General features: G+C 44.5%; 2 protein-coding genes and 1 pseudogene across 2 annotated transcripts; 2 read left to right on the forward strand and 1 right to left on the reverse strand.

Moving 5' to 3' along the window:
* Positions 1–1190: 1190 nt before the first annotated feature.
* LOC122554855 (lysozyme C-1-like) lies at positions 1191–18088 on the reverse strand. The gene is made up of 4 exons (XM_043700201.2): positions 17959–18088; positions 11192–11371; positions 8083–8158; positions 1191–1257 (listed from the first exon to the last, which is right to left on the reverse strand). The coding sequence occupies exons 1-4, from the start codon at positions 18086–18088 to the stop codon at positions 1191–1193; spliced, it is 453 nt and encodes a 150-aa protein (XP_043556136.1).
* Positions 18089–23279: 5191 nt separating this feature from the next.
* LOC122554854 (lysozyme C-like) lies at positions 23280–42745 on the forward strand. The gene is made up of 4 exons (XM_043700200.2): positions 23280–23641; positions 29357–29533; positions 39147–39225; positions 41849–42745. The coding sequence occupies exons 1-4, from the start codon at positions 23512–23514 to the stop codon at positions 41913–41915; spliced, it is 453 nt and encodes a 150-aa protein (XP_043556135.1). The 5' UTR covers positions 23280–23511; the 3' UTR covers positions 41916–42745.
* Positions 29669–32213, forward strand: LOC148148488 (uncharacterized; annotated as a pseudogene).
* Positions 42746–72089: the final 29344 nt, after the last annotated feature.

The following is a 72089-nucleotide window of genomic DNA, read 5'->3' on the forward strand; positions in this document are numbered from 1 at the left end:
ATTGGTACGAGGACTGAAGTGCTTGGGTCTGGATGTTCTTTGGAGGGTCATGCAGACTCAATGGGCTGAATGACCTCTTTCTGCACAGAATTGGTTCTTCATTCTGAATCAGATGAAGATGGGTTTTAAATACACTTCCAAAAGGAGGCTGCTTCTTCTCCTTTCAACAACTTTATCCTTTCCCGTCGTCCAGATTGTGACCTTGTGTTAGTTCACAGGCATGGGCTGCTTTCGAATGTGAGGGGAGAAGTGACCATTGTGCTTGCTTACAATGCACATCCACTGGGATTGAGCAGCACACCTGACTGTGGGAAACCTCACTGGATCCCTGGTCAGGTGAGAAATTCTCCCTGAAAACTGGCAGAAAGTTTATTTTCCTGATTTTATCTGAGACTTCTGCCAACGTATGACTGTCACACAGGCAAACACCTTCAGGAAATTCTTCGAGGAGAAAGTGAGGGCTGCAGATGCTGGAGATCAGAGCTGAAAGTGTGTTGCTGGAAAAGCGCAGCAGGTCAGGCAGCATCCAAGGAACAGGAGAATCGACGTTTCGGGCATAAGCCTGAAGAAGGGCTTATGCCCGAAACGTCGATTCTCCTGTTCCTTGGATGCTGCCTGACCTGCTGGCTTTTCCAGCAATACATTTTCACCTTCAGGAAATTCCCATGCTTGCATGCACATTTGGAATTTTAGTAATCACTGAATGGTGAACAGAGCTGGAGGGATGGAAACCGTCAGACTCGCTAACTTAGCAACATAAAGTACTAACACTTGTTCATTTTCATCACATCAGTTAGCCCCCCACTCTCTCTCTCTCTCTAAAACAAGACTGTTAATGCAGCAAGGTTGGAATAGCTGATATTTAGATGTTCCTGGCCTAAATTTCTCAATTTTGTTTGGGAATTACATCTCCACACTGAAGCGGTGTCAAGTGTAGATCCTATCTTACGGGGATGCAAGCATTTCTGTTACTGGACTGAATTAGTTTCTTCAAGGTGACTGATGAAAATGTGGTGTAATCACTCACTAATCAAATGCACTGAATGTGTTTACATAACCTTATGTATGCAGCGTCTCTAGAAATGCAGGTTAACCAATCACACCTTCACTAGACATTTAACAAATTCAAGCTAACTTGTTAATGCAGCACATGTGATGTGTTGGGTCCAATGAGTGGACTATATCATGAATTATATTTTACAGTCATCCAGAAAATTGCCAAGGTTTCGACTCTGACATTTTTTCTTCCAGCTATACCTGCAAAAGAAAAAAGCATAAATAGTGTTAAACAAGAGGGTGTTCCAGGTACAGCCAATGGAAGAATCAACAAATGTTCATGTTTTTTTTTCCCCAGGGAACATTCACATCAAATGTTAACTCTGTTTACTTCTCTCCACAGATGCTGCTGGACCTGCTCAGAGTATCCAGCACCAACTGTACTTGGCTCTGATTTCTTCCTGGGTCTCAGAAGTTATCAGTGTGTACAACATCTGTCCATTGCCTCCTCTTCTTTGTTCTTTCAGAGGAAATGGGGTATCACTGCCCAGGTCAGAATTTACTGCATACTCTCAGCATGGCTTGCTAGGTCACTCCAGAGGGCAGTGAAGAGTTACCTGCATTGATGTGGGTCTGGAGTCACATGTTGAACAGATCGGATAAGAATGGCAGATTTCCTTCCCTAAAGGACTTCAGTGAACCAGATACATTTTTAACTGATGATATTTTCATGGTCACCATCACTGAGAACAGTTTTAAAATTCCTGATTCATTAATTGAATTTAAGTTCACCAGCTACCAAGCTGGGATTAACCTATGTCCCTCGACCATGAGTTGTGCCTCTGGATTTTTTTGTTTCCCCCAAAAACCAGAATCTAACAGCAGCAGGCACACACTGCCAATGACCCAGCCAGCACAGAGTAAACCCCTGACCTGAGGAGGTTCTAAATCCCCGGTTATATACTTTTTTCTTTTTTTTTTGAGACTCTAAGTCTCCTGGTTATATGTATATATTTTTTTCTACCCCATACTACTTTCTAACTGTGGTAGTGCTTACATTTTTGTGCCCCTAGTTTATTTTTTTCTCTCTTTTTTCATTTTCTTTTTTATCAGAAACCAGCAGCAGAAGCGCCACCCTGACTGTGGCCCAGCCAGCACAGAGTCAGTTTCCTAATCTAAGGAAGTTCTAAACCTCCTGGTTATATTTTCTTTTCTGAGGAATTTCTAAATCTCCTGGTTATGTTTTATTTTTTTTTTCTAATCTCCTAGTTATATTTTGTGCCTCTGGCTTTTTCTTATTTTATTAAACAAATGACAAAAACAGTTTACAACAAACAATTACATTTACAGCTGCATACAAGAGACAGCAATTTTACAAGGGAGGGGAGCAGCGAGAGGAGCAGCAAAGCCAGGCCCCAAACCCTACCGTTCAAACAGTTTACAGGGACATGAGGACAAACCTCAAATTCCAGTTTCACATAAAAATATAAAGAGACATCAACAATGACATTTGTACATTAGACAGTACTGTTACATACAAAAGTGCAGACAATACAGACCCAGCAAGCCCCCACCCCTCCCACCTTCCGACCACTCTAAGGCAGCCCTCCCCTACCTGCCTTCCGGTTCTTGGTCCACCCCATGCCCCTTCCAGTTCTCAGTCCGCCCTGACACACCTTTCGACCACATCTAGGACAGCCCGCCCCGGTACCCGCCCGGGGTGACAGCGGTCAGGACGATCCACCCACCTTCCAGCTTCACTAACCACCCTCAGCACCTTTTGACGACGTCTGGGGCAGCCCGCCCCGGTACCTGCCCGGGGTGACAGCGCTGAGGACGGCTACCCGCCTTCTGGCTCTCGGTCTGCCCCTATGTACCATTGGGCTCTCACCCACCCCGTTGCACCTCCGACCAGTGGGCTGTCCTGGCACACCTTTCGGCCACCTCTAGGACAGCCCGTCCCCTTCCCTGGGACGATAGCGTGTAGGGTAGCCCACAAGCATTCCGGATCTCAGCCTGCCCCTACCCGCCTTCTGGCTCTCGGCTGCTCTGACACCTTTCGACCACCTCTAGGACAGTGCTCAGAACAGCCTACCCACCATCTGGCTCTCAGGGCGACTGGCATCAGGGTGGCCTACCCACCCTCCGGCTTTCGGGACATCCTACCAACCTTCAGGTTCACAGGATGGTGCCTCTGGTTTATTTTTTATATTTTTTTTTCTTTTTTTTTCTTTTTTTTTCCCTGCGGCGCCCACTTCTCCTGGTTATATATATATATTTTATCTTTTTTTTTCTTTTTTAAAAAATTTAACCCCCACACTACCGCCTAAGTGCGGTAGTGCTTATTTTTTTCCCCAGCACCCATGGTGTGTGTGTGCAGATGTGAGACACAGTGAAGTACCTCTGGTTTATTCGTCCCTGTGGTGTTTGGAAACCAGGTGGATCTCATTGCCTACGAGATCCTTGAATGGGATTGTTAAGTTGGGAAAATCAGGAAGCCCTGGCTGACCAATATAAACAGGTGATTTAGAATCTCCTCAGTGTAGGTGAATGATTCTGTGCTGGCTAGGCCATGGTCAGTGTGTTACTGCTAATACTCTCTTGTGGTTTGGAGGATGGGAGTTTTCTTTTTCTTGCTCCCTCCTTTTTCAAAAGAAAAAAAATATAAACAGGGATTTAGAATCTCCTCAGTTTAGGGCACTGACTCCATGCTGGCTGGGTCACAGTCAGTGTGTTACTGCTGCTGTTGGTTTCTGCTTCGTTTTTGTGTGGGGGTGAGAAACCTGATTCTTGATCTGGCTGGACTATATACCCAGTTTGTTAACTGGTATTCCTTTTTTATTGAGGACTGACTCCTAAACTGCCTGATCTATCCCCTCAATATCTATCCCCTCAATGTGTTTCAGATGTAATTCAGCCCACATTAGGAAACTGTTATTTCACTGGCTGGGTACAGCCTGTGTGTTACTCTTTTCTCTTTTACTTTCAGAAAAGGATAATGTTGATTTTGTGGCAGCACTTAGCCCTTGAAATTTGGTTTTCTCTTTTTGAATTGCGTTTTCACTTTTTATTTGGTGTTTGGACTGAGTCCTTGTAAGAAAATACATCTTTCCAGATGGGCTGCTCCTGTGAGTAGGCCTGGTCCTTTGTCAGTGGACTAGGCCTCTGTAAAGACTGAACACCTGTGTGTGCACTAGGAGGTGAACATCTGCTGTATGCTGGTGTTTGGGAGTGGACTAAGCCCCTGTGAATTAGCTACACCTTTAGATTCCCTACTTTGTGGAAACAGGCCCTTTGGCCCAACCAGTCCACACCGACCCTCCGAAGAGTAACCCACACAGACCCATTTCCCTCTGACTAATGCACCTAACATTATGGGGCAATTTAGCGTGGCCAAATCACCTGACCTGCACATCTTTTGACTTTGGGTGGAAACCGGAGCACCCAGAGGAAACCCACGCAGACACGGGGAGAATGTGCAAACTCCACACAGACAGTCGCCCGAGGCTGGAATTGAATCTGGGACCCTGGTGCTGTGAGGCAGCAGTGCTAACCACTGAGCCACCGTGCTGCCCTACAGTACAGTACAATGTACTGTATTCTTGTGAGTGGGCCTGGTTCACCATGGATGGAGACTGAACACCTGTGTGCTGTGGGGTGTGCATTTGCGGTGTTCAGGAGTGGATTCTGCCCACGGTTGTGGACACTGTTTTTGGCAATGGTCTCTGCAGTTTAGAGTGGACTCTATTTCTAATAGTGCACTTTGTGTATTGGAGTGGACTGTGTTCCTGGGAATGCACTCTACATTTTGAAGATAACTGTTCATGGTCGTGGACTCTGTGCCAGAAAGGACTCTATTTGTTGATGATTGACTCTGTCTTGTTGCTTGTTGGGTTTACCACCTACACTATCTTGTGTGTCCCTGGGTCTGTCAGGCCTTACTGTGAGCTGGAGACTCACAGGTCATCACGAAAGCTGACACCCTGAAAGCTGGAGGGTGCGTAGGCCACTCTGATGTCGGTTGTCCTGAGAGCCGGAGATGGGTAGGCCGTTCTGAGTGCTGTCGTCCTGAGAAGAGGTAATCGGGACGGGCTGTCCTAGAGGCAGCTGGGAGGTGTGTCAGAGTGGCTGAGAGCCAGAAGATGTGTAGAGGCAGACCGAGATCTGGAAGGCTTGTGGGCTGCCCTGCGTGCTGTCATCCCAGGGAATGGGATGGGCTGTCCTAGAGGTGGCTGTAAGGTGTGTCAGGGCAGTCCACAGGTCAGATGACGTGTCAGGGTGGGTGGAGCCTGATGATACGTAGGAGAAAGTGAGGACTGCAGATGCTGGAGATCAGAGCTGAAAAATGTGTTGCTGGAAAAGCGCAGCAGGTCAGGCAGCATTCAAGGAGCAGGAGAATCGACATTTCGGGCATAAGCCCTTCTTCAGGAATGAGGAGGGTGTGCCAAGCAGGCTAAGATAAAAGGTAGGGAGGAGGGACTTGGGGGAGGGGCATTGGGAATGCGATAGGTGAGAGTGATGGGGTGGGGGCGGAGAGGTCGGGAAGAAGATTGCAGGTCAAGAAGGCGGTGCTGAGTCTGAGGGTTGGGACTGAGAAAAGGTGGGGGGAGGGGAAATGAGGAAGCTGGAGAAATCTGCATTCATCCCTTGTGGTTGGAGGATTCCTAGGCGAAAGATGAGGCGCTCTTCCTCCAGGCGCCGTGTTGCCATGGTCTGGCGAATGGAGGAGGCCAAGGACCTGCATGTCCCAGAGGTGTTCACTGAAACGTTCCGCAAGTAGGCGGCCTGTCTCCCTGAAACGTCGATTCTCCTGCTCCTTGGATGCTGCCTGACCTGCTGTGCTTTTCCAGCAACACATTTTTCATCAGTGATGATACGTAGGGGCAGGGAGAGAGCTGGAAGGCAGGTAGGCCATCCTCAGCGTTGTCACCCCAGATGTTGCCAGGGTTGGGGGATTTGAGCTGTAGGGAGAGGCTGAACAGGCTGGGGCTGTTTTTCCTGGAGCGTCGGAGGCTGAGGGGTGACCTTATAGAGTTTTACAAAATTATGAAAGACAATAAATGCTGGGCCTAGCCAATGATGTCTGTGTCCCATGAATGAATAGATTAAAAAAATCGAAAGTTTTATCACAGCTGTACAAAGCTTTGTTAAGACCATACCTGGGACGTTGTGTCCAGTTCTGATTTCTTACTTCAGGAAGTATACATGTGTCCTTGCAAGGGAAGGGGGGAAGGGGGTGCTGAAGAAGTACAACTCAGATTAATCAGACAGATTCCTGAGCTGGCAGAGTTTTTGTTTGAGGGACCTCTTAGCCTGTATTTAAAAGAATAATTTGGAATTTTATTGGAAGGTAAAGACAGGGCTTGATTGATGTTTCATTTTGGCAGGGCTATCTGCACAAAGGGGTCATGGACTCAGCATGTGCAGTCAGCCTTTTTGGACTCAGCTGAGAAGAAATTTCTTCACTCAGAGGATGGTGAACCTGTGGAACTTGACTCCACAGAGAGCTGGAGAGGCCAAGTCATTGAATGTAAATTTAGAAAGAGATTGACTGACAGATTTCTCCAGACCGGGGTTTCAATGGGCATGAGGAGAGTGGAGGAACACGATGTTGAGATAGAAGTTGAAGTGTGAAGAAAGTTCAATGGGCCAAATAATGTACTCCCGTTACCATGGGAGGCAATTGCTGGATTGTTCATCCAGAGACACAGGTAATGTTCTGGGGATCTGGGCCGAATCCTGTCTCGGTGATTCAGTAAAGAACTGGAATTGAGAGTTCTAAAGACCATGAAACCATTGCCAGGAAAAACCCACCTGGTTCACTAATGTCCTTTAGGGGTGGAAACTGCCATCCTTACCTGGTCTGGCCGAGATGTGACTCCAGATCCACAGCAATGTGGTTGATTCTTGACTGCCTTCTGGGCCATAAGGGATGGGCAATAAATGCTGGCCGAACCAGTGATTCCCTTCTCCCATAAATGAACTAAAAAGAAACAATTTTTACATTCATGTGTAATCTCATGTAGGGTAGGATGTGCTAAGTCTCAATTTTGTAATCTAAGAATGCCAAATATGAGTAAGAACAGCCATCATCTTGTTTCGCCTCCCTGACTTTGTTTGGCGTGTACCCCGAAATCAGAGCTGTCGAGTTTAAGTTAGGAATGGAAACCAACTTTTTAAAGCCATATTTAACATTCGGGCTAGGGACAGCTATTGATCAATGAATGAGCCAATCAAACTATCCTTCACTCTAGAGTATTTTCAGAGCATCTAATGGGAAGAGGTGTATTATACTTCCCATGCATTGTATACCCCTGTGGCACTTATAGACAGTCATAGACCAAGATCATGGACCTTTGAGACATTAAGGATTCTGAAAGGATCAATGCTGAGTGGTGCACTAAGCATGGCCTAACACAATGGTTTGACATGAGGGACATGAAGAACTCAGAAGGTGAAAGACCCCGATATCTGTTCTAACACACATTAACTGTAACAAGGTCTACCACAACGATAGTTTGTTGTCTGGCCATTACTGTCCTTGAATTAATTGGTTTGCTAAGGCATTTCTGAGGACAGAAAAGAGCTAACCACATCATAGTGAGTCTGGAGTCATTTGTAGACCACACGGTGTAAGGAGAATGGAGTTCTTTTCTGGAACTGGATAGGTTTTTTACAGCAATTCACAACAGTTTCATGGTTAGCATTACTGACATGAGCGTTCAGTTCCAGTAAAATTAATTGATTTTAATTTCCAGCAGTTTCAGATTTGAAGCCATAGTCCATCAGACATTCACTTGGCTTATTACTCCAATGGCATTGCATTATAGCAATTAGGGGAATCTCTTGTTGTTAGACTACCTGGTGGTTTTCCTTTACCACACTGGACCAAGAGCAGTGCCCTGGAAATCTCAACCGAGAAAGAGGATCTTGCAGCATATCAACGAGTTAGAACTTGTGTCACGATGTACAGTGGTGAGGATTAACTTTGGAACCACACCAACAGTAGCAGACTCCACTCCTCTGAAATGGGAATGATATTTAGAGACAGCTAGAAACAAGAAAGTTAAAAAGTTATTAACATACCAGGCATTCATCCCTTGAGGTGTCACTATCCTTTTCACACACTGAATGTCATCTATGATGTTGTCATTGATAAAATCTACAAGAAAAAGACAATACTGTATTAGAATAATCCTTTGAATGTTCATGTGTGAAATGTCCATGATCTATGTTGCTTCTGGTTTGAAAAAGATGACCCTGTCTTTTTAAAACAAAATCCCAGAGTTCACTAAATAGTTAATCCCAGATAAGATTTTGTTTTATCAGCTCCATTTCACTAGGGCATTACAGTTTCAAAGGTATAAAACTTCTCTACCAGTCCAGTAAAGGGAATTGCTTGCAGTGTTATCTGTCACAAACTGACCAGCAGAGATCACCTTATCTTTCATACTGGTGGTTATTTTGAATCTATTACGTAAATTTAGAAAAGGGTTTTCTTTTCCCTTGTTTCCCCCCAGGTTCCCATTTGTCTGTCACTGATGCATTTGGATGAGGTCAAGTCAGCTTTTCCCTCATGTCGGTTTCCTATTCCAGCAGCTACATCTCTTAAGACTTGGCCAACTCAATCAGTTGTGCTGCCTTGGTCATGGACAGTGGAGTCCATCTCCCAGAGGACATTCTGCACCCTTCCTATTCTCTGTGTGTGATGATGTTGCTCCTTTAACAAGGTTATGTTGTCCTTGGTTTTTTTTCAGACAGACTCCAAAAAGTCTGGGGCTGAAGGGTTTTAGGGCCAGTTTGATTATAGCTAACAGATACTGCCTTAGACAAAAGGCTGGTACTCTGTCTCTGACTTTTCTCCTGTTTGATCTTTTCCTTTTGTGCCAAGGGGTGTTTATGGGGGTTGTTGCAAGTATTGGGAATGGCATCCTTAAGTTGGGATAATCTTTAAGGTTCTTGGATAGGTTAGCTTATTCTGTATTCTCTTCTCTTTTGTTTGTGTTTCATTCGGTAATCTTGTAAATAAATTCTGTTTTGTTTAAAACTAAGTGGTTTGACCAGCTGCATTTGTCCTGGAATATCCACGTCACACCCGCTTAAAACAATTAGCAAATTTAAGGTCTGAGCTACTTTCTGTAAATGTTTTGAGGGGGTCTGGCCTAGTCCATAACAAGTGCATTTTCTAATTGTTGGTCAACATGTAGGTGCTCTGGTTCATCAGCTGAAGGGGTGTGGTAAGTACGCATCAGTGTGAGGTTTCCTTGCCCATGTTTGACCAGGAGCCATAAGACTTTAGAAGGTCTACAATCAATGTTGAGGATTTCCAGGCTAACTCCTCTCAATGATATAGCACTGTGTGGCATCTCTGAAGTCCATCCCACTGATGGGAGAAGATGGAGCCATGGATGGTGATGCCAATATTCTGACATTGTTTGAAGAGGTGCATTCTAGTGAAGATTTAGAAAATATCCTATTAAATTAATTGAACGAATTAAATTCAATATCAATCAGAAAGTGTTAAGGGGGTGGGGGGAAGGTTTGCTGAAGCAGGAGTCTGGCCAGAGAGCTTAACAGCTGCTACAGAGAAAACGTTAGAATAAATTTTTAAAGACGTTATAGTACATAGAAATATTCTAGCTAATCAGGCAGTATCAAGCATGGTCTTGTGAAAGGGAAATCACGTTTAACTAACTTGTTAAACTCCTCTGAAGAAGTAACATGTGCTGTGGATAAAAGGAAATTTGTGGATGGACTCTCAAGGTACTTATTGAGGTATCACATCAAGGATTAGTGCAACAACTAAAGGTTCATGGGATGGGGGTCATATATTGGCATAGATAGATGATTGACTTGCTTATCGGAAACAAAATAAGCAAAAATGGGACTCATTCTTGTTGGTAAGATGGAGCAAGTGGTGTTTCTTGGGAGTTATTGCTGCTAACAATTTACATAAATAACTTGCAGAAAGGGAGAGAAAGCACAGCAGCTAAATTCTGATTGAATTCAAATCCCACCATTTACTACGGCATGATTTGTACCTGGTCTTGTGGTTTCCATAAAACACGACCTGATTTATGTGATTAGTAGGCTAATGATAATACCATTGGGCCACTGGTTTCTATAAAAATATCCATTTATCCCAACTCTGTTTTTCTGTTGGTTAGTCAATCTTCTATGCTTGCCTTGTGTATTAACTAGGTAAAAACAAGGACTGCAGACGTTGGAAACCAGATTCTAGATTAGAGTGGTGCTGGTAAAGCACAACATCCGAGGAGTAGGAAAATCAACGTTTCGGGCAAAAGCCCTTCAAGGGCTGCCTGAACTGCTGTGCTTTACCAGCACCACTCTAATCTAGAATTGTGTATTAAGCTTTCTTGCAACATCTTACCAGATGCCTTTTGGAAGTTCAGATACACTGCGCCCACAATGCATCCACTGTCTCTGCTGCCCCTTCCTTTAATACCCGAGTATGTAGACCATCAGGACACAGGAGTTTGTCTGCTTTTCATCCCAATAGTTTCCTCAGTACTTTTCCTTAGTGAAAGCAATTGATTTAAGTTCCTCTTTTTCTATAATCTCTGCATCTGTCGTTCCTATTGGTATAGTTTCAGTATCTCCCACCATGAAACTGAGGCAGAATATTGATTTGTGTCTGCCATATAAGCATCAAAGACCATGAGAATTAGGAGCAGGAGTAGGCCACTTAGTCCCTTGAGCCTTCTGCTATTCAATAAGATCATGGCTCATCCAACACTCCTCACATCCACCTCCCTGCCCTTTCCCCTTAACCATTGATTCCCCGACTGATCAAGAATCTCTCCATCTCAGCCTTCAGTATACACAAGGATTCTGCCCCCACAGCTCTCTGTGACAAGGAGTTCCAAAGTCTCTCAACCCTCTGAGAGGAGAAATCCCCCCTCAAATCAGTCTGAAATTGGTGTCCCTTTATTCTGAGACGGTGCCCTCTGCTCCAAGAATCTCCCACATTGTTAGCTCCCCAGCCTCATCCTCTAAGGCACTAACTTGCTTTCTTTAATTCTTGCACAGTATTCTATTTCGCTTAAATTGGAATTTTTATGATTTAATTCTTTCACTTAACAAATGGGAGTTGAGAAATTACTGCTGTACACCAAAATCATAGCCTAAGGGAAGAGATCATTTCTGACCTGTCCTGATGCGATGAATTGCTTACCATTGCACCTCTTTCCACATCCTTTCCTTCTCTTTGGGTGCTGTGTCTGACCATCTTCACACCACCTGACGCTGTTGATCTGAAAGATCCCGTAATCTGATGATAAAGTCCTTCCAGCCCTCTTGTTAAGTCCAACTATTCTTGTGTTGTAGTTGCTTTCATATTGAACCAGACAAATCCCTAAAATGAGAACAAACAGATCACAGCCTTGTGTTTGGTATTTCCTTTGATGCCCCTTCCTCAAGTGCAAGGGGAGGTGGTGGCATAAGGATAACTGAAATAATTCCACAGAGGCTGGTATCCAGTCACCACATCACCCTTTATTTACACAGGGAGAGTCCTTGACACTGGTCCAGCTCCCTCAGAGCCAGCTCTCAGAGTGAGCAGAACCTCTGTCACTCCTGTTTTTATCTGTGAGCCAGGGCTCCCTGATTGGACCAGATGAACAGCCCCAATCACGGAACTCATTTTCTATGAGGTCCACCTGACTGACTTCATTACAATTACTACATCCCTCTCTCTCTGAGTCCGAGGACATTGGCTGGTTCTTTTCTTTTTGTAGTTCCTCCTGAGGCATTTTAGCACCAGCTCAGGTTCCTCCAGGTCTGCCTCTGATATGGGCAGTGTGTAACACACAGTAGCTCGTCTCTTGCAACTGGAGCATCTCAAAAGAAATTCATTCTGTTTTTCAGGCGGGAAAGGCATTGAGGTGATGACATCCGCTGTGTCCATCTCAGATTCCGAGGTATTTTCAACACCTGATGGAGAGGGAGCACCCACAGGTTCTGGAACAGTCCGAAAGGCTGTCGAGGAGCTGAGCAGGTTTAGCTCCCGCACCGTTTGTGAGTTTGCAGTGCTTCTTCAGGACTATCACACCGAGTGGAACTTTCTGTGTCACTGAACCTGACCTCACGGCAACCATACCCCTCACCCAGTCAGGGCCATTCCTGTGGTTCTTACACCAAACTTTGTTCCCTGAAGTAAACAGCGTCTCTCGCTTTAGTGGACTCTTGTGTCCAGGAAGATCAGACTTCCCCTGTTGGCAACTCTGCTGGTGCTGTCCCTGTTGTTGCATGAGGGGTTTTCCTATAATCAAACAGCTAGCAGGACAGTTTGGTATCGAATGATACTGTAGGCAGTTTCTTTCAGCCTGCCTTCAAAGTTTGGTCTGCACTTTCTGCCAGACCACTGGATGATGGATGGCATGGAGCTACCCTGACATGCAAAATACCATTTGTCTTTCAGAAATTCTCAAATTACCTGCTGGTAAATGATGGACCGTTGTATTTGACCAACACTTCTAGGAGTCCGTGCATTGCAAAAGATGCTCATGGCTTTTCTGTCATTGTTCCCATATTTGGTGAATGAATTCTATGGATCTCCAGCCATTTTGAGTCAGCGTCCACAATGGCTAAGAACATTGAGCCTATGATAGGACCCGTGTAGTCGATGTGTAACTGAGTCCAGGGTTTACTCTGCCATTCCCAGGAATGGAGCGGCACGGTGTCACAGTGGTTAGCACTGCTGCCTCACAGCACCAGGGACCCAGGTTTGATTCCCGCCTTGGGCGATTGTCTGTGTGGAATTTGCATATTCTCCCTGTGTCTGTGTGAGTTTCTTCTGGGTGCTCCTGTTTCCTCTCACAAACACAAAGATGTGCAGGACAGGTGAACTGGCCATGCTAAATTGGTCATAGTGTTAGGTGCATTAGTCAGGAGTAAATTTAGGGTAGGGGAATGGGTCTGGGTTGGTCAGTGTGGACTTGTTGGGCCGAAGGGCCTGTTTCCAAACTGTACGAAAAAATGTAGGGGAGGAGCTGTCAGTAATTTTCGTCCTCTGGGTGCCGCCCCACCAACATAGCTATGTCGACATCCAATCCTGGTCACCAGACATAACTTCTCGCCAATACCTTCATTTTAGAAACCCTTGGGTGACCCTGGTGGAGTTCAGCCAGTATCTGGCAGTGATCATTGCTCAGGACAATCGTTGTTGTTCCCCATAATAATATACCATCTTCTTCTGTGATCGGGTTTCTCTGTGTCCAAAAAGGTTTCAATTCTGGGTGCGACAGCCCTCTCGTTTCCCCCATCACCACCAGCTGTTTCACTTCTCCCAGGACCGGATCTTTCTACATCCAAAATCTGATATTGTCAGCTGTGATGAGAGAGAGCGTTCAGAAGAGATTTATCAGAATGTTGATAGATATGGAAGGTTTGAGTTATAAAGAAAGGCTGGATTGGCTGGGACATTTTTCATTGGAGTGTTGGAGGTTGAAAGCGACCTGATAGAGGTTTATAAAATAATGAGAGGCGTAAATAGAGTTAATGGTGGTTGTCTTTTCCCTAGCATGGGGGATTTCAAGACTCGGGGACTCACTTTAAGGTGAGAGGGGAACGATTTTAAAAAGACATGAAGGGCAAATCTTTTACACAGAGGGTGGTTCATGTGTGGAATGAACTTCCTGAGGAAGTGGTGGATGTTGGTACAATTACAACATTTAAAAGAGACTTAGATAAGTACATGAACAGGAAATATTTGGAGGGATATAGGCCAGGAGCAGGCAGGTGGGAATGATTTAGTTTGGGATTGTGTTTGGTATGAACTGGTTGGACCGGTGGGTCTGTTTTTGTGCTGCATGACCCTACGACTCTGACTTTAAGTGTGTTCAGAAAATATAAAACCATTACAGACTCTTTGAGTGCCTAGGCAGAAGTGGGTACTGCAGATGCTGGAGATTAGAGTCGAGATTAGAATGGTGCTGGAAAGACACAGCAGGTCAGGCGGCGTCCGAGGAGCAGGAAAATCAACGTTTCAATCAAAAACTTTATCAGGAAAGCTCTTCCAGTGCCTGCCCCATCAGGGGTGTATCTGGCAGCAGGAGGCAGTTCAATGCATCCACTTTCGCTACTTGGCCTCCTGGATGGAGATCCAACTTGTAATTGTATGCAATTAGTATGAAAGCCCATTGCTGAATTTGGTCTGAATCTGTGGGTGGCACTGCCTTGTCCTTTTTAAGTGGACCCAGCAGGAATTTGTGGTCCATTATTATTACAAAGTTATGTCCACAAAGGTATTGGTGAAACTTCCTGAGTCCAAATGCGGCTGCCAAGCCTTCCTTCTCTATCTGAGTGTATTTACGTTCTGCATTAGCTAAAATACTGAATGCATAAGCTGTTGGGGCATTCTTCTCCATTGGCCCACTTTATGGACTGGTACCACACCGATGCCATAAGGACAGGCACCAATTGTCATCATCAAATCTCACTTGGGATCGTAGTGTGCCAACCTTAGAGGATGATAGCTATTTAGTCAATTCCCTGAAAGCTATGACTTGACGACAAGACCATTTCCAAGGCTGACCCTTTTTTAGGAGTTGACACAAAGATGGCAGGATGGGGGCCAGGTTCTGTATGAACTTTCCCTAATAATTCACCAGCCCAAGGAAAGAACTGAGCTCTGGTACAGACTTGGGACTTTCATCTTAAGTGATCACTCTCACTTTATCTTCCAATGGATGTAACCCAGTCTTGTTGAATCTGTAATCTAAATAGATCACTTGGGGTGCCTGGAAAACACATCTTTCTCTTCTAAGGCATACACCCACCAGGTAGAAATAATGAGGTGCTCCTCCTTGGCCTTCCCTGTTATTAGCATGTCATTTAAATAAATGGTGACCTAGGGTAGACCTTGTAAAATGTTCCCCATTGTCTGCTGAAAAATTGCACAGGATGACGGAAACCAAAAAGGCACTCACGTACCTTAATGGTATTAATTTTAGTGTACTCCTGGAAATCCTCATCTAGCGGCAATTGCAGGTATGCAAGGAACATGTCCAGCTTCATGAAGTACAGTCTCCCTGCCAGCTTTGCGTATAAATCCCCTCTCTATGAGAGGGATTGTGGATTTATCCAGCTATGAGAAGTGGTTTATTGTTTGTTTAAAATCTCCACAAAGGTGAACTGACCCATCAGGCTTCACAATCAGGGCGCTCGCCGCTGCCCATTCCACAAACATGGAGAAAGTGAGGACTGCAGATGCTGGAGATCAGAGCTGAAAATGTGTTGCTGGAAAAGCGCAGCAGGTCAGGCAGCATCAAAGGAGCAGGAGAATCGACGTTTCGGGCATAAGCCCTTCTTCAGGAAGGTCCAGAGACTGAAGAAGGGCTTCCTGAAGAAGGGCTTATGCCCGAAACGTCGATTCTCCTGCTCCTTTGATGCTGCCTGACCTGCTGCGCTTTTCCAGTAACACATTTTTCATTCCACAAGCATTCACTGGTTTGATGATTCTTTCACTTTCCAGCCTCCTGATTTCTGCCTCTACCTGGGCCTCCTCCATCACCAAATCCTAGCCACCTGACGTCTGGAGGAAGAACACATCATCTTCCGCCTTGGGACCCTCCAACTACACGGAATCAATGTTGATTTCACCAGTTTCCTTATCTCCCTTGCCTCCCCACCTCATCCCAGATCCAACCCTCCAACTATGCCCTGCCCTCTTGACGTGTTCCGCCTGTCCATTTTCCTGCTCCACCCTCTCCACTGATCTGTTGCCATCACCTCCCACCTGCATTTACCTATCACCTTCTCAGCTATCTTTTCCCCAGCTCTACACCTCCTCTTGTTTATCTCTCAGCACCGCCCCCCCACAACATTCTTGATGAAGGGTGTATGTCCGAAACGTCGATTCTCCTACTCCTTGTATGCTGCCTGACCTGCTGCACTTTTCCGGCACTGCACTTTTTAACTCTGACTCTCCAGCATCTGCAGTCCTCAGTTTTTCTGTTTTACCCGTAAGGCAAATGGCACCAAGTGGGCCTTATGGACTCGTGGAATTACTTCCTGGTCAACATGCAAGGTGGCTTTGGCTCCTCGGACAGTCTCTGGATCTTCCTGAAAATCTTGCGCTTGGTTAATTAGGACATCGCTCAGACATCCGTTTTCAAATCAAAAAATGATAAGCCAATCTCAGTGAATCTTTCTCAGCCAATTTCACGCCAGCAAAATTGGGCCCAATCAGTGGTAAGTGAACCAGCTCCTTCTCATAAGACACCAGAACCGAAGTCCAACCTTTAGCCTGTAAAGGTTCCCTGGTGTAGGTTCTTAGTCCAGCTGAGGCCTTGGGTCGGATTTTGGAGAGACGTTTGTTAAACATTGGTTCAGTGGTCACCGAAATGGCCACACCGCTATCAACTTTCATTAGAATTGGGTGACCAGTTAACCAGACATTTAGAATAGAATAGAATATAGCATATCCTTTTATTACCATGTGTATTCAATACAAAGTATAGTGAAAAGTGTGTACCATCACCATCCATAGGTGGCATCCACATTAACTTGAAATAAAATTAAAGAAGATAACTTAGAGAGAGCCCATCTTTCCCTCCTCTGCTGCTACAATATGCCGCCCCTGAGAGTGTCCAACTCAGGGCTTCCCAGCTCATGCCATGCTGCAGGAAGAAAGTGAGCACTCCAATGCTGAAGATCAGAGTCAAGAGTGTGGTGCTGGAAAAGCACAGCCAGTCAGGTTAAAATCAGGGTCAGCCATAATCTTATTGAATGGCGAAGCAGGCTGAAGGGCTGAATGGCCTGGTCTTGTTCCTTGTTTGAATGTAGATGACAAAACGGAGCTGAATTGTAAAGAATCCATTCCATAGCAATGGAAACCACATGATGTATTGAATTTGCATGTTCTCGGGAAACCCATTTCTCACCCAGAAATGGAGGATTTCAGTTTTCAGTTTCCAGCTTTCAGTTCCCAATCTCAGGAAACATTTAGAGATAAAGTCTGATCACTGGCTGGTGCTCAATTGCCATCGGTAGTCTTCCTCTCAGGATGCCTTACTATCAAAGGCCTCTTGGAGTCATCCATCCTCCATATCCTAGTCTTCCATCTCCAGCCCAGACTTAGTGTGTCATGAGCTGAGATCAACTGGGTGTTTCCTCTGTTCTGAGGCTAGAGTGGTTTGATTACTGTATATTTTATATTCCAGAACTATATGGAGAGATGACAAACCTGCATGTGTGTGTGTGTGTGCGTGTGTGTGGAGGGGGGGGGGGGGGGGGGGTGGAAGGGAGGTCTTTCTTTACAATTTTTTTGAAAAACAATTCATGTTTACAGCTCTTTGATTCTATTCTATGAAAAGAATCCCTACATTGTGGAAGCAGACCATTTGGCCCATCGAGTCCACACCGACCCTCTGGAGAATATCCTGTAACAACCCCATCTCTGTAACCATGCATTCCCATGGCTAACCCTCCTAGCCTGCACATCCCTGGCCTCTATGGGCAATTTAACATGGTTAATCCACCTGACCTGCACATCTTTGGATTGTGGGATGAAAACAAAGCACCTGGAGGAAACCCAAACAGAAATGGGGAGAATGTGCAAACTCCACACAGTCACCCCAGGGTGGAATCAAACCCGGGTTCTTGGTGCTGATGAGGCAGCAGTGCTAACCACTGAGCCACCGTGCCAACCTTTTGCTTCCAGAAACTTCCATAGTTGGTTTTTACCTTTTTCTCTCAATCCACATCCAGGCTTAACTCATCAAGTACAGGGAGTGTCAACAGGAATCAGACTCGCATAATCAGACTTAGAACAATTGAGCATACTGCTCTGTCCAGTAACCAAAACAAGTAAGTCGACAAAAGCCATAAGCAATGCACTTAAAACTGAATGTGAACTTAATTATTTAGTGCAAAAACAATGTTCGACTAGAGTTGAGGATCTTCAGCTGACCCGACTTGTACAGAGAATGTGAGACTCACAGTTTTCCAGACTGTACCCACGATATCCATCCAAACCATTCCTGCGCAATAGTTGAGCAAGTTCACATTTCTGATAGACATAAGGCCTTGCCCCTGTGAGCAGAACACTGAGAATGAGAAAGGTCTTCATTTTCCTGATCATGGCACAAGAAGCAGTTATTGAACTAGAAATATGAATTAGAGTTATTCCCTTTGTAATCGGGTAGGAGTCTGTTGTCCGCCCCTCCCCCACCTACTCTTTACTACACCATTGTTACACACGTATCAAAACAATCTTGTAAAACATAACCAATCTCTGAACAGTCGATAAGTTTTGGCTTCAACTCATCAAGATGATGAGATTTCCAAGAACATTACTTTTTTAAGAAAAGCCTTTTCCAGGGAGCACAACAATCCTTCTTTCTTCGAAGGTGAACATTTAGTTTTCAGAAGATTATTTGGTCGATGGGAAATTCCTTGTTTTTATACAATAAGTTAAATCATACACTTCTCCAAGAGTCAACCATCTGAACTATGTCTGAATCAAATATTTCTCGTCATGGCAAATTGGCTGCTAAAGCAACCTGCATTTACATAACACCTATAATTTAGTAAAATATCTTGACACATGAATAGGAAAAGTTTGGAGGGATATGGACCTGGAGCAGGCAAATGGGACTTGTTTGGTTTGGGATTATGTTCGGCATGGACTGGTTGAACCAAAGGGTCTGTTTTCGTGCTGTATCACTGGACAAAAGGGGAGGTAATGGTGTCGTGGTGGTTGTATTATTGGCTTAGTAATCCAGTAACCCGAGGCCAATGTACCAGTGACAGGTTTGAATCGCGGCATCACAGATGGTGACGTTTGATTTGCGCAAAACTTTAACAGGAGTTGGCCCAATGTTGACTGCGATCAACTGTTGTTTAGAAAGCTGCTGGGCTCACTGGTCTCCACGAGAGAGGGAAATCTGACAGCAATGAGATTGACTCTAGGCAAGCAGAGAATGGATCTCGCCATTCACATCCATGAATGAGTAGTAAGAAGTATAAAGATGTGTCTTTATGGTGCATTTTAAGGGCGAGAGCTGAGTGTGATAGAGAGACATTGAGCTTTGGAGTGGAAATTACTCAGATTAGAGCATAGTAAGCTGAAGGCAGGGCCAATAGTGTTGTGCTGAAGGAAATTGGAGGAACACACAGTTCCTGGTCTTGAGGAGACTACAGAGTTGAGGAGGTGTTGAATCACTGGAGAGGTTTTTACACAAGCGAAATAGTTTAACAATTGAGATTTAATGGACCAGCAGTCAATATAGACAATGTGACAACTTGCCCTTATGTATCAGATGCTGGGAATTCTGCAGTGCATAACTCACCTCCTGATTCTCCAAAGGCTTTCCACCTTCTACAAGACACGTGGCAGGAATGTGATGGAATATTCTGCACTTATCTGGATGAGCACAGCTCTGACAATACTCAAGAAGCTTGACACCATCCAGGACCAAGCACCCCGCTTGACTTGCATGTCGATCATCACCTTATCTACTCACTCCCTCATCGATTGTGAATGGTGGCAGTAGTGTGTCTTATTCACAAGAGGCATTGAAATAACTTTGACAAAAGCTCTCGCGACAACAGCTTTGAAACTCAGGGAGGAAAGCAAGTAAGGCATACAAGTGGAAACACCATCAACTGCAAGTTTCCACTGCAACCTAGTGATAGCACATGAAGGAATTAAAGTAAATGTCTTCACTTTAACCCTTCTGCAAAGCACTCCATATAAATCAAGGAGCTATAGTTTAATCTCAACCCCCTTGTTAAGAAAAACTCTATATTAAAGTGACACCATGATCTTTATCTTGCTCAAGTATGTTTTGTAGTTTTCTTTTTACTCTAACTTGAAAAGGAATTTCCGGAGTTAAAGTTATTTTTAAGAAATAGTGTTCCCCTTTCTCAAGGAAATGTACCATCTGTTGTTCTCGGAAAGAACACATTGCCACTCCTTAGCTATCAGAAAGATAAGGAAAGAAACATTGGAACAGGAGATTATTCATTCAGTCGAAACTCAAGACTTTAAGACCTCAACTCTACTGACACAAGAAGACCTTGAACAGATCTAATGTCACCGTATCAGCAGCTTGATCCAAATTTATCCCTTTGCAACATCCATTTATCAGATTTGTTTCAAATTACTTTCACTCCTAGATCTTTGCTGTATCTCTTTCTTTTGCTAGAGTAATGGAAGATCTTCCCAATTCCCTACATTCCAGCCTGTCATTTTGAAATAAACAGAGATCACAGGATGATTCTGTGAAGTGGAATCACTTGTGGTTAAACCCTGCCTCACCCAAATCCCTCCAATGTCCGTCTGACCTAAACTTTAAACATTATTCTGTGAATCACTCTTTTCTGTCATAAATATTAAAGTATTATAGTATGGTAACTATTAGTTCAGTGCTTCATCACTTAAAGGTAATTTGTATTAAATTAATTGTGGCCAGTTTTCTGGTTTGTTCAAAAATTGTTCAAGTTTTCTTTATTGTTCCAAAAAGCAGATTTGAATTAACTCAAGATTTTGCCTCTGGAATTCATGCTGCTTGACTTCCCATTGCCTGAGTGAAAATTAACATCTCTGATTATATATTCTCCCCAATAAGCTTCATTGATTTCTGTGTATCCTGCCTCATTATCTGCTGTGACAGTAGCCATTAATAACCTCTATCCCTCTTTACTTCACAAATCCACCCAGACAAGTTCTATAACCTGCTCATCTTTGTAAATCTTTCTTTTTTATGCTGTGATGGAGCTGTTGCTGGACTGGGGTGGACAAAGTTAAAAATCACACAACACCAGGTTATAGTCCAACAGGTTTAACTGGAAGCACTCACTTTCATAGCACTGCTCCTTCATCAGGTGATTGTGGAGTAGGCGATCATATAAATTTTGCTATAATTTCCGTGTCTTATGATTTTACACTCCACAACCACCTGGTGAAGGAGCAGCGCTCTGAAAGCTAGTGCTTCCAAATAAACCTGTTGGACTGTTACCTGGTGTATGATTTTTATCTTTTTTTATGTAACAGACCTCGAATACATAAAGATGCTAGAGGTCCCAAGTTGGAGATGTTTCTAAGAAAATGCAGTAAAGGAAATAGCATCAACAATCTTTATTATCGCATTGGAATGGCATGGTAGCTCAGTGGTTAGCACTGCTGCCTCACAGCATCAGGTTCGATTCCCACCTCGGGCGACTGACTGTGTGGAGTTTGCACATTCTCCCCGTGTCTCCGTGGGATTCCTCCGGGTGCTCCGGTTTCCTCCCACAATCCAATGATGTGCAGGTCAGGTGAATTGGCCAAGCTAAACTACCCCACAGTGTTAGGTGTATTAGTCAGAAGTAAATACAGGATCAGAGAATGGACATCGGTAGGTGAGTCTTTGGAGGGATGGTGTGGACTTGTTGGGCCGAAGGGCCTGATTCGATACTGTAGTGAATCTAATCACTGGTTAGTGATATTTTGTGCTGCTGTAATATTTAAACATCAAGCTGTTAGCGCAAGGACATGATGTTCTATCCCAAGCAGGACATTGGGGTTAATGACAAGGTGTTGACCACATTGGGCATGGACACCATGTCTCACTCTGTGCTTTGAAAAACTGTTGGACACTGAGTCCTGTTGAATATGTCTCCAGCTCATTAACCCACCCAGCCTCTACACACCCCAACCCACCGTCCCTCCTTCTGTCTCTCAGCCCCAGCTTCCAGGAGGGGGAGAGTTGCCAAAACCAGAGTTCAATAATTGGAAATGTCACATTAGCTCCTGTTGGCAGTGAGAGAGGAACATGTTGTTTTCAGTTATGAAGGGACGGATGGGATTAGAAAGGACAGTGATCTCATTCTGCCCACTGGATTTAAGGTGGGGATATCTGTCTCTATTTGCCAGAGGGGTCTGAGGGACAGCCTGTTCACCCAGCCCGTTTCCTTCTAACACACAGTAAGTCTGTACAATTATTCCGATGTGTAACTGGGCAATAGCTTAGGAAAGGAAATCTGTAAATCGATGCAGCTTCAGGAGGTGGCTTAAAGAAACCCACATCTCACAGTGTAATTACTTTGCATGATCAGAATACAGTGCCGTGAGTGAAGAGTGTTCCAACTCCATCCCTGTGAGGTGGGTAGCTGTCTCTCCCACTCTGTGTATCTGGACAGGTGTCCTTGTGGAATGAGCCGACCAGGGTCAAGTGCAACAAGATCGGGGGAGGCACTTACAGTTCCAGCTCAATTCACACACCCCCGGCTTGGGCCCATAATCCAGGTGGGTGGAATCTGTGCAGTACTGAGGGACTGTGCACAGTCAGAGGGACAAATGTTCCAGTGAAACTTGCAACCGAGGTTCCCATTGCTCTGCCGGGTCAGTCAGTAAGGACTTAACCATGGTCCATGATGGATCACTTACATCCTGTCCGTTTTGGTGGGTTCTGAAATGGCAGAGGAGTTCAAAGTGTGATCTGCAGTCTCTGCCACTTTTGGTGGGTTGTGATTGAAAGGTCAAGAATTTGGGGGATCCTGCTGACTCTGAGGGTCTGTAGATTTTCATCATACTGCTGCAATTGCAACCAGGGTCCATTGAAAATTGCAAGACTATATTCACAGATTGTGTTGCCTATGGGAGAAAGGATTTTGTAAATAATCTTTCATGAGGTGTGAGCACACCTGTCCAGACCAGCATCACTTGCTAGTCCCCCAGTGTCATTGTGGGACTGAACATTCCTGTATGTACCAACCAAACCCTACTATGTCAGACACATCACAGTCAAATAATGAGAAGGACCCCTGTGTTACAGGTAAAGATGACAATCTCTCCAAGTACTGCAAACCTGACAGAAAGAAACAGAGCAATAAATGGATTTTTGCTGATCCTGAATACTGGAATTCAGTCACTGTTAAAAGAAATCAGAACTACAGAATCTTCACAAAGTTGTAAATCAGAGGATTGTGAATCTGACTGTTCAACTTGCAGCACCAAGGCTATCAGTAATTTCCACGGAAACGCCTGTAACGTTCAACTGTCTGCACTTTGCGTACAACTCTGAATCTGTTCAGGAATACATCTTGTTCTTTTTACATTGTAGTGTTTTTGGAATGGCCTCTAATTTCTAATCCATGTGTATGTATATTGTGTTATTAATTTGCCTATTTTTAGGCATTAAAAAACTCAGAACTTCTGGCTAATACCAGAAAGCCTGTTTAAATTGTTCCTTTGAAGGTATCGGTTCATGTGGTTTGGGAGAAAGACATCCACAAGTGTCTAACCAACCGAGGGGCTGGGTGGAGAAAGAGGGGAACCAGTCCATCCCCTCACACCCGGGAATGTGACAGTTGGGGGGGTTACTGGTGTGGGAGCGGAATGAAATGGGGAACCTCAATCACAGTCTGTTTGTAACAACCACCCTCTGGTTATTGTTAACTCACTGGGATATTTAACAATTTAAAAAGTAATTTTTCTTCCTCCTCTTGTAATGCAGACTCCAGTTTGGGGAAGATTGTGAGTGGAACTGAATATTTTAGCCTCAGACGATGAAGACATTTGTTGCTCTCAGTCTGCTGCTCACTGCCACGGGTGCCGTTATCTTTGAGAAATGTGAAGTTGGCAAGATTTTCAAGGAAAATGGATTGGATGGATATTTAGGATATAACCTGGGAGACTGTGAGTTTCACTGTTTCCATGTTGTAAACAAAGACAATGCTTTCAAGTTGCCTCACTGGGTCTGAGACCCCTCTTTCACCTCTGGTTTAGGACCAGAGGGCAGCATCTCAGAACTGGGGTCTGCCCATTCCTGACAGAGATGAGGGGGAATTATTTCTCTCAGGGTGTTGTGAATTTGAGCTATTATTTCCTGCAGAGTCATTGAGGCTGGGTTATTCAGTATATTCAAGGCTGAGACACTTGTGGATGTCTTTTTAACTTTGTCCACCCCCAGTCCAACATCGGCATCTCCGAATCAGAACTAGCATAAACACCATCAGGGAACTGTTTGACTGACTATCCAGTTTCTGAGCTCTTGAATATTTATAACGGACGCTGAAAAATAATTTGTAACTTTACCAACATTTCGAGCAGAAAATGTGACCGCCTACATTCTGCAGTTCACTGCCTATTCTATATTATTACGAAAAACACACTGACAATTACTTGGGGAACTACTGCTAGGCAGGAAGTTAAAAATCACACAACACCAGGTTATAGTCCAACAGGTTTAATTGGAAGCACACTAGCTTTCGGAGCAACACTCCTTCATCAGGTGATTGTGGAGGGCACAATTGTAAGGCACAGAATTTATAGCAAAAGTTTACAGTGCGATGTAACTGAAATTATACATTGAAAAATTGATTGTCTGTTAAGCCTTTCATCTGTTAGAATACAGTGATAGTTTCACTTCTTTCATGTGTAAATCACAAAACCTTTTTTTAAAAAGTTGCATTCTCGGGTTAGCAGTTAACAATGGTGATAGCTAGACAATATATTGAAGGTGTTAGCCCCCTGTGTTCTCTGTCTATGACCTGATGTTTAGATTGATTCTAATCTAAAAAGTGAGATAACAGAGTTTTACATAAATTCATGCAGTATTTGAGCTCAGAGTTCTACATGAATGTATGCAGTTTTTGAACTAAGTACAATGTAACTCTGCAAGTACAAATTCACCCCACAAACTATATGTGTGCATGTGGGTCTTTGTCTGTCTGTGTGTGTCTGTCTGTCTGGGGTGGGGGTTGTGAGTGTGAGAAAGTGTGTGTGTGTGTAGTGAGTGCAGAGTGTCTTAAGTCTGTGAGGGGGTGCATGTGTGAATGTGGGAGTGTGTGTGTCTATAAGGGTGTGTGTGGGTGTCTGTGTGCGCGTCTGTGTGTACCTGTGTCCATGTGTATGTGAGAGTGTGTGTGTGTAGGAAAAGCTGTGTGTGTGTGTGTGTGTAGTGCAATGGTGATCACCTGTAGTGTGACATGAACCCAAGGTCCCGGTTGAGGCCCGCCCTATGGGTACCGAACTGAGCTATCAGCCTCTGCTCGGCCACTTTTCTCTGCTGCCTGTCCCGAAATCCACCTTGGAGGATGGTCACCCGAAGGTCTGAGGCTGAATGTCCTGGACCACTGGGTTCATGTCACATTACAGGTGATCACCATTGCACTACACACACACACAGATATTCCTACACACACACACTTACACACTTACAACCCCCACCCCAGACAGACACACACAGACAGACAAAGACCCACATGCATACATATATTTTATGAGGTGAATTTGTACTTGCAGAACGGGATATAATGCTCAACTCATCGAATGCCAGTTCCGACAGCAAGGAACCGTAATGACCTCCTCAGGAGACAGACACGGGCTGCAACTGACAGGGTACCCTTCATTGTTCAGTATTTCCCAGGGGCTGAAAAACTATGCCATGTTCTTTGTGACCTGCAACACATTATCAATGAGGATGAGCACCTCACCAAGACCTTCCACACATCTCCACTACTTGCCTTTAAACAACCGCCAAACCTCAAACAGATCATTGTTCGTAGCAAACTGTCCGGCTCTCAGGACAATTCCATACAACCCTGTCACGGTGGACGCTGCAAGATGTGGATCAATGGTGCTGGAAGAGCACAGCAGTTCAGGCAGCAGTCGAGGAGCTTCAGCGGAGTGTGGACATGGATACCGCTATTACGCGTGGGAACACCTCCCACCGTGTACATGGCAGGTACTCATGTGACTCAGCCTACGTTGTCTATCTTATACGTTGCAGGCAGGGATGCCTGGAGGCATGGTACATTGGGGAAACCGAGCAAAGGCTACGACAACGGATGAATGGGCACCGTACAACAATCAACAGACAGGAGGGTTCCCTCCCAGTTGGGGAACACTTCAGTGGTCCAGGACATTCAGCCTCGGACCTTCGGGTGACCATCCTCCAAGGTGGATTTCGGGACAGGCAGCAGAGAAAAGTGGCCGAGCAGAGGCTGATAGCTAAGTTCGGTACCCATAGGGAGGGCCTCAACCGGGACCTTGGGTTCATGTTATATTACAGGTGATCACCATTGCACTACACACACACACAGATATTCCTACACACACACTCTCACATACACACGGACACAAGTGCACACAGATGCGCACACAGACACCCACACACACCCTTATGGACACACACACTCCCACACTCACACATGCACTCCCTCACAGACCTAAGACACTCTGCACTCACTACACACACACACACACTTTCTCACACTCACAATCCCCACCCCAGGCAGACAGACACACACAGACAGACAAAGACCCACATGCACACATATAGTTTGTGGGGTGAATTTGTACTTGCAGGGTTACATTGTACTTAGTTCAAAAACTGCATACATTCATGTCGAACTCTGAGCTCAAAAACTGCATGAATTTATGTAAAACTCTGTTATCTCACTTTTTAGATTAGAATCAATCTAAACATCAGGTCATAGACAGAGAACACAGGGGGCTAACACCTTCAACACATTGTCGAGCTATCACCATTGTTAACAGCTAACCCGAGAATGCAACTTTTTAAAAAAAGATTTTGTGATTTACACATGAAAGAAGTGAAACTATCACTGTATTCTAACAGATGAAAGGCTTACAGACAATCAATTTTTCAATGTATAATTTCAGTTACATCACACTGCAAATTTTTGCTATAAATTCTGTGTTACGATCGAGCCCTCCACTACCACCTGATGAAGGAGCGTCGCTCCGAAAGCTAGTGTGCTTCCAATTAAACCTGTTGGACTATAACCTGGTGTTGTGTGATTTTTAACTTTGTACACCCCAGTCCAACACCGGCATCTCCAAATCATGGCTAGGCAGAAAGTATGGTTGCCAACTCTAGTTTGATGTTTTTCTGGAGCTTAGACTGTCTTTTGGCTGCTACAGACCTGTGGGCTTCCCTTCTGATCTGAAAATGTGTTGCTGGAAAAGCGCAGCAGGTCAGGCAGCATCCAGGGAACAGGAGAATCAATGTTTCGGGCATAAGCCCTTCTTCAGGAATGAGGAAAGTGTGTCCAGCAGGCTAAGATAAAAGGTAGGGAGGAGGGACTTGGGGGAGGGGCATTGGAAATGTGATAGGTGGAGGGAGGTCAAGGTGAGGGTGATAGGTCAGACTGGGGTGGGGGTGGAGAAGTCAGGAAGAAGATTGCAGGTTAGGAAGGCGGTGCTGAGTTCGATGGATTTGACTGAGACAAGGTGGGGGGAGGGGAAATGAGGAAACTGGTGAAATCCGAGTTCATCCCTTGTGGTTGGAGGGTTCCTAGGCGGAAGATGAGGCGCTCCTCCTCCAACCGTCGTGTTGTTGTGGTCTGGCGATGGAGGAGTCCAAAGACCTGCATATCCTCGGTGGAGTGGGAGGGGGAGTTGAAGTGTTGAACCACAGGGTGGTTGGGTTGGTTGGTCCGGGTGTCCCAGAGGTGTTCCCTGAAACGCTCTGCAAGTAGGCGGCCTGTCTCCCCAATATAGAGGAGGCCACATCGGGTGCAGCGGATGCAATAGATGATGCGTGTGGAGGTGCAGGTGAATTTGTGGCGGATATGGAAGTTTTCTTTGGGGCCTTGGAGGGAGGTGAGGGGGGAGGTGTGGGCGCAAGTCTTGCACCTCCTGCGGTTGCAGGGGAAGGTGCCGGGAGTGGAGGTTGGGTTGGTGGGGGGGTGTGGATCTGACGAGGGAGTCACGGAGGGAGTGGTCTTTACGGAATGCTGATAGGGGAGGGGAGGGAAATATATCCTTGGTGGAGGGGTCCGTTTGGAGGTGGCGGAAATGACGGCGGATGATGCGCTGTACATGGAGATTGGTGGGGTGGTAGGTGAGGACCAGTGGGGTTCTGTCCTGGTGGCAGTTGGAGGGCAGGGCTCAAGGGCGGAGGAGCGGGAAGTGGAAGAGATGCGGTGGAGGGCATCGTCGACCACGTCGGGGGGGAAATTGCGGTCCTTGAAGAAGGAGGCCATCTGGGTTGTGCGTTTTTGGAACTGGTCCTCCTGGGAGCAGATGCGGCGGAGACAAAGGAATTGGGAGAATGGGATGGCGTTTTTACAGGGGGCAGGGTGGGAGGAGGTGTAGTCCAGGTAGCTGTGGGAGTCAGTCGGTTTGTAGTAGATGTCCGCGTTGATTCGGTCGCCTGAGATAGAAATAGAAAGGTCGAGGAAGGGGAGGGAGGAATCTGAGACTGTCCAGGTGAATTTGAGGTCGGGGTGGAAGGTGTTGGTGAAGTGGATGAACTGTTCAACTCCTCATGGGAGCACGAGGAAGTGCCGATACAGTCATCAATGTAACGGAGAAAAAGGTGGGAGGTGGGGCCAGTGTAGTTGCGGAAGATGGACTGTTCCACATATCCTACGAAGAGGCAGGCAAAGCTGGGGCCCATGCAGGTGCCCATGGCTACTCCTTTCATTTGGAGGAAGTGGGAGGAATGGAAAGAGAAGTTGTTCAGGGTGAGGACCAGTTCAGTCAGTCGAAGGAGGGTGTCAGTGGAAGGGTACTGGTTGGTACGGCGGGAAAGGAAGAAGCGGAGGGCTTTGAGACCTTCATGATGGGGGATGGAGGTGTACAGGGACTGGATGTCCATGGTGAAGATAAGGTGTTGGGGACCGGGGAAGCGAAAATCATGGAGGAGGTGGAGGGCGTGGGTGGTGTCCCGAACGGAGGTGGGGAGTTCTTGGACTAAGGGGGACAGGACCGTGTCGAGGTATGCAGAGATGAGTTCGGTGGGGCAGGAGCAGGCTGAGACAATGGGTCGGCCAGAGTAGTCAGGTTTGTGGATTTTGGGCAGGAGGTAGAAGCGGGCGGTACGGGGTTGTGGGACTATGAGGTTGGAGGCGGTGGATGGGAGATCCCCTGAGGTGATGATCCCTTCTGATCTGTCTAATGTCCCTCCATCTTTGTCAGAGCCCAAGCTGTTCAGTGAACAACCACCACCATGTTATTTGTGGATGGAGGACCTTTGTCACTGATAATTCGTCCCTAGTCCACACCAACCAGCTTCATTTGTAAACATACATCACAGCTACAACAACAGGGTTCACAAATCCTTTCCTTTTAAAACTGCATGCATCCTTGCTAATCCCCTGAACTAATGGTTCTTTCTCATTCAAATCAGACAGTTTTAAAAACAAACACAAAAAATAGAAAGACAAAGTCTTTGCACATTGAAAAATATTGAGAAAAAATGTCTGCTTTGCTTTATGGCTCAGAGTTGCGAATGGCAGTGTCTAATTAATAAATTTGCAATTCAGGATTGACTAGTAACTCTGGCAAAGTGTGGAACTATTGAGCCTCAGAGAACTCATGTTTGAACATGTGTCTGTCAAATATTATGGCCAAATGTCCTTTATGTCATTTTAACTGCAGGGGTGTGCTTGGTTGACAATGAAAGTGGATTCAACACAATTAAAACAGTATTTCATTGGACTGAATACATGACGAGAAAAGTTACTAAATATGGGATTTTCCAAATCAGCGATGACAAATGGTGTGGAAATTCAGACAACTATGTTCCCTACCGACGCTGCCGTGTCAGCTGTGATAGTAAGTTTCTACACAAAATGTGATTATTACTTTGGTGGTTTTCTGTGATTGGATGTGACTCAGTGAGGAATATCATGTTAATGACCAGAAACAAGTGAGTTTTGAAAAGATTTGTAGCTCAGGTTGAAGTTCTTGATGGTCCGCGACACTTCCTTTCCGTACCCCACTGGCAGTATGACTTGATGAATTTTGCTGATTTCTCATCAGCAGGAATAAGCCTTCATTTCCTCATTCAGATATCAGTTTTAAAATAGTAACATTCAAGTATGCATTCAGATTCTTTTTCTGTGTATGCCTTTTGATACAATTGTTTTAATTTTTTATCTTTCTGCTGTAGCTCAGTTGATTTATATGAGATAAGGATGTTTGCATTGTTATCTATCTGCTCCTGGTTTGCCATTTGATCAAACAGGGTCTCTACTATTTCCACGTCAACTTTCTTATCTGTACTCTTTGATCTCTCGTGTTTCAACTGGTGACTTTGTGACCTCATTACCTCACAGTCCAGAAACATCCCAGGACATGTGTCCTGCAATAGTTCAGTTGCTTGAATTTCCACTGGTCTTTCAACCACAGAAGGCAGCACTCCTACCTATGAAGCAGCTGTATCGTTAATAAGGACAAATTGTATTCCTGGAGCTGAGAGTTTGTCCAATACTCCAACCACGACTTCTCCACTCTTCACTGGACACTCTAACCTGACTTTACATAATTGAGCACTACTTGTTTCATCGTGAATTCCAGTTACTAGCAGCTTTTCTGGCAATAGTCCTTCAGAAGTACATATCTCCTCAGCTTTCAACATCACGGACTGAGGGGATCCTGTATCTCTTAATATTGTAACCTTTTTACCTGCTGCTCCTGGATTGTGCGAGTAAACTTTACTTTCGCAGGTACATGGTCTAAGAAGATCATCTGGCAAATCAACCTCCGACCAGCTTGTACATTCTGGGGCAGCTTTCTCGCCTCCACTGTGCTTTCTGTTACTACTCCAACAAAATTCACTGGCTTATCCTGTTTTCCTACATCTGGCTTCCCAGTGCTTTTCCTAACCCATCAACACTGTGATTTCATGTGGTTTACTTTATTGCAGTGGAAACGCTGGAAGAGCCATTGCTATCCCAAACACTCTTTAACCAACCAAATACAACAGCCACAACACTAACACCTACCACGCACTGCCTTTGAGTCCAACAACACGAATTCCAATTTGGAACTATAGAACAAATCCCAGACAACACCCCAGTCTGTTACGCACCAGGCCAGGTCCCCTCAAAACATTCCTCTCATAGCCCAGACCCTAATTCTGTAGTTGTTTTAAACAGCTGTAGAGTGGCTATTCCACGGGTGATACAAGCAGGCAAACACTTTGTCATCAACAAAACAATTTATTTACAATATTACCGGATGAAATTCAAACAGAAGTGAACAGAAGACAGAGAAATTTAACCTACCCAAAAAACCCAACAGATTGCCCTAACTTAATGGTGCTATTCTAACTAATTGCAACAATCCCCACAACACCCCTTGGCAAAACAGGAAAAATCAAACACAGGGTCTTACAAGAGAGATGTCAGAGAGAGGAGGATCAGCATGGACCTGACTCTTTGAGGCCAGCAGCATCAAAACTGACTGATTACTTTCAGTGAACAGCCTGACTACTAAAAACCAAGCCACACCACAGAGAAACTGAGCTGGGAGAACTGACCACAGCCCTTTCATTATACAGGGTTTTTTTTAAAACTTGGAAGCCTTTTGCCTGAGGCAGTATCTATTAGCTATAAACAAACTGGCCTTAAAACTCTTCAAACCTTGACTTTTTGGAATCGCTGCGTTTAAGACCTCTCTGAAAAAAAAGCCAAGAGCAGCATAGTCTTGAAAGGAGCAGCATTGTCACCGGGCACTGAGCCACACTCGTTACCAGGCTACGTGTCCAGTAAGGCATAAAACCTTCAAGATCATCAATGATACCATTAATGGCATAAAATTCATTAAAGAGGTGGAAAACAGTAACAAATTGTCATTCCTAGAAGTTGCAGTACAGCAAACAGCCAATGGGGAACTTCAAACCAGCGTCAACAAGAAAACAACACATACAGACCAAATACTGAACTACAGAAGCAATCATCCCAACACCCACAAACCAAGTTGCATCAGAGTATTATCTCAATGAGCCATCATACACTGCATCACAAAGGAACTACACGGAGCAGAGGAAAATGACCTATATAGTGTATTCAAAAAGAACGGGTACCCAGTGAACACAGTCCACCGATTTCTGAGCAACAAACCCCAACAAACAGACAAAACGCGTCCAAAAACCCAAGCCACTCTCCCCCACATCAAAGACATCTCGAAAATGACTGCCAGATTACTCAGACCTCTTGGCATCATGGTGGCCCACAAACCCACCAATACACTAAACCAGCAGCTAATGAAAGACCCTATACAGACAACAAGCAAAACTAACGTCATTTACAAAATAGCGTGCAAGGACTGTAACAAACACTACATTGGACAAACAGGCAGAAAACTAGCCACCAGGATACATGAACATCAACTAGCCACAAGACGACGTGACCCTCTCTCACTAGTATCCTTACATACAGATAAGGAAGGACACCACTTTGACTGGGACAACATATCCATCCTAGGACAAGCCAAACAGAGACATGCATGAAAATTCCTAGAGGCATGGCAGTCCAACTGGAACTCTATCAACAAACACATTGACTTGGATCCCATTTACCACCCCCTGAGAAAAAGAACCGGAAATAACATCACCATAGGAAATGGTGCAACCCCAGGAAATGACATCACCAACCCAAGGAAACCCAAACATGTAAATAGAAAGTAGGCTACACCAGCAGTGCTTCATTTGGAGGTTCACTGAAGATGTTACCTAGTATGGTGATGAAATGTCTGAAAATGAACCTTCCAGCTCAGCGAGCAAACCTACATCCAGATCAGAAACAAAAGCTGAAATTGCTGGAAATGTTCAGCAGATCGAGCAGCATCTGTGGAAAGAAAGCAGAGTTCACATTTCAGGTCCGGTGACCCTTCTTCAGAGCTAAACCCTGCAGAAGGGTCATTGGATACAAAACATCCACTCTGATTTCTCTCTGCAGATGCTGCCTGACCAGACCTGCTGAGTTTTTTCCAGCAATTTCTGTTTTTGTTTCAGATTTCCAGCATCCACAGTTCTTTTAGTTTTTTTGTGTGATGTTGATGATTATGGCCAAATAAGCAATTATTAATCAGAGGTTAATTAACTCTGTGGGTTTGATTACTGAAGCCGTAAAACACACCGTAAGATATGAAGCAGATGTAACAGCAAACGATCTGATGAGCAGCTTTGAAGAACCACAGTGAATTAACGTCCAGGCAGAGTCACAACATTGTACACACACATTTAGCGCAGCACAGTGTCATCTCTTGAACAAAAGGTACATGTGTAACAGTGAGCTCTCGCAATCTCTGAATTAGAAGTGATAAGTTTGAAGCCTGTCCCACAGCCATGAGCACAAACTCCAGGCTGGTGTTCCCTGGGCGATGCTGAGGGAATGCAGCATTGCTAGAAGTGCCAACGTTTGAATGAAATGTTAAAGTGTGCCCCTGCCTACTCCCCAGGGGGATGGCAAAAATCCCGTGGACTCAAGTTTGAAGATGACCAGAATAGTGATTTGTAGTGTCCCTGGTTGAATCCTTTTCTGTTAACTAACCACTGAAAAAATAAAACAATATTGTCTTTATAACATTGCAGCTTGTTCAAGCTGACTGCTTGCATATTGACTGCCAAGATTCCAATATTGCAGTCATGATTACACTTCAAATATTGATTTGAGATGACTGAAGATGTGACTGGTGCTATATCAGTGCAGATCTCTGTCTGTTTTGACATTTTCCAGCAGTGGATGGGGGTGTGGAAACTTTGAGGAGAAAGTGAGGGCTGCAGATGCTGGAGATCAGAGCTGGAAATGTGTTGCTGGAAAAGCGCAGCAGGTCAGGCAGCATCCAGGGAACAGGAGAATCGACATTTCGGGCATAAGCCCTTCTTCAGGAAACTTTGGAAGGGGTGAAGTGGGTGGACACGTAGCCTGGTAACGAGTGTGGCTCAGTGCCCGGTGACGATGCTGCTCCTTTCAAGGCTATGCTGCTCTTGGCTTTTTTTTTCAGAGAGGTCATAAACGCAGCGATTCCAAAAAGTCCAAGGTTTGAAGAGTTTTAGGGCCAGTTTGTTTATAGCTAATAGATACTGCCTCAGGCAAAAGGCTTTCAAGGTTAAAAAAGAACACTGATACAATGGAAGGGCTGTGGTCAATTCTCCCAGCTCAGTTTCTCTCTGGTGTGGCTTGGCTTTTAGTAGTTGGGCTGTTCACTGAAAGTAATCAGGTAGGTAAAAACAATGACTGCAGATGCTGGAAACCAGATTCTGGATCAGTGGTGCTGGAAGAGCACAGCAATTAAGGCAGCATCCGAGCAGCGAAATCAACGTTTCGGGCAAATGCCCTTCATCAGGAATAAAGGCGGAGAGCCTGAAGCGTGGAGAGATAAGCTAGAGGAGGGTGGGGGTGGGGAGAGAGTAGCATAGAGTACAATAGGTGAGTGGGGGAGGGGATGAAGGTGATAGGTCAGGGAGGAGAGGGTGAAGTGGATAGGTGGAAAAGGAGCTAGGCAGGTCGGACAAGTCCGGACGAGTCAAGGGGACAGTGCGGAGCTGGAAGTTTGAAACTAGGATGAGGTGGGGGAAGGGGAAATGAGGAAACTGTTGAAGTCCACATTGATGCCCTGGGGTTGAAGTGTTCCGAGGCGGAAGATGAGGCGTTCTTCTTCCAGGCCTCTGGTGGTGAGGGAGCGGCGGTGAAGGAGGCCCAGGACCTCCATGTCCACGGCAGAGTGGGAGGGGGAGTTGAAATGTTGGGCCACGGGGAGGTTTGGTTGATTGGTGCAGGTGTCTCGGAGATGTTCCCTAAAGCGCTCTGCTAGGAGGTGCCCAGTCTCCCAATGTAGAGGAGACCGCATCGGGAGCAACGGATACAATAAATGATATTAGTGGATGTGCAGGTAAAACTTTTATGGATGTGGAAGGCTCCTTTAGGGCCTTGGATAGAGGTGAGGGAGGAGGTGTGGGCACAGGTTTTACAGTTCCTGCGGTGGCAGGGGAAAGTGCCAGGATGGGAGGGTGGGTCGTAGGGGGGCGTGGACCTGACCAGGTAGTCACGGAGGGAACAGTCTTTGCGGAAGGTGGAAAGGGGTGGGGAGGGAAATATATCCCTGGTGGTGGGGTCTTTTTGGAGGTGGCGGAAATGTCGGCGGATGATTTGGTTTATGCGGAGGTTTGTAGGGTGGAAGGTGAGCACCAGGGGCGTTCTGTCCTTGTTACGGTTGGAGGGGTAGGGTCTGAGGGCGGAGGTGGCTTTTGCCTGAAACGTCGATTTCGCTGCTCGTTAGATGCTGCCTGAATTGCTGTGCTCTTCCAGCACCACTGAAAGTAATCAGTCTGTTTTGATGCTGCTGGCCTCAAAGAGTCAAGTCCATGCTGATCCTCCTCTCTCTGACATCTCTCTTGTGAGACCCTGTGTTTGATTGTTCCTGTATTGCCAAGGGGATTGTTGCAATTTGTTAGAACAGTGTAATTAAGTTAGGATAATCTGTTTGGTTTTTGGGCAGGTTACATTATTCTGTCTTCTGTTCTCTTCTGTTTGAATTTCATTCGGTAATCTTGGAAATAAATTGTTTTGTTGATGACAAAGTGGTTGGGCTGCTTGTATCACCCGTGGAATAGCCACTCTACAGCTGTTTAAAACAACTACAGAATTAGGGTCTGGGCTATGAGGGGAATGTTTTGAGGGGACCTGGCCTGGTGCGTAACAGACTGGGGTGTTGTCTGGGATTTGTTCTATAGTTCCAAATTGGAACTCGTGTTGTTGGACTCAAAGGCAGTGCGTGGTAGGTGTTAGTGTTGTGGCTGTTGTATTTGATTGATTTAAACAGTGTTTGCGATATCAATGGCACTTTCAATCACCGAGAGTTTTCTGGGGGTGGAAGAAGTGACTTTCAGAGTTTTGCCAAAGGTGATTAAGGTCAAGCTGCTGGAATTAGCAGACAAGCTGGGGTTGGAACTGCCTCCTTCCATCAGGAACGGAGACATAATCAAAGCAATAGCTCAGCATTTACATTTGCTGGAAATGACATCAGAATGGTTCGAGATGGTTGAAATTCAATTGAAAAGGAAGCAGCTTGAGTTAGCGCCAAAAGAAAAGGAAACGATGACAGAAATGAAACAGGTTGAATTGCAAATAAGAGCAAAGAAAAGAGAAAAAAATGAATCACAGAACAAAAAGATGAAGGGAGAGAAAGAGAGAGAAAGAAGAGAAAGAAAAGGAAAGAGAGGAAAGGAAGAAAGAAAGGGAGTTTTAACCTCCAGAAATTGGCATTTATGCAGGAAAGTCAGCTTAACAGGATGGAGACAAAGGCTGAAGCTAAGCTCAGTGAGGAAGAGTGTGAGGATGAGCAAACCCATGGGAGCCAAAGGCCTGGTGAGAATCTGTTTAAATATATTCAAGCATGGCCTAAATTTGAAGAGATGGATTTGGAAGCCTTTTTCATCTCATTTGAAAAGGTGGCTAAACAAAAGTGTTGGCCAGTGACCATGTGGGTTTTATTGATCCAAACAAAGCTTGCAGGTAAGGCTAGTGAGGTATTTGGATCACTATCAGAGGAAGTATTTGGGGAGTATGAGGAGGTGAAGAAAACCATTTTAAGTGCATATGAGCTTGTACCAGAAGCCGATAAACAACGTTTCAGGAATCTAAGGAGGGACCCTGGTCAAACCTATACTGAGTTTCAAAGGATCAAACAGAGTAATTTTGAAATGTGGATACGAACATTAAAAATAGAGCAAACCTATGACGCTCTTAGAGAGACAGTTATTTTGGAGGAATTCGAAAGTTCACTTCCTGAAGTAATGTGAGCTCATGTGGAAGAGCAGAGAGTTAAAACAGCAAGAATAGCAGCTGAAATGGTTGATAGTTATGAGCTGGTCCATAAATCAAAGTTTGGCTATCAACATCAATTTCAATCCATGAGGGATAGAAATTGGGGAAACTAGAAATCCACACATGGAAAGGGAAAGGTAGATCTCAGTGAAGATCATAAGGATAACTTACCACAAGGTAAAAAGGAAACCCTTGAAGGGGAAAGAGAAGTTAAAAAACTCCAGCGTTTTCACTGCAGTAAAGTAGGCCACATGAAATCACAGTGTCAGTGGTTTAGGAATCGCACTGGGAAGCCTAACATAGGAAAACAGGATAAGCCAGTGAATTTTGTTGGAGTAGTAATGGAACACATAGTGGAGACTAGAAAGCTGCACCAGAATGTACAACCTGTTCGGAGGTTGATTAAAGAGGAAGTGCCAGATCTTCTTAGACCATGTTGTAGGAGTACTGGACAAACTCTCAGCTCCAGGAATTCAATTCGTCCTTATTAACGATACAGCTGCTTCATAGGTAGGAGTGCTGCCTACTGTGGTTGAAAAGCCAGTGGAAACTCAGGGCAACTGAACTATTGCAGGACACATGTCTGGGATGTTTCTGGACTGTGAGGTAATGAGGTCACAAAGTTACCAGTTGAAACAGGAGAGATCAAAGACTACAGATAAGAAAGTTGACGTGGAAATAGTAGAGACCCTGTTTGATCAAATGGTTGATACAAACCAGGAGCAGACAGATAACAATCCAAATTCAGATAAATCAACTGAGTTACAGCAGAAAGACCAGCTACATCCCTCCTGGAATATCTGCTCTGCACCTGCTTAAAATGACGGGCAAAGTTAGGGTCCGGGCTACTTCCTGTAAATGTTTTGAGGTGGTCTGGCCTGGTTCATAATACCAGGTCCCACTCTCCCACCAGGTGTGTTTGAGAGACCTTTAGCCAAGGAGACATTTTCTAATCTCTCCTGATTTATGAAAGAATGCCGAACCCCCATGAGTTAAATTGTTTGAAATCAAATTGACATTAGAAGCTCAATGCCTATGGAGCCCAATGTTTAACCCTTTCCTGAGTATGCAGTCCCAAAAAATTCAAATCAATTTAATAAGATTAATACATATTACACATGAGCAACCCAACACATTAACCCAATATTAATGGGAAGGCTCATTGATATAAACATCGCTGGATCTGAGTGAGTGAGTTAGTAGGAAGAGAACAGAAGGCTCCAAGTCATTATAAGATAAGGAATGGTGTGTATTTCTGGAAGGATTGGTACTGCTTCGGAAAATGCCCAAGTGTTTTTGTACTTTGAAAAGTGTAGCTTCAGATTGTGTACATCACCATCAGTGTTCCCAGTCTGAACAGAGATTGTTGAGTAATTCCACTGCTGTCAGTTGTTTTATTTCATGGTCATTAATTGCACTGTGTAACTCTCCTCCATTCACTATGTATTGCTGGAGAAAGCACCTTGCCCTTGTTGTGTTGTTTGAGAGGTGCACTTTAAACAGAGCCCGGATGGAGGACAGGAGGGAGCAGATGGTGGAATTTAATTTCAGTAAATATCTGGGATTAAGAGTCTAATGATGTGCTGAGTCAGCTTGCAGTGCTGTTTGTTTTGAGTTTAACTTTTATGGAGTTAGAGTCCTGCAACCTCACCCCCTCCTCTAAAGTAAGATGCCCTAACCCTTTGAGTAACCAGCTCAGCATACAAGGTTGGTTAGCTCATTTGGCTGGATGGTCAGTTTGTGATTCAGAGTGACTCCCAACAGTATGGGTTTAATTCCTGCTCCGACTGAGGTTACCATGAAGGACTCTCCTTCTCACCCCTCCCCTCACCCGAGGCGTGGTGTCCCTCTGGTTAATCCACGATCAGTCACCTCTCTGTCTATTGAGAGAGTAGGACTTGGGGGATATTTAATCAAAGGCTGGAAGCTCTGCAGCACCACTCCATCTAGTGGCCATTAATGGTACAGCAGCCTAGGAGGAGGAGGTTGTCAGAGATAGACCCATACTGTCCCCTCCAGGGTCTCTGTTTCCAGCTGCTGATGTGACAAGGGTCATCTGTCGGGTTGGGAGGCAGGACCTCACTGAGCCGCTGGGGGAGAAAGCTTCAAGTGGGCAATGGTCAGGCTGACCACATCCTGCCTCTCAGAGTGCAACCACCCACTCCCCCCTCTCTTCTCTTCACACCACAGCGGGTACAAGCAGGCTGACAGTAATTGTGCCACCACAGGCCAATTGTACAAGGCCACCCTCCTACCATCCCAACCATAGCTGGCTTAGACATTTCCCCTTTGTATGAACAGGCACAGTCCACTGAGGAAATTCATGAAGGTCCCACCTTCTGAACATTGTCCCTCATCTGAAATGTGGTGGCCCTCAGGTAAAACTCACCACCAGTAATCCCTCTCTGACTTTCTGTCTCTATCTCAAATGAGGGAACAGCCCTATGTTCCTTGGAGCCTATGGTGAACTTTATGTTTTATTGAATAAATTATCTTTGCCATCTGCTCTGAATCCTGCTCTGACTCCCAGGCCCACACAGCACCTTACACTGGCCCAATGGTATCCCAGCTGCTTTGTTGAAATTGACAATGGATTTATTTATTGTTTTTTTTAGGTTTAATGGATGGTGATCTCACTGATGACATCCGATGTGCTAAGTATATAGCAACAACAGAGAACGGAATAGAGACCTGGTATGTTAAACCCTCTGTTTGCACTTACTCCCTCAATAATTCGTATTGACAATTCAAAATTGATCAAAAGTATGGCTTATGTGGAACCCAATGTGAAGGACCAACCTCACATTGCAAGGTAATATCATGGGATGAAGAAAATATCCGGAAAATCTATTAGACCAGAAAACTAGCGGCCTTTAAATTCAATGTTAAAAGCTTAAGATGAGAGCAGGGAGATGTTCTAAGAACAGCTCTTTCTTTCCCTGTCCAATAGTTTTATGACTCATCAATAAAACGAAGAAACTAACGTTCATGCACCCAGTGATTCTTCCCTTCATTTGCAAGCCCATCCGTACACCATGAGTTCAAATGCAATAAAAAAAACTTGTGACATATTACCCTTTCTCCTCCTTGTTTCTACATGGAAGGTAGGCATTGCTGGTGCCAACAACACTTATTGCTCATCCCTAATGGCCCTTTGAGAAGGTGGTGGGCTGTAGGTACACCCACAGTGCTGTTACGGAAAGAGGTTCCAGGACTTTGATGAAGGGATACCATGGGAAAGGCATGGTTGTCCCATGTTACAATAAATTGTGACTCGGCGGAGATCTTGCAGGTGACATTGACGATGCCTTTTTGTCAAATGTGACATTAAACTACTTTTTTGTGTGGATATGAATCATTCTGAAGCACAATTGATCAGTTAAACAATTCATAAACCTCGATTGGCCGTTTATCTCATTCTTGTTTGTTTAGGATCTGCTCAGTGGAGGGCGACGGCCATTGGACCCTAATGGTCTTTGCTGATACTATTCCTTCACAGTTCTCTTCTCTCTCTTTTCACTTCACCACAAGGAATGGCTAGGAAAACTGACCGAGATAACTTGATTGAGTTTTTGAAGAAGTAAAAAAGAGGATTGATGAGAGCAAAGTGGTGAATGTGATCTATGTGGACTTTAGTAAGGTGTTAGACAAAGTTCCTCATGGTAAACTGGTTTGCAAGGTTAGATCACATGGAGAGCATACAGGGAGAACTAGCCATTTGGATACAAAACTGGCTCAGGTAGAAGACAGAGGGTGATGGTGGAGGGTTGCTTTTCAGACTGGAGGCCTGTGATCAGTGGTGTGCCACAAGAATTGGTGCTGGGTCCACTGCTTATAATTTATAAACATTTACAAGGATGTTGCCGAGGTTAGAGAGTTTGAGCTATAGGGAAAGTATTTGTTTCCTTGGAGTGTTGGAGGATGAGGGTTGAGCTTTTGGAGATTTATAAAATCATGAGGGCCATGGATAGGGTGAATAGCCAAGGTCTCTTCCCCGGGATGGGGGAGTCCAAAACCACAGAGCATAAGTTTAAGGTGAGATAGGAAAGATTTAAAAGGGACCTAAAGTGCAACTTTTTCACACAGAGGGTGATGCATGTATGGAATGAGCTGCCAGAGGAAGTGGTGGAGGCTGGTACAATTATAACATTTAAAACATACCTGAATTGGTCCATCAATAGGAATGATTCAGAGGGATATGAGCTAAATACTGGAAAATAGGACTAGATTAGGTTAGGATATCTGGTCTGCATGGACTTGCTGGACCAAAGGGTCTGTTTCCATGCTATAGATCTCTATGACTGTATATCTTTAAGATGATTGATTGATTTATTGTTGTCACACGTACCGAGATCCAGTGAAAGGTTTTTGTTTTATGTGAGATACAGGCAGATTGTAACATGCAAAGTACATCAGGGTAGCAGAACAGAGTGCAGAATACAGTGTTACAGTCGCAGAGAGAGAGATCAGAAATAACATTTGGGAGATTCATTCAAAAGTCTGATAACATTGGAGAAGAAGCTGTTCTTTAATCTGTTTTTATGTTTATTCAAACTCTTATATCTTCTGCACAATGGAAGAGAGTGGGTGAGAGTGCAATGGGGTGGGAGGGGTCTTTGATGCTGGTACTTTCCTGAAGCAGCAGGTAGTATAGATGGAGTCAATGAATGGAAGGCTGCTTTGTGTGATGGACTGGGATGTGTTCACAATCTTCTGTAATTTCGTACGGTCCTGGGAAAAGCAGTTGCTAAACCACAGTGCAATACATCCAGACAGGATGCTTTCACTCGTGCATCTATAAACATCAGTAAGAGTCCCTGTAGGGGACATGTTGAATTTCATGAGCATAATTAGAGATGTCATCGATGTGCTTTCTTGACCATCACGTCGACATGAGTGGACCAGGATGGATTGTTGGGAATCATCACTCCCAGGAACTTGGAAGCTCAGTAAATACATGAGGGAGAAAGAAAGAGAAAGCAATGTTGATGGGATTAGATAAAGCCACACAGAGAGAGGCTCGTGTGGAACAGAATACCAACAGAGACCGAAAGGGTTACATGGCCAATTTCTACACCACAGTGAACATGTACTTGTATGGATAAACGTGCACCTTTTACTTATTGAGTTTTAGATATAGTTAGGGCTAAAAGGATCAAAAAGTTTTGGGGAGAAAGTGGCAACTGGATACTGAGTTGAATGGTAAGCCATGATCCTATTGAATGGTGGGGTAAGCTCGAAGGGCTGAATCGCCTTCTCCTGCTCCTGTGTTTCCATGCCCCTCTGCCTGCAGCTCTGACACTGTTTCTCATTGCAGGTTAAGTTGGAGAAAATACTGCAAAGGTGTGAATTTCAATCACTTTCTGGATAATTGCCAGCTGTGAAGACAGGAGAGAGAAAGCTCAGCATTCTGTTTTGCAGCCCTCCCTATCGCAGCTTAAGACTCTTTCAACTGGTTAGCTTTGCCGTGTTGGTGTATCCTCATCTCATTATCCTGCACTTGCCAGAGATGTTAGCCAGCCACGCTCATGGGAGCGTGTTTCACACATTAATGTGTTGAGATTGGGACCGGGGCAGGGTCATTGTCAGGGGTAGTCTCCCCCCTGTCACCAAAAGTGATCAACATTTGGAGGACAGGTGTGGGGGACTGGTCATGGAAATGCCCACCCACTGAGTCAGTGAGATTTCCTATCCAGCATGTACCCCACAGAACAGTGTTGTGGAGTTGCTGAATCAGTTCCTCCTTCCTCCCAATGAGAGAGTGGTGATGGGATCAGGAGGGTCTTCAATGAGCTTCAATGTCACTGACCTAGTAAGACCATCAGATATAGGAGCAGATGTTAACCATTCAGCCCATTGAGTCTGCAGTGCCAATGAGATAACAGCTGAGCTGGTAATCCACAACTCCACTTTCCTGCCTTTTCCCTGTAACACCTGATTCCCTCCCTGAGCAAAAATCTATCTCAGCCCTGAATATTCTATTTGAGCCCAGCACCAAAACCTCTATGAGCTATCGCTATTAATCTCACAACTTCAAATGATGCTGTTCCAGTCAGAAAGTAGGATGGTAAGGGACAGAATCCCTGAGAAGGTCCACTAACTTGCTCCAACCTCAGACCAATTCCCTTCATTGCTTCACTTCTGTTTCTGCAATGCATTGAGCTCCCTTTCTGTGGTTGGTAATTTTCATAATTGTACCTACAAATGTTTGCAAATAAATCGATAGAATCAACAGAATCTAAGCTGTCGGTGTCCATAACAACCTTTCAACAGCAACAATCAGATGTTACCTTGACGTAACATTTTTAATGCAGTAAAAGTCACAATACAATTGAGAGGAGAATAATTGGATAGAAAGTGGAAATGCTGGAGACATTTTACAATCCTCACAGCATCTGTAAACAGAGAAACAGAGTCACGAGTTTAGATCAATGATCTTTCTTCGGATCCAGGACAATTTAGAAATGTAATGCATTTTCTGTCGGTCAGCCATGTTAGTGGCTAATGTGGTGCCACTATTTAAGAAAGATGGTAAGAAAAAGCCAGGGAACTATCGACCAGTGAGTCTGACATCAATGGTGGGCATGTTGTTGGAGGGATTCCTGAGGGACAGGATGTACATGTATTTGGAAAAACAGGACTGATTAGGGATCATCACCATGGCTTTGTGCATGGGAAATTATGTCTCACTGACTTAATTTAGTTTTTTGAAGAAAAAAATCAAAGATGTTTGATGAGGCCAAAGTGGTGGACTTGATCTATATGGACTTTAATAGGTGCTCGACACAGGTCTTCATGGTAGACTAGTTAGTGAGTTTAGATCACATGGAATACAGTGAGAACTAGAACAGTTGGATCCAGAACTGGCTCGAAGGTAGAAGACAGAGGGTGGTGGTGGAGGGTTGCTTTTCAGACTGGAGGCCTGTGACCAGTGGTGTGCCGCAAGGAAAAGTGCTGAGTCCACTGCTTTTTAGCATTTATATAAATGATTTGGATGGGAACATAGGAGGTATGGTTAGTAAGTTTGCAGATAACACCAAAATTGGAGGTGTAGTGGACAGCAAAGTATGTCACCTAGGAATACAATGGGATCTTGATTAGATGGGCCAATGGGCCAAGGACTGGCAGGTGGATTATAATTTTGATAAATGTGAGGCTCTGCATTTTGGCAAGGTACGTCAGAACACCGTAACATGTCCGACACCTGGAGGAAGAACGCCTCATCTTCCACCTTGGGACCCTGCAACCACACGGGATTAATGTGAAAATCATCAATTTCCTCATTTCCCATCCCCCACATTATCCCGGTCCTAAGCCTCCAACTCGGCACCACCCTCTTGAACAGTCTATCACCTTTCCCATCTATCCGCTCCACCCTGTTCTCCGACCTATCACCTTCTCCCCCAACTTCATCTACCTATCGCATTCCCATATACCTTCCCCCCCAGCCCCATCCCGCTCCCATTTATTTCTCAGCCCCGACCCACAAGCCTCATTCCCTGATGAAGGGCTTATGTCCGAAACTTCGATTCTCCTGCTCCTCAGATGCTACCTGACCTGCTGTGCTTTTTCAGTGCCACACTTATAGAAGGGAAGGTAAAAGATAGGTTAGAGAAAGAAATTGTAAATAGTGGTTAGTTAATTATGCCCTCGTATACTTTAAGAAATAAAGTAATTAATTTTTACTTTAAGTAGTTCTTGGCCACTCGAAGTTTTACAGATTACTGCACGAGATAAATCTTTTCAGTGTTGCTGTTTTTAAATTAAGCAAGAGAGTTTACCCCATGTCGAAACAATACACTTCATGGTAAAGTCCTGAGGAGTGTTGCTGAACAAAGGCACCTTGGAGTGAAGGTTCATAGTTTCCTGAAAGTAGAGTCCTATCTAAACAGAATAGTGAAGAAGGCGTTTGGAATGCTTTCTTTTATTGGTCAGTGCATTGAGTATGGGAGTTGGTAGGTTATGTTGCAGCTGTAGAAGACATTAGTTAGGCCACTTTTGGAACACTGCATGTAATTCTGGTCTCCCTGCTTTCAAAAGGATGTCGTGAAACTTGAAAGGGTTCAGAAAGGACATACAAGGATACTGCCAGGGTTGGAAGATTTGAGCTAGAGGGAGAGGCTGAATAGGCTGAAGGCTGTTTTCCCTGGAGCTTTGGAGGCTGAGGGGTGACCTAATAGAGGTTTACAAAATTATGAGGGGCATAGATAGGGTAAATAGGCAAGGTCTTTTCCCTGGGGTGGGGGAGTCCAAAACTAGAGGGCATAGATTTAGGGTGAGAGGGGAAAGATTTAAAGGAGACCTTAAGGGGCAATTATTTCACGGAGAGGGTGGTGTGTGTATGCTATGAGTTGCCAGAGGAAGTGGTGGAGGCTAGTAAAATTACAACATTTAAAAGGCATGTGGATGGGTATATGAAAAGGAAGGGTTTAGAGGGATATTGGCCAAGTGCTGGCAAATAGGACTAGATTAATGTAAGATATCTGGATGGCATGGACGAGTTGGACTGAAGATTCTGTTTCAGTGCTGTATATCTTGTGACTCTATGTCTCAACGTGGGGAGTGTATAATGAAAAGAAACATAAGGGAATGCCTGTATGTGTGTTGGAACACCATGTAGGGACTAGAAAAGACATTCAGTAGCACAGCATATACTGACATTGTGTTTTCACCCTCTCCCTGAATTATGTCCCCTTATCGTTTCCTGACAGAAAGGATAGTGTCTAGATTAGAGTGGGGTGCTGGAATATCACAGTAGGTCAGGCAGCATCCGAGGAGCAGGAAAAATGATGTTTCGGGCAAAAGCCCTTCATCAGGAAGGACAGTGAGCAAGTGAGAGAACAGGACAAACTTAAACTTGGCCTCTGTGTATTATTTTTCTCTTTTGAGCACAGGTGCATTTGAAAACAGACATAGAAAGGAGAAAGAAACAGAAAAATGTGTTAAATGTAGGCTTATGCGGAAAGTCAGGAGGCATGGGATAGAGGGAAATTTGGCCAATTGGATAGAAAACTGGCCAACCGGTCGAAGTCAGAGAGTGGTGGTAGATGGCAAATATTCAGCCTGGAGCCCAGTTACAAGTGGAGTTCCGCAGGGATCAGTTCTGGGTCCTCTGCTGTTTGTAATTTTTATTAATGACTTGGATGAGGGAGTCGAAGGGTGGGTCAGTAAATTTGCAGATGATACGAAGATTGGTGGAGTTGTGGATAGTGAGGAGGGCTGTTGTCAGCTGCAAAGAGACTTACATATGATGCAGAGCTGGGCTGAGGAGTGGCAGATGGAGTTCAACCCTGCCAAGTGTGAGGTTGTCCATTTTGTAGAATACAGGGTTAACGGTAGGGTTCTTAGTGAGGTGGAGGAACAGAGGCATCTTGGGGTCTATGTTCATAGATCTTTGAAAGTTGCCACTCAGGTGGATAGAGCTTGTAAGAAGGCCTATGGTGTATTAGCGTTCATTAGCAGAGGGATTGAATTCAAGAGTCGTGAAGTGATGTTGCAACTGTACAGGACTTTGGGTTAGGCCACATTTGGAGTACTGTGTGTGGGGTGGGTTCTTTACCCAGAGAGTGGTGGGGGCATGGAATGCGCTGCCTGTGGGAGTGGTAGAGTCAGAATCTTTGGTGACCTTTAAGCGGCAATTGGATAGGTACATGGATGGGTGCTTAAGCTCGGACAAATGTTCGGCACAACATCGTGGGCCGAAGGGCCTGTTCTGTGCTGTATTGTTCTATGTTCTATGTTCTATGTGTGAGATAATGTCGGGTGAGCAGAGGGATGTGCGGAACTAGTTTGCCTTGGGTTTTACTTCCTTAGAATCCTGATCTGTTCTGTGTTTGGTTTCTAACTCTACTCACTCTCCCAAAGTATTGCTGCTGGCTTCTAATAGGACTTCCATTTACAGCTTGTTCTATATCACCATTCTCTCATGATCCTGGTCAAATCTTTACTCTGTCCCAGTTCCAAGTACAGTTGGTTCTGATAAAAAGGTGATAGTTCCATTACCGAGTGACCTCTCATTATAAGAAAATTGTGTGATAAGCCACACCATTTAAACCAATGGGACCAGAGTCACATTATAGCCAGTACAGGTAAGCAAAGATTGCTTTCTACAATAACGGTCTAAATTCTTCATTCAGATTAAAGCCAATGTGCCTTGAAAAAACACACATTATTGCAGTACCGAATGTATTCACATGTCACTGCAATACCATTACACCATCATTCCACACACTGCTGATGTTATCCAACTGATTCCACATTTCTCTGGGAAGCTACAAAAGTTTATCTGACTGAAGTGAAACTGTCATTTGGAAATGGATCTTGACAGCGAGCTGTAGCTAACAGTGAAGCTTCAAGTTACATTTAGCCACAAATGGGTCACAAATTCCCTCATTGGAACAAAGAGGAAGAGCTGGATTGGTTGAGGGAGTGGGACAGGCAACAGGAAAGGAAGAGGGATGGGGAGTGGGAGAGGGAAATCTCAAAGGAGAAGGATAAGGAGTGGGATCGGGGAATGATGAATCATTCAGTCCCTTTACATCCATTGGATGGTAGCAGCAGTGTGTAAGACACAATGACTTGGCAATGACCTCCAACAGCACCTTCCAAATCAGGGACCTCTATGATCGAGATGGACAAGGGCAGCAGGTACATTGGAACACCACTCCCTGTAAATTCCCTTCCAGGCAACTCGCTATCCCAACTTGGAACATTTAAAAGCTGACCTCGTGGGATCAGTGGCCTTCATGTTTGCAACAACAGTGGGAGTGGTGAGAGTGAGGACCAAGGGCTGCTGGGAAGGTAAATTGATCCTTTAATAACTAACTTTGTGAATAGACAGGGCACACGCTGAGCAGGAGCGGAAATGGGACAGCAAAGTAGGCAAGGTTATATATTTAGACGGTTGCTTTACCCAAAACACTAATTAGGTAGTGTCTCCTTCCCATCCTTCTCTAACCAAAATGAAGTTCTAAGCACCAATTTGATAAGATTACTAGTTTTTTTAATATACAGTCTGTTTGGGAACTTAGAACAGGGGGAATGGATGGCAGGGCAGTACAATGTGACGACACGATGGCTCAGTGCTTAGTGCTGCTGCCTCGCAGTACCAGGGACCTGGGTTTGATTCCAGCCTCGGGCAACTGTCTGCGTGGTGTTTGCACAAACTCCCCGTGTCTGTGTGGGTTTCCTCCGGGTGCTCTGGTTTCCTTCCACAGTCCAAAGATGTGCAGGTTAGGTGGATTTGGTCTTGCTAAAATTGCCCATAGTGATAGGTGCATTAGTAGGGGGGTAGGGGAATGGGTCTGGGTGGGTCACTCTTCAGAAAGTCGGTGTGTACTTGTTGGGCCGAAGGATCTGTTTCCACACTCTAGGTAATCTAATCCAAAGGTCACCACTACAGTCCCTGCTGACTTCATCTGTCGGAACTGCACCCAAATCCAGCTCCTCAGAAACCATGTTAGGGAACTGGAGTTGGATGAATTTCAGATCATTCTGGAGACTGAGGGGGTAATTGAGAGGAGTGACAGGGAGGTAGTCACACATCAGGTACAGGAAAAATGTATATGGGTTCCTGTGAAGGTCAGAAAGGGAAGAGGCAGACAATGCAGGTAACTCCTGTGGCCATTCCCCTCAATAACAAGTGCACCATTTTGGATACTTACCAGGGATAAGCCATGGAGTATAGGTCTCTGGCACAGAGTCTGTCCTTATCGTTCAGAAGGGAAGGGGGAGAGGAACAGAGCATTGGTCATTGGGGACTCCATAGTTAGGGGGACAGATAGGAGATTCTGTGGGAATGAGAGAGTCTCACGGTTGGTGTGTTGCCTCCCAGGTGCCAGGGTTGGTAATGTATCAGATTGTGTTTTCGGGATCTTTGAGGAGAAAGGGGAGCAGACCCAAGTCGTTGTCCACATAGGCACCAACGATATAGGTAGGAAAAGGGATTGGGTTTTGGCAGAATTTCAAAGAGCGAGGGTGGAAGTTTAGAGCTTGAACAATCAGAGTTGTTATCTCTGGGTTGTTGCTCATTCCATGTGCTAGTGAGGTGAAGAATAGGGAGAGAGAGGAGTTGAACATGTGGCTACAGGGATGGTGCAGGAGGGAGGGATTCAGATACGTGGATAATTAGAGCTCATTCTGGGGTAGGTGGGACCTCTCCAAACAAGATGGTCTACACCTGAACCAGAGGGGTACCAATATCCTGTTTTGGGGAGGGGTCGGGGGGAAGTTAGCTAATGCTCTTCAGAAGTGTTTAAACTAATTCAGCAGGGAACCCAGTATACAGGAGGTTGAGGTAGTGAGGTCATGAATAAGGTTTCAAGGTTGTAGGAGTGTACCAGCAGGCAGGAAGGTGGTTTGAAAGCCACCTTCAACGCCAGGAGCATCCGGAATGAGGTGGGAGAACTTGCAGCATGGGTTGGTACTTGGGACTTTGATGTTGTGATCATTTCAGAGACATGGGTAGAGCAGGGACAGGAATGGTTATTGCAGGTTCCAGGGTTTAGATGTTTCAGTAAGAGGTAAAAGAGGGGAAGGTATGGCATTGTTAGTCAAGGACAGTATTACAGTGGCAGAAGGGACATTTGATGAGGACTCATCTACTGAGATAGTGCGAGCTGAAGTGAAAAACAGGAAAGGAGAGGTCAACCTGTTAGGAGTTTTCTGTTGGCCTCCAAATAGTTCCAGAGATGTCGAGGAAAGGATAGCAAAGATGATTCTGTATAGCAGCAAAAATAAAAGGTTACTTGCTATGGGAGACTTTAACTTTCCAAATATTGACTGGAAAGGCTATAGTTTGAGTACTTTAGATGTCCAAAGTGTGCAGGAGGGTTTCCTGACAAGTATGCAGATAGGCCAACAAGAGGAAAAGCTACATTGGATTTGGTACTGGATAATGAACCTGGCCAGGTGTTAGATTTGGAGGTGGGTGAGCAGTTTGGTGATAATGACCACAAGGAACAGCTACTGCATGATCTTGATAAGTATTTACCTGTCAGGCAGGGAGGAAGTTGTCGAGCGAGGGAGCCGTAGTTTAAAGATGAGGCGTGAAGACTTAGCTAGGGCACTTGTCAGATACAAGTTAGTCAGTAAGGACCGAAAGAGAGAGCTAAGAAGAGCCAGGAGGGGACATGAGAAGTCTTTGGTAGGTGGGATCAAGGAAAACCCTAAATCTTTCTATAGGTGTGTTAGGAATAAAAGAATGACTAGAGTAAGATTAGGGCCAGTCAAGGAAAGTAGAGGGAAGTTGTGCGTGGAGTCGGAAGAGATAGGGGATGTGTGAAATGAATATTATTTGTCAGTATTCACACAGGAAAAAGACAATGTTGTTAAGGAGAATACTGACATATAGGCTGTTAGAGTAGACAGAATTGAAGTTCATTAGGAGGCATTAGCAATTCTGGAAAGTTTGAAAATAGTTAAGTCCCCTGGGTTGGATGGGATTTATCCAGGAATTCTCTGGGAAGGCAGGGAGGAGATTGCAGAGCCTTTGGATTTGATCTTTATGTTGTCATTGTTTACAGGAATAGTGCCAGAAGACGCAAATGTTGTTCCCTTGTTCAAGAAGGGGAGTAGAGCCAACCCTGGTAATTATAGAACAGTGAACCTTACTTTGGATGTGGGTAAAGTATTGGAAAGAATCATAACAGTTAGGATTTCTAATCATCCAGAAAGGATGACCAAACATATGGATGAGGGTAAAGTGGTTGAACTGGTGTATATGGATTTCAGTAAAGTGTTTGATAAGGTCCCTCACAGTAGGCTATTGCACAAAATAGAGGCATGGAATTGAAGGTAATTTAGCGGTTTGGATGAGAAATTGGTTAGTTGTAAGAAGACAGAGAGTGATGGTTAATGGGAAATGTTCATCCTGGAGTTCAGTTACTAGTAGTGTACTGAAAAGATCTGTTTTGGGGCTACTGCTGTTTGTCATTTTTATTAATGACCTGGATGAAAGATGGGTTAGTAAATTTGTGGGTAACACTAAGGTCGGAACAGTTGTGGATAGTGCTGAAGGATGTTGTAGGTTACAGAGGGACATAGATAAGGGCTGAGAGGTGGCAAATGGAGTTTAATGTGGAAAAGTATGAGGTGATTTCGTTTGGAAGGAGTAACAGGAATAAAGAATCCTGGGCTAATGGTAAGATTCTTGGTAATATGGATGAACAGAGAGATCTCAGTGTCCATAGATCCCTGAAAGTTACCATCCAGGTTGATAGGGTTGTTAAGAAGGCGTACAGTGTGTTAGCTTTATTGGTCAAGGGATTGAGTTTAGGAGCCACGAGGTCATGTTCCAGTTGGACAAAACTCTGGTGTGACCACACGTGGGAGTATTATGTCCAGTTCTGGTCACTGCATTATAGGAAGCATGTGGAAGCTTTGGAAATGTATCAGAGGAGATTTACCAGGATGTTGCCTGGTATGGAGGGAAGGTCTTATGAGGAAAGGCTGAGTTACTTGAAGCTGTTTTCATTAGAGAGAAGAAGATTAAGAGGTGACTTAATAGAAACACACAAGATGGTCAAAGGATTAGATCGGATGGACAATGAAAGCCTTTTTCCTCAGATGGGGATGGCACATACAAGGAGTCATAACTTTAGACTGAGGGATGATAGAGGACAGATGTCAAAGATAGGCTCTTTACTCAGAGAGTAGAGAGGCACGAAATGCCCTGCCTGCAACAGTTGTAGACTTGCCAACTTTAAGGGCATTTAAATGGTCATTAGATAAACATATGGATGAGAATGGAATAGTGTATGTTAGATGGGCTTCAGAGGTTGGCACAACATCAAGGGCTGAAGGGCCTGTACTGTGCTGTAATTTAGATTAGATTCCCTTCAGCCCAAAAAGTCCACACCAACCCTCTGAAAAGTTACCCACCCAGACCCATTTCCCTCTGACTAATGCACTTAACACTATGGGCTATTTAGCATGGCCAATTCACCTAACCTGCACACCTTTGGATTGTGGAAGGAAACCCATGCAGGCACAGGGAGAATGTGCAAACTCCACACAGACAGTCATCTGAGGCTGGAATCGAACTCAAGTCCCTGGCGCTGTGAGGCAGCAGTGCTAAGCACTGAGTCACCATGCCACACCTATAATGTTCTATGTTCTATGTTTTCAGGGGCAATCAGGGAGAGACAAGAGTGTAGACATATTGTTGTCAGTATTTATGGTTTCTATTTCAGATGTTGTCGCACAATATTGAACATTATTGGCCTAGGATTTGAAGTAGTTTTCTCATCCACTGTTGAAATGCACTTTGTACGTCACCATGAGGCACAGTAGGGGACTGGCTGCTGAGAGGAAGGGATTGAACTCTTCTTTTGGCTTTACTGGGAGCCAGAAGAGTATGAACAAGAGAAACAAAATAACTCAAAGTGGGAAACATGCTAAATCTCTTTACCCAGGATCTGGATGAATCACATCAACCCGCAGGATGCCATTTAGAAACAAACTGTAGTGCTGTACTAGCCAGTGCATAGACCACAAGGAATAGGAGGCCCCTCAGTCCTGCTCCCCGTTGAATGGGATCATGGCTGATGCGACATTCCTCATGATTATTTTCCAGCCCTTTCCTGGTAACCCTCAATTTCCTGACTCATCAAGAATCTCTGTCTGTCTGTCTATCTAATTATCTATCTCAGCCTGAAATACACACAAGGTCTCTGTCCCCATGGCTTTCTGTAAAAAGGACTTTCAAAGACTCACAACCCTCTTGGAAAAGAAATTCCTCCTCATTTCAGTGTTAAATTAGTGTCCTCTTATTCTGAGACTACACGCTCTGGTCCGAGACTCTCTCATGAGGGAAAACATTCTTTCAGCTTTTACCCCACTACCCTTCATGTCAAACTAAAACCGTGTACACACTCCCACATTCTCTGATTCTCAAGGTGTGTCATTTTCCTGTCCAGTCACCCACTAAATATTACACAGAGCCAATGAGTTCTATAACAATGATCAGATTGGTTTAAAATCTGGAAAAGCCATACATTTCTAATACTTGTTTTTCCTGCAGTCCAGTCAGAAAGCTGGGCCAGGTTGCAGCTCCAAGCTTTTCACTCAATGTTCCAGTACTCACTCACTCTGAGTGCACAAGAATCTCACAGAATTCTGCCTTGATTTGCCATTTTGTGATTTGCTCCCTTAGTAGGAGATACCAGGCACAGTCAAAAAGCTGGTCAGGCAGCATCCGAGAAGCAGAGAGTCAACGGTTCAAGCATAAGCCCTTGTGTCTGAAACATCGATTCTCCTGCTCCTCGGATGCTGCCTGACCTGCTGTGTTTTTCCAGTACCACAGTTTTTGACTCTGATCCCAGCATCTACAGTCCTCACTTGCTCCTAGTGGATATCAGGCATGTATTACTATGATCTTGCTGTTCTGTTTAGTGCAGACACAAGGCCAGGAAACCTGTCATGGGCATCAGTCGGGCTCAGTCAGGTCAAGAGGAAAGGCTGAAATATACACAGAAAATGCTGGCAGCATTTATGGGAGAGAAACAGAGTTAATGTTTCTGATCCGAGGACCCTTCAACAGAACTAGCAGGAGCTGGGAAAAGCTGAGAAGATTTTGGCGAGGTGCTCATCTGCATAAATAATATGTTGCAGGCTGTGAAGAACAACATGGCATAGTTTCTCCACTCCTTGGAAGCACTGGGTGATGAAGGGTATCTTTGGTAGCGACATTCAGACCCATGGGAATTGCCTCAACAGGGACCATGGGTTCACGTCACATGATACACAGGTGACCTCACTGTACGTTACACACTCTCTCTCACACACACATACACATACACAGACACACACATACACACAGCCACACACACACAAACACACATACACACACATAGACACACACACCCAGACATACACACAAATACACATACACACGCACATATACACACACACACAAATACACACACAGATATACACAAACACACAGACACACTCACTCGCACAGACCCTCTGTTATATACACGCTCTCTCTCTCACTGACATGCACACACACTCTCACAGAGATCTGTCACACTTGTGCACAAATACTATCGAGCACACACTCACACATACTCTCTCTCTCTCCCACATGCACACATGAACACTCTCTCTCTCCCACACGCACTCACTCACACAAGCTTTCCCTCTCCCACACATACAAATACACACGCACATATACACACACACACACAAAAATACACAAACATACACACGCACTCGCACAGACTCTCTGTCATATACATGCTCTCTCTCACTGACGTGCGCACACACTCTCACAGAGATATAATCTGTCATACTTGTGCACACACACTATCGAACACACACTCACACAGACTCTATCTCTCCTACACGCACACACACACCCTCTCTCTCTCTCTCCCACACACACTCACTCACACAAGCTTTCCCTCTTCCACACACACATACAAGTCTATGAGGTGAATTTGCATTTGTAGATACATCCTATTTTGTTGAAAAAGCACACAATCTGTAGGCAGTCAGCCCATAGTATTGTGTGATTTTTAACTACTTCCTGTCATGTCATTGTGTGTATCACAATCTGTGTGAACCATCTCATTGTTTCTGACTGTGCTGCAAGATTTGACACCACTGTGACTGCTCCCTGCAATCCAAGGCCATTTTATTTAAAACAGCTCAGGCTCTGAAGCAAATGCTGCTTCTCATCTCGGTTTTTCACATTAACCCCCCAGACAGGAGGATTCTTGGCAGTGTGGGGGAACAGAGGGACATTGGGATCCATGTCCATACATCCCTCAAAGTTATCACTCAAGTTGATAGGGTTGTTCAGCAAGCATATGGTGTGTTGGCTTTCATTAGCAGGTGGATTGAGTTTAAGAGCCACGAGGCGATGCTGCAGCTCCAGAGAGCCCTGGTTAGACCACACTTGGAATATTGTGCTCAGTTCTGGTCAGCTCATTATAGTGTTGTGGGGAAAATCACCAACCTCGGAATCAAAATCGGGGTTCAATAACAGAGTTTATCGTACAAGGAAATCCCGGAGCTCCGGGGAGAGAGCGGCACCAACAGCACAGTGGTCAGCTGCGATTCCTCTCTCAACCCAGAGCACATGTCAAGATACTTTTAAACATTTTGTGATACAATAAGTCAGTGATGAGGTTATTGTCTCTGTAACATGCTTTGTTTATTGTAAACATTGCTGAATCATTAGTAGTTTCGGTGCAGTCATTGTCAGTTCCTGCGCAGCCTTTGTTAATTTCAGTGTGGTTGTTGTCAGTTTCAGCGCAGACATTGTCAGTTTCAGCATATGTGTGGAAGTCCATTGCTGTAGTAATGGGTGCTAATCGCTCTTCCTGAGAAGGATGATTACTGCACCTCTGGCTATTATCACTCTGTATTGAGCCCGTATCAGACAGTTAGCATTTCTATCAAAGATGTTGGTTGGACCCAGATACTTTGGCAGGCAGTATATGCTACTCATGCGTATTCTCTCCCCCACCTGCCTTAAACTAATTAATTAGGTTATGAGTGCATTGTGCTGGCATTCTGGTGACCCCAAGCAGTGTCTGTGTTTGCTCTGCTGGTTTTCTCCATTTTGTGGTCAGGCAGCCATCTTGTGTGTCAAGTGGCCAACTTATGGCTCAGTGGCCATCTTGTGTGTCTGTGTGCCTAGTGTCGTTTTCACCCTGCCCTGTGCCATCTCCCACTTTTATTGGACAAGGGGTCAAATAATCCTCCTCCATGACCATCACCCACTCTTTTCCTGTCAGCTGAAGTGAAAATCTCACTCTATACCAAATGGAGGTGAACCAGAGAAAGTGAGGACTGCAGATGTTGGAGATCAGAGTCAGAAAGTGTGGCACTGGAAAAGCACAGCCGGTCAGGCAGCATGATCATGGATTCAATTCCCATGATGGCTACTGGGCCATTTCATAGAACAACATAGAACATAGAACAATACAGCACAGAACAGGCCCTTCGGCCCACGATGTTGTGCCGAACATTTGTCCTAGCAATACAGTTATTTCAAGCCCATGTCAGGAATGGTGACTATGAAGCAATTGGGTTAACATCAAGACCCATCTGATTCACTCATGTCCATTCAGGAAGGAAACCGGTCAGTCTTACCTGATGAAGGGCTTATGCCTGAAACATGGACTCTCCTGATCTTCGGACGCTGCCTGACCTGCTATGCTTCTCCTGTGCCACACTTTTCAAACAAAACTGTAACATCCTTCTGAACAAGTTCCTTCCAAGGACAGTTTCTCAGACAGTGCAGCACTCCCTCATCTCTTGGGGTGGAGCTTTTATCTTCTAACCTGGAGAAAACATAGAACAGAGAACAGTACAGTGTACTACAGGCCCTTTGGCCCTCAATGTTGTGCTGATCTTTTATCCTACTCTAAGATCAAAATAACCTACATGCCCTTCATTTTACTGTCATCCATGTACCTATCCAAGAGTTACTTAAAAGTCCTTAATGTATCTGACTCTACTACCCTACTGCTGGCAATGCATTCCACACACCCACCCACTCTCTGTGTAATGATCCTACCTCTGACATCTCCCCTAAACCTTCCTCCAATCGCCTTAAAATTACGCCCCCTTGTGATAGACATTTCTGCCGTGGGAAAATGTCTGGCTATCCACTCTATCTGTGCCTCTCATCAGCTTGTACACCTCTATCAAGTCACCTGTCATCCTTCTTCACTCCAATGAGAAAAGCCCAATCTCCCTCAACCTTTCTTCATAAGATATGCCCCCCAGACCAGGCAGCATCCTGGTAAATCTCCTCTGCACCCTCTTTAAGCTTCCACATCCTCCCTATAATGAGATAGACAGAACTTAACACAATATTCCAAGTGTAGTCTCATCAGAGCTCTATAGAACTGCAGCATAACCTCGCAGCTCTTAAACTCAATCATCCTGCTAATGAAAGCCACCACATTATATGCCTTCTCAACAACCTTATCAACTCGGGTGGCAACTTTGAGGGATCTGTGGACATGGACTCCAAGATCCCTCTGTTCCTCTACACTACCAAGAATCCTGCCTTTGTACCTGTATTCTACATTCAAATTCAACCTCCCAAGGTGAATGACTTCATACTTTTGGAGGTTGAACTCCATCTGCCATTTATCAACCCAGTTCTACACCCTGTCACTGTGTCTTTGCAACCTACAACAGCCCTCCACACTGTCCACAACTCCACCAAACATTGTGTCATTGGCAACCTTACTAACTCATCCTTCCACTTCCACATCCAACTCATTTTAAAAAATCACAAAAGCAGAGCTCCCAGAACAGATCCCTGCAGAACCCCACAGGTCACCAAGCTCCAGGCTGAATACTTTCCATCTACCATCACTCTCTGCTTCTATGGGCCAGCCAATCCTATATCCAGGCAACCAGATTTCCCTGTATCCCATGCCTCTTTACTTTCTGAATGAGCCAACCATAGGGAACCTTCTCTTGTTAAAATCCATATCCATCACATCCACTGCTCTACCTTCATCAATATATTTTGTCACATCCTCAAAGAATTCAAAACCTTTTGTGAGGCATGACCTGCTCCTCACAAAGCCATGCTGACTATCTCTAATCAAACTATGGTTTTCCAAGCAGTCATAAATCTTGTCTCTCAGAATACCCTCCAATGCTTTGTCGACCACAGATGTAAGACTGACTGGTGTGTAATTCCCAGGGTTATCCCTATTCCTTTTCTTTAATGAGGGAATAACATTTGCCACCCTCCAATCATCTGGAACTACTCCAATGGACAGTGAGGACGCAAAGATTATCACCAAAGGTGCAGCAATCTCTTCCTTTGTGTCCCATGATAAACTTGGATATATCCTGTTTGGCCCAGAGGATTTATCTATTCTTGTGATTTTCAAAATTTCAGCACATCCTCCTTCTTAACAGCAACCCATTTGAGCATATCAGTCCATTTCACGCTGTCCTCAAAAATGCAAGGTCCCTCTGAGTAGTGAATACTGAAACAAAGTATTCATTAAGGACCTGCCCTATTTCCTCAAACTCCAGGCACAAGATCCCTCCTCTATCCCTAATCAGCCCTACCCTTACTCTGGCTGTTCTCTTGTTGCTCACATAAGTGTAGAAAGGCTTAGAGTTTTCCTTCATCCTACACACCAAGGCTTTATCCTGCCCCCATCTAGCTCACCTGAATCCATTCTTTAATTCCTTCCTGGCTACCTTGTAACCCTCTAGAGTCCCCGTCTAATCCTTGCTTCCTCAACCTTAAGGAAGCTTCCTTCTTCCTTTTTACTAGACGTCCACATCCCTTGTCACCCAAGGTCCTTTCAACCTACAATTCTTTCCTTGCCTCAGTGGACAAACCTGTCCAGCACTATCAGCGTTTCCGAAACAACCTCCACATTTCTGTCATGTATTTCCCTGAGAATTTTTGTTCCCAATTTAGATACTCCAGTCTCTGCCTCACAGTGTTATAATTACCCCTCCCCCAATTAAATACTTGCCCAAACTGCTTGCTCCTATCTCTCTCCATGACTATAGTAAAGGTCAGGGAGTTGTGATCACTATCATCGAAATGCTGTCTCACCAAGACACCTGGCATGATTCTTTGTCAAGCACCAAATCCAATATGGCCTCCCCTCTAGTCAGCCTATTGAGTCAGCAACCCTTCCTGGATACACCTGACAAAAACTGTTTGACCCAAACTATATGAACTCAGGAGATTTTTGTCAATATGAGGGAAGTTAAAGTCACCCATGTTAAAAGCTTCCAATAATCAGAATCATAATATGGGGACCCTGTCATGTCCAATAAAACAAATATTAAAATTACATCAACTTAATTTCAAAACCACACGGTGACTGTCTTCTTCAGTGTCTGTCTTTTTCCAGCTGAAGATCTCCCTGAGTCTTTCTTTTATTGCAAATATGCTTCAAATGAAATGGTATCTTTGATAGAGAGTTTTTCCTAATTTCTTGGATCGGTGTTGATGGCAGTTCCTCTGTCTCCAATTTACAAGATGCCTGTCTTTTTATATCCCCTATATCAGATCATCTTATTGGTTCAATGTTGGCAAAACAATAAATTCAAATGTGATTGGATTTTATTGTTCTGGGGAAACAAATATAAATCCTGGGGAAAATTTAAACTGATTGGTTAAATTTGAATTGTTGTCAAAACAGCAACCAACTCAGGTATCCATTTCACAGCCAAATGTTACATATCTTCAATTTTCCAGTACACTCTTAGACTGCCATCTAGTCATCACACATACTTGCTTGTTAGCTCTCAGTTGTGAACAGCATACACCCTCTCTCAAAGGTGCAGTACACACCTTCAACTTCATAACAAAAGGCAGAGAACAACAATCCAGAGAACAAAGTAACTTTGAAGAATTAAACTGCATTTATTTCAATGCAAAAGGAGTTGACCCCGACTGAGTGTTGCAGACTGGCACATTCCAAAGTCCAGGACTACGTGTTGAGAGATGCGCTGAAGGTGGGGAAAGACCACCGTGGAACATCTACCTGCCTAAGAAGAACAGGAGGCTCACCCAGTCATTTGGGCTCCGCTGACGCCTCAGCAGAAGAGCTGGATAGTAAATGTACAGACTTGTATATAGGAAAAATAAATTTTGATGTCTGTATGTAAAGCAATGTAATGTGTGCACAAGAATGGCACGACCAATTGTGTAGAGATCCAAATAATTTTATGAATAAAGTTTATTTTTGAAATAAAAAAATTATTTCAATGCAAAAGGTCTTACTGGTAAGACTGATGAACTCAGAGCATATTGGGAACATGGGACTGTGATGTCATAGCAATTACAGAAACATAGTTGAGCGATGGTCAGGACTGGCATCTCAATGTTGTAAGTTTCAGATGTTATGTGAAAGATAGAAAAAGTGGAAAAGAGGAAGGGGGGTGGCATTTTTGATTTAGGAAAACATTACAGCTGTAACTAGAGAAGATATTTCTGAAAAATCTTCTAGTGAAAATATATAGATTGAAATTAGAAATAAGAAAGGATCTTGGTGGGATTGTACTTGAGACACCGTAATAGTCAGAGGGAAGTTGAGAAACAAATATGTGAACAGGTCTCAGAAATATGTAAGAATGATAAGGTTATACAAGTTCGTGAATTTACTTTTCCAGACATTGTTTAGGACTATCATGCTGTTAAAGGTTTGGATAGTAAAGAATTTGCTAAACATGTTCAAGAAAATTTCCTTTCTCAATATGCAAATGTTCTTAGTGGAGAAAGAGCAAAACATGATCGTCCCTTGGGTAACAAGACAGGGCAAGTGACTGAAGTGATGTTATGGGGGAGCATTTTGGGACAAGCCTTCCATAGTAATTAATGTTTTTATTTGGAGTAAGGCAAATTTTAATGGTATGAGACAAGAACTTTCAAAAGTTAATTGGAATAAACTGTTCATAAATAAAGGGACACTTGATAAGTGGGAGGTCATCAACAGTGTGATCACAAGAGTTCAGAGTTATTCTGTTTCCATAGGAGTAAAACGTAAGGCTGGCAGGATTAGAGAATAATGGAGGAATGAAGATATTGAGGTTCTAGTTAAAAAAAATCATATATTAGATATAGACAACTGGGGTCAAATTAATCTCTTGAACAGTAAAAACAGTGTAGGGGCATTCTTCAGAGGGAAATCATGAAGACAAAGTGATGATATAAGATAGCCTTGGCAAATAACAGTAGGGATAATCCAAAGCGATTCTCCAAATACGTTCAGAGCAAGCGAGCAACTAGACAGAGAGTAGGGAACTAAGGAGCAACCTTTTCACACAGAGAGTGGTGCGTGTATGGAATGAGCTGCCAGAGGAAGTGGTGGCGATAGGTACAATTACAACATTTAAAAGGCATCTAGATCCGTACATGAATAAGAAGAATTTAAAGTGATATAGGCTAGATGCTGGCAGATGGGACGAGATTAGGTTAGGATATGGACCGAAGGGTCTCTTTCCATGCTGTACATGTCTATGACTTTATGACATGCGACTTCACAGTGATTCCAAGCGTTTGGAAAAATGGACTTTTACCGCAAGATATTGTACTTGTGTTGTAATGACTTCCATAGAAGGCTGCTCTAGAATGGAAATAAACACCAGAAGCTGTTAGTCAGAACATGTGGCAAACACCAATGTGGTTCTCACGACACCTCACAGAGTAGCACAGATGACAGTAACATTTGTCTTTCAGTAACCTGGGGAAGGAAACTGCAGGGGATGGGCACAATCGAACCGTGGAGATTATTCAAGGCACAGCTACTGCGTGTCCTTGATAAGTACATACCTGTTAGGCAGGGAGGATGTGGTCGAGGGAGGGAGCCGTAGTGTACTAAAGAATCTCTTGTCAAGAGGAAGAAGAAGGCTTATGTTAGGATGAGACGTGAATGCTCAGTTCGGGCACTTGAAAGACACAAGTTAGTCAGGAAAGACCCAAAGAGAGAGCTAAGAAGAGCCAGGAGAGGATGTGGGAACTTATTGACAGATAGGATCAAGGAAAACCCTAAAGTTTTCTATCAGGAATAAAGGTATATCAGGAATAAAAGAATGACTACAGTAAGATTAGGGCCAACCAAGCATAGTAGTGGGCAGTTGTGTGTGGAGTCCGAGGAGATAAGGGAAGTGCTAAACAAATATTTTTTGTCAGTATTCATACTGGAAAAAGACAATGTTATCAAGGAGAAGACTGAGATCTGGGCTACTGGACTAGATGGGATTGGGGTTCACAAGAAGCAAGTGTTAGTATTTCTGGAAAGTGTGAAAATAGGTAAGTACCCTGGGCTGGATAGGATTTATCATTGGATTCTCTGGGAAGCCAGGGAGGAAATTGCAGAGCATTTGGCTTTGATCTTTATGTCGTCATTGTCTGCAGAAGATTGGAGGTTAGCAAATGTTGTTCCCTTGTTCAAGAAGAGGAGTAGAGACAACCCTGGTAATTATTGACAACTGAGCCTTACTTCGGTTGTGGGTAAAGTGTTGGAAAAGGTTAGAAGTGATGGGATTTATAATCATCTGGAGAGGAATAAGTTGATCAGGGATAGTCAATCTGGTTTTGTGAAGGGTGGGTTGTACCTCATAAACCTTATTGAGTTCTTTGAGATGGTGACCAAACAGGTGGATGAGGGTAAAGCAGTTGGTGTGGTGTAAATAGATTTCAGTAAGGTGTTTGATAAGATTTCCCTCTGTAGGCTATTGCACAAATCACAGAGACATCAGATTGAGGGTGATCTAATGGTTTGGACCAGAAACTGGCTAGATGAAAGAAGGCAGAGGGTGGTGGTTGATGGGAAATGTTCATCCTGGAGTTCAGTTACTAGTGGTGTACCGCAAGGATCTGTTTTGGGGCCACTGTTGTTTATAATTTTTATAAATGACCTAGATGAGGGCGCAGAAGGATGGGTTAGTAAATTTATGGGTGACATTATGGTCGGTGGTATTGTGGATAGTGCTGAAGGGTGTTGCAGGTTACAGAGGGACATAGATAAGCTGCAGAACTGGGCTGAGAGGTGGCAAATGGAGTTTAATGTGGAAAAGTGTGAGGTGGTTCACTTGGAAGGAGTAACAGGAATACAGAGTACTGGGCTAATGGTAAGATTCTTGGTAGTGTAGATGAGCAGAGAAATCTTGGTGTCCATGTACATAGATCTCTGAAAGTTGCTGCCCACATTGATAGGCTTGTTAAGAAGGCATACACTATGTTAACTTTTATTGGTAGAGGGATTGGGTTTCGGACCCATGAAATCATATTGCAGTTGCACAAAACTGGTGCGGCCACAATTGGAATATTGCATACTGTTCTGGTAACTATATGAAGGATGTAGAAGTTTTGGAAATGGCTCAGAGGAAATTTACTAGGATGTTGCCTAGTATGGAGGGACAGTCTTATTATGAAAGGCTGAGGGACTTAAGGCTGTTTCCATTAGGGAGAAGGTTGAGAGGTGACTTAATTGAGACATAAGATAATCAGAGGATTAGATAGGGTGGACAGGGAGAGCCTTTTTCCTCGGATGGTGATGGCTAGTATGAGGAGACATAGCTTTAAGCTGAGGGGTGATAGATATAGGACAGATGTCAGGGGTAGTTTCTTTACTCAGAGAGTAGAAGGGGCATGGAATGCACTGTCTGCAACAGTTGTAGACTCACCAACTTTAAGGGCATTAAAATAGTCATTGGATACACATATGGAGGAAAATAGAATAGTGTAGGATAGATGGGCTTCAGATTGGCTCCACAGGATGTTGCAACATTGAGGACCAAAGGGCCAGTACTGAGCTGTAATGTTCTATGTTCTATATCTTCATTCTGACTGTGTGCTCCTTGTCTGAAGGACGCATGGTCACAGAAAATGAATGACAGAAACAAACATCTCTGTTTGAAATCAGGATTACGAGATCATTATTATTTGGAGAAATACAGTTGTGAGGACACTGGGCTCTGTGGCTTGCCATAGTCACATGACCCTCTGCAGTCTGTGCTTTCAGTTCAGAAGGAGAAACCATTAAAACCTCCCCATGGAGCAACCATCACCGATTGTCTCTTGTTCCCCTGCACCCCAGCCCAAACCCCATCCCCCATCACAGCCATGACCACCACAGGCTTCTCTGTGAAGATGCAGCACGCCAGAGACAAGGAGGGGAACAATACTCAGAAAGAATCCTTCTGGATCCCCTCAGCTGATCGAAACCAATCCAGGAGATCACAGGGCCCACACGCTCCTTTTTACACAATTGTGTCTGTGGTAATCTGCTGCACAATTAATTAACCTCAAAGTTGCGAAATAAATAAAGTTACACTACATTCACTCGATCTAAACGTCAGAATTCGAAATTGGAAAAAGACCAATTTTGGCGGCATTTGGCAAGAACTTTCAAAAGTTGATTGAGTTTGGATATTCGCAGTAAAGGGATGGCTGGAAAGTGGGAAGCCTGAGAGTCCAGTGACAGTATGATCCTGTTAGAGTGAAGGGCAAGGCTGGTAGGTGTAGGGAAATCGGGATGACCAGAGAAATTGAGGCTCTACACGAGGTAAAGAAGGAAGCATATGTCCAGTTAAGGACAGCAGTGATCAAGTGAATCCAAAGACGAGTATGAGGGGAGAGTATAATGTATACTTAAGAAGGAAATCAGGAGGGCAGAAAGAGGACATGAGATACCTTTGGCAAATAAGGTTAAGGAGAATCCAAAGAGATTCTATAAATACATTAAGGACAAAAGAGTAACTAATGAGAGAGTAGGGCCGCTTAAAGATCAAAAAGGCAGCTTATGTGTGGAACTGCAGGAGATGGGGGAGATATTAAATGAGTACTTTGCATCAGTGTTTACTGTGGAGAAGGAGATGGAAACAAGATACGTTATCTTGGAAAATAGATAGCGATATCTTGAAACTTGTCCATATGATAGAACAGGAGGTGCTACATGTCTTAAAACACATAAAGATGGAAAAGTCCCTGGGACCTGATCAGGTGTATCCTAGAATGCTGTGGGAAGCAAGGGAAGTGTTTGCTGGGCCCCTTGCTGAGATATTTGTCTCATTGATAGCTACGGGTGAGGTGCCGGAAGACTGGAGGGTGGCTAACTTGGTGTCTTTATTTAAAGGAGGTGGTAAGGAAAAGCAAAGGAATTATAGACTGGTGATCCTGACATCAGTGGCAGATAGTTTGTTGGAGGTGATTTTGGGGCATAGGATTTACATGTATTTGGAAAGGCAAGAACTGATTAGGAATAGTTAGCATGGCTTTGTGCATGGGAAATCATGTCTCACTAACTTGATAGAATTTTTTGAAGAAGTGAAGAAGAGGTTTGATGAAAGCAGAATAATGGACGTTGTCTGTATGGACATCAGTCAGGCATTCGACAAGGTTCCTCATGGTAGACTGGTTAGCAAGGTTAGATTACAGTGAATACACGGAGAACTCGCCATTTGGATACAAAATTAGCTTGAGTGTAGGAGCTGGCGGTTGGTGGTGGAGGGTTGCTTTTTGGATGTGAGGCCTGCATTTTGAAAAGGCAAATCAGGATAGGACTTATATACTTAACAGTAAGGTCCTGGGAAGTGTTGCTGAACAAAGGGACCTAATAATGCAGGTTCATAGTTTCGTGAAAGTTGAGTCACAGTTAGACAAGGGAGAGAAGAAGGAGTTTGGTATACTTGCCTTTATTGGTCAGTGCTATGGGTGTAGGGTGTCGGGAGGCCATGTTGCAGCTGTGCAGGACATAACTGGTTCGACGACTTTTGAAATACTGTGTTCAATTCTGGTTCCCTGCTGTCGCAAATATGTTGTGAAACTTGAAAGAGTTCAGAAAAGATTTACAAGGATGTTGCAAGGTTTGGATTGTTTGAGCTATAGGGAGAGGCTGAATGGACTGGGGCTGTTTTCACTGGAATGCCAGAGGCTGAGGGATGACCTAAAGGTTTATAAAATCATGAGGGGCATGGTTAGGATAAACAGACAAAGTCTTTTCCCCAGTATAAGGGAGTGCAAAAGTGAGGCCATAGGTTTAAGGAGAGAAGGAACAGATATAAAAGGGACCTAAGAGGCAACTTTTTCACACAGACGGTGGTGCATGTGTGGAATGAGCTGCCAGAGGAAGTGGTGATGACTGGGACAATTACAACATTTAAAAGGCATTTGGATGGGTATATGAATAGGAAGTGTTTGGAGGGATATGGGTCAAATGCTGGTAAATGGGACTAGATATGTAGTCACATGTGGGACTTAAGGGTCTTTTTCTGTGTTGTCCATTGATGTGATTCAATTGTTCTTCATCAGAGCTGATACGAAATATAGAGGGGGCAGCATTTACGCAGTTGTAGGGGAGATGTTTGGAATGCTGGGGGAGAAGGGATGTTGATAGCTCAGACAAAGCGATCGAATGTGAAAATGGCAGAGCAATGGGGTGTCTGACTGTCAAACTGGAAAGAACAGACAGTCCCACTAGGGTGGGGGGAGGTGTGAATTGACATAGTGACAAGAATGTAACAAGGAAAGTGACAAGTAAGGCATTGAATGGAAGTGGGCTCACAACCTGAAGGAGTTGAACTCAAGATTATTTTCACTTTACAACCTTCTGGACTTAATATTGATATTAATGTTAATATTAATGCTCCTACATTGTATTGTGTCCAGCGCCTCATTCAGTTTTAACATGACTTCCCTACTTTTACATTCCATTCCCTTTGAAATAAAGCTGAAAATGTGTTGCTGGAAAAGCGCAGCAGGTCAGGCAGCATCCAAAGAGCAGGAGAATCGACGTTTTAGGCATGAGCCCTTCTTCAGGAATGAGGAAAGTGTGCCAAGCAGGCTAAGAAACGAACGACAGGCAGGCGTAGACATTGGGCCACTTCAAACTGATGCTGGAAGCCTAGTGATGGGAGATAAGGAAATAGCAGGAGAACTTAATAAGTACTTTGCGTCAGTCTTCACAGTGGAAGACATGAGTAATATCCCAACAATTAAAGGGAGTCAGGGGGCTGAGTTGAGTATGGTTGCCATTACAAAAGAGAAAGTGCTAGAAAAGCTGAAAGGTCTTAAAATTGATAAATCTCCTGGCCCTGATGGGTTACATCCTAGAGTTCTGAGGGAGGTGGCTGAGGAAATAGCGGAGGCGTTGGTTGAGATCTTTCAAAAGTCACTGGAGTCAGGGAAAGTCCCGGATGATTGGCAGATCGCTGTTGTAACCCCCTTGTTCAAGAAAGGATCAAGACAAAAGATGGAAAATTATAGGCCAATTAGCCTAACCTCGATTGTTGGTAAAATTCTAAAATCCTTCATTAAGGATGAGGTTTCTAAATTTTTGGAAGAGCAGGATTGGATTAGAACAAGTCAACATGGATTTAGTAAGGGGAGGTCGTGCCTGACAAACCTGTTGGAGTTCTTTGAAGAGGTGACAAGTAGGTTAGACCAGGGAAACTCAGTGGATGTGGTCTACCTAGACTTCCAAAAGGCCTTTGATAAAGTGCCACACGGGAGGCTGCTGAGCAAGGTGAGGGCCCATTGTGTTCGAGGTGAGCTACTGGTATAGATTGAGGATTGGCTGTCTAACAGAAGGCAGAGAGTTGGGATAAAAGGTTCTTTTTCGGAATGGCAGCCGGTGACAAGCGGTGTCCCGCAGGGTTCAGTGTTGGGGCTACAGCTGTTCACATTATATATTAATGATCTGGATGAAGGGACTGGGGGCATTCTAGTGAAGTTTGCTGATGATACAAAGTTAGGTGGACAGGCAGGTAGTACTGAGGAAGTGGGGAGGCTGCAGAAGGATCTAGACAGTTTGGGAGAGTGGTCCAGGAAATGGCTGATGGAATTCAATGTGAGCAAATGCGAGGTCTTGCACTTTGGAAAAAAGAATACAAGCATGGATTACTTTCTAAACGGTGAGAAAATTCGTAAAGCCAAAGTACAGAGGGATCTGGGAGTGCTAGTTGAGGATTCTCTAAAGGTAAACATGCAGGTTGAGTCCGTGATTAAGAAAGCGAATGCAATGTTGTCAATTATCTCAAGAGGGTTGGAATATAAAAGCACTGTTGTGCTACTGAGACTTTATAAAGCTCTGGTAAGGCCCCATTTGGAGTACTGTGTCCAGTTTTGGTCCCCACACCTCAGGAAGGACATACTGGCACTGGAGCGTGTCCAGCGGAGATTCACACGGATGATCCCTGGAATGGTAGGTCTAACATATGAGGAACGGCTGAGGATCCTGGGATTGTATTCATTGGAGTTTAGAAGATTAAGAGGAGATCTAATAGAAACTTACAAAATAATACATGGCTTGGAGAGGGTGGACGCTAGGAAATTGTTTCCGTTAGGCGAGGAGACTAGGGCCCGTGGACACAGTCTTAGAATTAGTAAGTGATGTGTGTGGAGGTGCAGGTGAATATCCGCCACAAATTCACCTGCACCTCCACACACATCATTTACTGCATCCGCTGCACCCGATGTGGCCTCCTCTATATTGGGGAGACAGGCCGACTACTTGCGGAATGTTTCAGAGAACACCTCTGGGACACCCAGACCAACCAACTCAACCAGCCCGTGGCTCAACACCAACTCCCCCTCCCACTCCACCAAGGACCTTCATCGCCAGACCATAGCAACACGACGGCTGGAGGAAGAGCGCCTCATTTTCCGCCTAAGAACCCTCCAACTACAAGGGATGAACTCAGATTTCTCCAGCTTCCTCATTTCCCCTCCCCCCACCTTGTCTCAGTCCCAACCCTCGGACTCAGCACCACCTTCCTAACCTGCAATCTTCTTCCTGACCTCTCCCCGCCTACCCCACTCCGGCCTATCAGCCTTACCTTATCACCCTTACCTTAACCTCCTTCCACCTATCGCATTTCCAACGTCCCTCCCCCTAGTCCCTCCTCCCTACCTTTTATCTTAGCCTGCTTGGCACACTTTCCTCATTCCTGAAGAAGGGCTCATTCCCGAAACGTCGATTCTCCTGCTCTTTGGATGCTGCCTGACCTGCTGCGCTTTTCCAGCGACACATTTTCAGCTCTGATCTCCAGCATCTGCAGTCCTCACTTCCTCCTTTGAAGTAAAGGCCACATTCCAACAAAGCCTCACTCTGGGATCGGACTTGTCCAGTATTATCATCATGATGCCCCTCACATTTACTGTGATAGCGGCTGGCCCCTTGCCCAAGCTGACATCAGAGAATGTGCTGTAGTTGGGGGCTCTGTATAACCCAGCCCCACATCACACAGTGCATTGACTCTCTAACTCACTGACAGGAATCTGTGATCTAGCATTAACACCATTGTGACAGGTAATGAGGTGAAAGAGGGGTCTCAGACCCAGTGGGGAAACTTGAATACATTGTCTTTTTTTACAACATGGAAACAGTGAAACTCACAGTCTCCCAGGTTATATTCTAAACATCCATCGAGTATATTTTCCTTGAAAATTTTGCCAAATTCACATTTCTGAAAGGTAACGGCACCCGTGGCAGTGAGCAGCAGACTGAGAACTACAGGTGTCTTCATTGTCTGAGGCTAAAACATTCAGTTCCACTCACAATGATCCCCAAATGGGAATCTGTAATATAAGACGAGGAAGAAAAATTATTTTTTAAATTGCTGAATATCCCAGTGAGTTAACAATAACCAGAGGGTGGTTGTTACAAACAGACTGTGGGTGAGGTTCCCCATTTCATTCTGTTCCCACACCAGTAACCCCCTAAACTGTCACATTCCCGGGTGTGAGGGGATGGACTGGTTCCCCTCTTTCTCCACCCAGCCCCTCGGTTGGTTAGACACTTGTGGATGTCTTTCTCCCAAACCACATGGACCGGTACCTTCAAAGGAACAATTTAAACAGGCTTTCTGGCGTTAGCAGCAGCTGAGTTTATTAATGAGTAAACGCGGGCAAATTTGTAACACAACACACAGGCACATGGATTAGAAATTAGAGGAAAGGCCAAAAAGACACAAGGTAAAACAACAAGATGTATTCTGGAATAAATTCAGAATTGTACACAAAGTGCAGATAGTGGAACATTGCAGCCGTTTCAGTGAGGGTTACTGGACAACCATCAAGAAATTACAGCTCAGTCTGTTTGGACTGGCCCTTCCCCATTTTGAAAGGCTGTTGTTTGAGCTTCTGTCTGCATCCATAGCTGTGACATTCTGTGGGTCTCTCTGTCTCTCCTACAGTCTTTCTCAGCTGCTGTAGCACTCTTTTAAAAAACACATTTTGGAATTAAAAATTAAACATGATCACAGTATTTTGTCATTGCAATCCGCGAACACACAATGGAAAATGGAGAAACAAGGGAAAACAACCAGGAACCAGGGCAGGTTTGTTTAATTTCTTAAACTGAAATAGGGATTGTTGGTGAAACTCAGCAGGTCTGACAGCATCTGTGCGCAGAAAGCAGAGTTAACGTTTAAATTTAGCTGTCTGGATACAGAATTGGCTGGTCCATAGAAGACAGAGGGTGGTGGTCGATGGAAAGTATTCAGCCTGGAGCTCGGTGACCTGTGGGGTTCTGCAGGGATTGGTTCTGGGAGCTCTGCTCTTTGTGATTTTTATAATTGACTTGGATGAGGAAGTGGAAGGGTGGATTAATAAGTTTGCCAATGACAAAGGTTGGTGGAGTTGTGGATAGTGTGGAGGGCTGTTGGAGGTTGCAATGGGACATTGACAGGATGCAGAGTCATGGTCAGAGTCATAGAGATGTATACCATGGAAACAAACCTTTCAGTCCAACTCGTTCATGCTGATCAGATATCCGAACCCAATCTAATCTCAACTGCCAGCACCTGGTCCATATCCTTCAAACCCTTCCTGCTCATATACCCATACAGATGCCTTTTACATGTTGTAATTGTACCAGCCTCTAGCATTTCCTGTGGCAGCTCATTCCATGCACATACCACCCTCTCCGTGAAAACATTGCCTCTTAGGTCTCTTTTATATCTTTTAAGTGAGCATTGAGTCGAAGGTGACGGAAGAAGAGAAAGGCACTGTCGGTTGGAATTGTCGTGAAATTCCACCATGAGTCAATAAAAGCACAATTGGGTTGTGAAGCTTGACTTGCTAACTTGAGGGGACTGATTTTGGTTGCTACACGCAGTAAAGTTTAATTCATTGGTTCAAATTGTTTACCTGTGAGCTTTCTGAATGTTTAACAGAATTAAAGGCAGCTTGTGGTAATGTACACATCACTCTGATCAAAGCATTTTGGACAGGTCTTCAGTGCAGTGAAAGGAGCATACCATTGAAGCCTTGCTGAAGCTGGCTATCAATATGAAACAACAGTCCCTTTACAGACATCGTTCAGGTAAACGACAGACCCTCCCAGTACCTCAAATGTATGTAAATACAGTATTGTACAAGTAAGAGATGTTTTTGGTTTGTTTGTTGGATAGAGTCAAATCCCAGTGATTGTTTCTATATGCTACTGTACGGAACCAAACCGCATTTGTGACTATGTCTGTATATAAAAATAGTTTTATGAAGAAAGTTTATTGTTGCAATTACAAAAAAAACCAAAGAATTTAACAAACCAGCCAAGCTACGAATATCCGGGAAGGTTTCAAGTTTTGCCAAAATTGTGCCGATCCTAGTAAAGTTGTTAATGTAAAAATTGTAAAAGTTTAATTCTCACCTTTGTTGTGTTCCAATAACCTTGTGACCCGCATCACCGACTGCTGGCTCACACTGTGTATATTCCTTTCCCTGATAATCACTGACAGAGCTGGGCAAATTAATATTGTACACTCGGCAAAGAGTCCACAGGATCCTAGAGACATCCAAACAGAATCAACAGAGCACAATGGTTACCAGCAGCAAAGTTTTCCAAATAAGCAAGACATGCCCCTTCATGTAAGACACAAGGATGCATGCTCCCAGGACCAGAGATTGTCTGCTTATTCTCCTCTGCATTTCTGTAGGATAGAATGCTGATGGGGTGGAAACAGGTCATTCAGCACAAGAAGTCCACACCAAATCTCTGAAGAGCATCCCACGCTGAATCTATTCCCAAACCTATCCCTGTATTCCTGCATTCTCCACAGCTAATCCACCTCACCTACACATCCCTGGACACTATGAGCAATGTAGCATGGCTGAACCACCTCACCTACACATCCCTGGACATGATGGGCAATGTCGCATGGCCAATCCATCTAACCGGCACACCTTTGGAATCTGGGAGGAAACCCACGCAGACACAGGGAGACCCAGCAAAGACCATCAGACGCTATGAGTCAGTAGTGCTAACCACTGAGCCACCAGGCCACTGAGACTCTGAGCCACTGAGCCTTCTCTTGTAACTGTAATCACTTTAAAATCCCCAATCCTGTTGGCTCCTTGCTTTCTGAATACACCTTGGATGTTTCTGATGTGGTCAAATATGAAGATAGAAATGAAATATGTCTCAAAAGTTTGCCATTTCCTTGTTTCACCTTTATTAATTCCCCGGTCCCATTTCCACAATGATCCAACATCCAATTGGACAACCATCACCTTTTTCTTCCTACAAGCTCATCTGTGTAGTTTTATCTTCCGATCTCACTTTCTCCTCTTCCGATCTAGTCTACTCGACTATCCCAAGTTGTCTCTGTTTAACATTTTGAGGATATTTATGGTTAACGTAACCCTGAGCTATGAAGAACTATTCAACACAGTGTTCTGTTGAGTATGTCTCCAGCTCATTAACCCACCTATCCCTGACCACCCCAACCCTCCTTCCCATTCACTTCTGTCTCTCATCCCCAGCTTCCAACTCCCTCCCAAGGAAGGGGAGAGTTGCCAAAACCAGAGTTCAGTCAGTGGTAGTGTCACATTAGCTCCTGTTGGCAGTGAGAGAGGAACATGTTGTTTTCTGTTATGAGGGCAGGGGTGGGATTAGAAAAGACAGTGATCCCATTCCAGAAATGAAGAATGATTACATTCTAACCCCACCCACTGGATTTAAGGTGGAGATCTCTGTCTCTATTTGCCAGTGGAGTCTGAGGGACAACCTGGTCACCCAGCCCGCTTCCTTCTAACACACGGTGAGTCTGTAAAATTGTTCCAATCTGTAACAGTCAGTGAGTACTTAACCATGGTCCAT

Source organism: Chiloscyllium plagiosum, unplaced genomic scaffold (assembly GCF_037043375.1).
Source record: "Chiloscyllium plagiosum isolate Xiang-an unplaced genomic scaffold, Cpla_swu_hap1 HiC_scaffold_12, whole genome shotgun sequence".
In the NCBI taxonomy this organism is placed as follows: domain Eukaryota; kingdom Metazoa; phylum Chordata; class Chondrichthyes; order Orectolobiformes; family Hemiscylliidae; genus Chiloscyllium; species Chiloscyllium plagiosum.

Coding starts and splice junctions, on each gene's coding strand:
- LOC122554855 (XM_043700201.2), bottom strand. CDS start 18,088: ATGAAGACCTTTCTCATTCTCAGTGTTCTGCTCACAGGGGCAAGGCCT. Junction 11,372..17,958: donor TGGGTACAGTCTGGAAAACT/GTGAGTCTCACA, acceptor TTCTCATTTTAG/GGATTTGTCTGGTTCAATAT. Junction 1,258..8,082: donor CCTCAAGGGATGAATGCCTG/GTATGTTAATAA, acceptor TTTCTTTTGCAG/GTATAGCTGGAAGAAAAAAT.
- LOC122554854 (XM_043700200.2), top strand. CDS start 23,512: ATGAAGACATTTGTTGCTCTCAGTCTGCTGCTCACTGCCACGGGTGCC. Junction 23,642..29,356: donor AGGATATAACCTGGGAGACT/GTGAGTTTCACT, acceptor TTTTAACTGCAG/GGGTGTGCTTGGTTGACAAT. Junction 39,226..41,848: donor GAGAACGGAATAGAGACCTG/GTATGTTAAACC, acceptor TTCTCATTGCAG/GTTAAGTTGGAGAAAATACT.